Raw genomic sequence first — 72,089 nt, forward strand, 5'->3', positions numbered from 1 at the left:
CTGTTTTTTTCCATTCAGTTTTGCAACTTGGGGCACGTGCGGTGGAATGTGATGTAATATGCTTCTAGTGAGACACTTCAATGAGATGGATTAATCTGCACAGTGCCCCTTTTAACCTCTGTTAAAACTATTCATTGCTTCTTGAATTTTCCTTTTTGTCTTCTGGATAGTGGCCAAAACCTTGGGTTTTGTAACTCCTGAAAGGCCACTTACACAAGTTCTTGTCTTTCTGCCAGGGGAGGGTTTATATCATCCAAAATTTAGTTATCTGATGGAGAAACTTGACTGGAATATCCACTGGTGAGGCAGGTTACATTATCAAAATCTTTTTTTGGCTGAGCTGAAAAATCTTTTGTGTGCTAAAAAAAGGTGGAAGGAATAACAAATAAACTAAAAAAAAGCAATAGTCTGCTTGAGCAAGCCCACTAATCAACTTCACTGCATTTTTGTGAAATTAAAAAAAGTGTGCTCACTCAACTATATTACACCTACAGGAGCAGACACAGTTGAGCAAGCACACTTTGCAGTTCCTCGGAGATGATGTCTGATTGTAGTTAACAGCCTTTTTTAGTTTTTGCTTATTTCAGTTGAATTATTACACATATCAGCTCATCTGATATTTTAGCATTTACATAATACCACTGTCACTGCAGTGCATCAATCATCAAGAGGAATTTGTTCTCACATGCAGGAAGTATTCTGGGTGATATAAGTATTCCTGGCAACAACTAGAAGTAGGTCAGGTGCATAGACAAAAGGATGCATGAAGAGATGCTTCTCCAGCATAATTTCATTCATTCTCAATTTGTGGAAGAAGCCACTGTATGACCTGAAAAGACAAGTCATAACATAGTTTATCAGGGCTACAAGAAAATACCACTTAAGTAAAGTAGTGTGTGCGTGTGGGGAGGCGGGGTGCATGTGGATCCCTCCTAGCCCATAGACTACCACTATTCATTGAACGTCAATCAACAAAAGAAGCAAACAATGAGTATGTTAGTATACTAGATGTACAGTACTAGCCTAGAAATCTAGACGCACCCTAGAGGGATGGTGTAGGGTCGCACCGTTATGGCCAAGCCTGCATTCGACACCAAGTCAGTCGGTCCAATCAAAACGCTCTATCTGTGAGTCCTTGAGCCCGCCTTAGCTCACCTTCGGCTTCCGACATTGACGCCAGGGGGCTGGCCCATGCGTCCTCGTTCGACGAGTTGGGTGTGAGAACAACTCACCAAACAAACCACATAGAAAAACGAAAGATGGATGAGGCTAATGAAGCGCGCTCGTTTTAATCGGCTTTGGAAGAGTTAAACTTTGGAAGAGTTAGCTGGCCTATTACGTGCAGAGGCAGTTTGAAAGACAACTGTTCATCCCACGGCTTCAGCTCTGTGAATGTCCGAGCCCAGACTGTACATTTCTGTATAGTTTGGCTTGCCAGGCTATAGATGTACTGCAGTGCAGAGTGGTACAAAATATGACCGCCGCTAGTCCTGCACATTCTCTCTGCAAAAATAAATCATGCTTGTCAATTTGTTTCCATCTCCTACTCCAAACCCTACTGCAACTTTTATGTAAATGAGTTTGTGCATGTGTGGGCTTGCTTTTGTGTATGTGTGCTTCTCTGTCTGTGTGTCTGCTTGCCTGCAGTTGTGTGTGTGTTATATGTGTGTGTGTATGTGTGTGTGTGTGTGTGTGTGTGTGTGTGTGTGTGTGTGTGTGTGTGTGTGTGTGTGTGTGTGTGTGTGTGTGTGTGTGTGTGTGTGTGTGTGTGTGTGTGTGTTCACTTGTGAGTACGTGGTATGGGGGGGTTGGGGTGCATGCCTGTGGGTGTGTGTGCGCAAGCAGGTGCATGTGTGTGTGCACATGCCTGTCTGTCTACTACTGTATGTGTTATGTATTTGTGTGTGTGTGTGTGTGTGTGTGTGTGTGTGTGTGTGTGTGTGAGAGAGAGAGAGTGTGCGCATACCAACCTGTGTGTATGCATGTACAAGACTGTATGCGTGTGTGTTTATTTGATACCAATTATTATTATTATTAAACTAATCGCCTAAGTCATTTTTTTCAACTTTTCAGGAGACATAAAAAACTTCTTTTTTTTTTTTTTTTTTAAAAAAGGCAATAGAAATTGATGACTGTTGACATAGTAATAATAATTTGAATAAATGATGTATCATAACAGATACAAAATGACTTAGGCCATGTCCATGTTGACTTAGGCAATTCCATAACTTCAACTCTGTCAAGAATAATGCAATAATAGACAAACTAAGCATACTATGAATTCATGTACATCTTAAAATATCAATACACTAAATTGAAATCTTTTCAATTATGTATCCTAACTCCTGTCTCCCCTCTCCCATCATATTCATTACTCTTTCTTTTCTTTGGGCTCTTGCTTATTGATGAGGCAAATGGTAAAAGAAGTGATGAAACTCAACAGGCATGATGGGTTTTATTGGCAAAGCAGAAGGAAACATCCTAATCTAGGCTAATTTGGGACCTGCACTCGCTGTGGCAGTTCTTCCCATAGAGTACCTTCTGTGAAGGACACCTTGAAATAAACCTTGCCTTCACGGCTGTATTAAAGAGCCTGCAAGTCATGGGAAGTAGGCTAAGTTCAAGTCATTTTCAGGAATGCTCGTGAGATTTCTTGAAAATGACTGGAACTTACTTCCCAAGCATCAGACTAGTAAAAAAGGCTGGAGATCCAACTGTACATGACTTGCGGGCTCTTCAATACAGCCGTGATCTGACATACTGATGATCCAGAGGGTGGTGGCTATTATTATTTCTCATAGCTGTATAAGAAAGTGTAAGAAAGGTGCTAATGTTAAGCTAAGCTAAAGGTATAGCCTACATTAATGCAAGAGAAAAGCTTTTTGGACTGGCAATTAACTTGTTAGTAACTGGTGTTGTGGTCTACCGCATAATTTTATCCAGAGCAGACACTTATCTCTATGTATCTATATGGCTCTGCACTCGGACATTCTCGGCTTCCATATCCATTCAAATGCATTGGAGGTGGTCAGTTTTTGCTTGTTTTTCAATAATTTTGCTTTGAATTTTAAGTTTAAAGTGGTCAAACGGTGTGCATGGGGTACATGCAACTCTGATACAAGATACCCCGAGAAGTTGGGCGACAGTATTTATTTTTTACCCTTTCCAAAGCCACAGTTATCAATGTTGTGCTGAATGATTCATATAGACCCCTTCACAACGGATAAACATTCGGAGTGGCGTGACGTCAGTGGCGGCAGAAAAGTTAGACGGCTATTGAAAAGCACTAGTAATGCAGCTAAAATTAATCCTTAATTAACCTTTGATGAAATGGCTAACGATTTAAAACAGTATGTACATACACTCAGTGTACGGGATTGGGAGGATTATTTGAAACAACTTTGAAAAAACGTACATTATCAGGTGGGACCATTCTGACAGATCCCCATTCTAAGTGAATGGAAAGAAGACGTAGCAAGATTGCCCTCCGTTGAATGGCCAGATATTTATAATTACGTTATTGAAAAACCGAGCGTATACAGTAAGGAGAAGTGGCGGGTGTATAGATCATTGGATATATAACTATGTCCCAAATGGTCATGTCTAAGATTTACAATACAATGACATATCGGATGAGTTTAGTGTTGTCGCTGATGGCAGTTGATGGTTGTTTTGCCGCCAGCGAACGTAGTGACGTAGGCTCAGCAGGGGTCTATAGTACTAATACTGTAGCACCAGAGAGCTAGCTGCTAGTCTTGTCTTGGTAAAGATGGTTGTCCTGGAAACCTATGTAGCTTAGACCATTGATCATGAACCATTACTTGCATATTAAAGCACAACATTGTAGACAACTTTCTACCAAAATATTGTTTTTAGTAAAACATGTAACCTTCTTTCACTCTTCAACATAGCTATAAAGTCAATATTCAAACTATTTACATAGTGTCAATAGACAAGGTCTGGATGTTCAAAAGGTCATTGATTTGTGCTGATTTAGTGTGAGTAATACCTCCTAATAAAATGCTGTATTTTTTTTGTTTAAGCATTTTGAAAATGGAGGGCCCAGCACTGAGTTTCCCCATCCACACCAAGCTACAAGGACTGGATCTACTGTAGGACAGAGGTGTCGTCCATCTCCAAAAAAGAGGTGCACACATACTGTACATGATCACACACAGGTTCACGTCACACTCGATGATTGATGACATAATATCAAGCTGAAAAATCAGAAAAAGATCTGCACACATTATGAATCCGCTAAATATCGATTAATCCATAAAATAATCAGAACACATTGATAATGAAAATATTTTTTATTTTATGCAGTCCTAATGATGTTATTTTTCTTTCATTCACAGGTGTGAATCAAGGACCAAGAAGGACCGAAACATCAGGAGAGGAGGTGAAAAAAGCAGCTGCCCTTAGATTTGATAGTAACAGTTGTGGCTTTTTGATACTTTGATGTCTTGTCCATTATTGATGACATAGAAGTCTTTGATAGTTGAGGCAGCTTCTTCTATGGTCATGTCTCTTGATCCAAAGGGGCATTTAATTTCGAGCAGTCCAATTTCCCCACTATCACATATAATAGCATCCGGTGTTGCACCAAGAAACGGCAGCTCTGGCTGTAGCATTAGGCCAGCATCATGTACATGTCTAGATGGATATTTTTGTTGGTAGAGATCCTTTGCCTTTGGCTCACTGGCAGTGCCATAGCTCGTTGCCTTTGAGGTGAAGGATTTTGGGTAGTACATTGACTGGATGAATCCCTCAGTGACCTTTTTTCTTTTCAATATTTTTCCAAAGTTAGAGGCTGTCAGCCTTCCCTCATGATCTTTGTGCCATTTCTCACAGGCAGCCTGTGCCTTTGTTGCCACTTGAATTTTCCTTGCTTCTTCAAGTTTGAAACTCTGATTGAGTTGTTCAGTAGGTGTTGGTAGAGAGATTTCTGGGGAGAGGGGCCTGGGGATGTTGTCAGCACAGGAACAGGATACGGGCAGTGATGATGCCGGCTTGTTTAACACTGGAAGCTATAGGGGGGGGGGGGGATTAAGTTATGTACAAATACAGAAACAGCAGAAATTCCAATATAACTAATAATAACATACTGTATGAGATGGAGTGCTCTGTTGTAGCCTGGCACGCCCTCCCAGTGACGTAACTCCTTTGGCGTCGCTGTCGCTGGTCTGGTCAACTGCTAATCGGGAAGGATTTCTGAATTCCCCAAATCTGCGGAATTGCCCCCTTTGGTCGAGAACCAATCAACTTTGAGCAGCTCCAATGGCTCTGGGGCGTGTTCAAGGCAGAGGAAAGCGTGTTGTTATTGGTTGGAAGTCGGCAAACCGCTTTCTTTTTTTTCTTCCGAGGAGTTGCAAGAGTGGGCTTAATCAGGTGCATATCGCCAAAAGGATAGATCGCAGCGCTACCTCATTTTTGAAAATCGGGTACACGGATCAAAAGTTATCTGCATTAACACAAGATCCAATAGGCCAAAATGCATAAATACAGTGGTTACTATGCTGGTTGCTAGGTAATCATGTTAGTTGCTATGGTGGTTGCTAGATTGACATTGGCTAGGATCATTGGGTTGGTTGCCAGGGGGTCACTATAACTGGTAGAGATTTCACAGCGTGAAGCTCTATTTTACTTATATGCTTCCAAAGGCATTGAACTCATGATCTCGAGGGCTGAGAACCAAAGGGGCGTAAGTGACATTTCACCAACTTTACAGGAGAGCCAAAACAAATCTAACTGCTTCTATATGTTCACAGTTAAAGACCTTGGTTTTTGTTCAATAACTATATATTTATAAATATTTTACTTCTATAATTTTGGCAGAGGGCTCATCAAGAGCTTTCCTACTCAAGCGGGCAGCCGTGGTGTACTGGTTAGCGCATCGGGCTTGTAACCGGAGGGTTGCCGGTTCGATCCCCGACCAGTCCACCACGGCTGAAATGCCCTTGAGCAAGGCACCTAACCCCTCACTGCTCCCCGAGCGCCGCTGGTTGGGCAGGCAGCTCACTGCTCTGGGTTGTGTGATTCACCTCACTGTGTGTTAACTGTGTGCTGTGTGTTCACTAATTCGGTTAAATTGGGTTAAATGCAGAGAACTGAATTTCCCTCACGGGATCAAAAAAGTATATATTCTGATTCTTATTCTGAAGCGAGTAGGACGCATTTCTCGCTGCTCCTGCTTCACCTATCCCTTTAGCAATTTCTATTCTTTTTCTTTCTTTTATTTCATTTACAAACTAGGTTAGTAAAGACAGTGAAACTTTGGTAGTTAATTTTTACTTTAAACGGCAAGTCACCTTGAAGTTGGATTGAACAACATGCACTCCTCCGGCCCGAGACGCAGGAGATCATGTAGAAAATGTACTGAGCTAGAACAGAGGATTTCTGCTTTGGAATCAAAGATTGATGCCCTTTCATCAAAGACGGATGAACTACGAGAGACATCTCATGAAGTGAGTACAGCGACAACTGGAAATGCAGTGAATGTAACTCAACAGTCCAATAGCATTGAATGCATCGACCTCACAAAGGAAAATGAGAGTTCCGAGCCCTGGCACAGGCCAAAAAGCAAAAAACGTAATACAAGAACTGTACGTACCTCTACACCAGTAAACTCAGATGTTAACTCCAGGCCTCGTATCAGAAATACAGATAGATCAGCAAACTGCAATAGGGCCTGTGGCCCTAGGGGAGACCCAGAGCCCCTAAAACTATGGAACAGATTTGAATGCCTCCAGGAGAGAGGAGAGAGAGAGGAATTTCCCAGGGAAAAAACTCAAAGCAGGCAGCGATCAAACCACAACAATAGAAAGATGGGCACAGACAAGAAGCAACAATCGGCACCTGTTCATCCCACAACCCTCGTTCTAGGCGACTCAGCTGTGAGACTTTTAAATGGGGAAAGGATGGTTGTATGTTGTTTCCCAAATGTTTCAGTGTCTGACACAAAAAACAAACTGACAGAACTGGTGTCAAAATATGCAACTATCAAGCGCATTATTGTGCATGTTGGTGCAAATGACATTTACAAAGAACAACTGTATGTCCAAGAAGATTTCAGGGAACTTTTCACTGCCCTATTTGGGCTTGGATTACAAACTTTCATCAGTGGCCCACTCCCAGCACAGGGAAGCTTTGTTTTTACCAGACTATTCAGTTTGAACACCTGGCTCGCAAAGACATGCTTTTCAATTGGGATGAATTTTATTGACAATTTCAACCTTTTCTGGAATCACAGGGAATATTTCAGACCAAAGAGCACAGAGCTGAGTTGGACTGGGGCCAAGATCTTAACCCAAAACTATCACCTCTCTCTCTCGCACCCAACATTTTCTCTGCCAACCTTGAGCCAAGCCTCTGATAAGCGCTCAGTAGCCACACAGACGGAACACACTGAGGACATCAACATGCAGACCTTGGAGAAACATAAACAACCAGAACAACAATGCCCAGCCATGTCGACTCGACCTGATAAGGCGGGTACTGCTGAAATGATTCATAGTCAATCACTGGCGTCAAACTCTGCGCAATCTCAGCAAACAAATGGATGTAATGGGCAGGAGGAGATAGCACCTATCAAAGCTGCTGGGGGGCTATCAGAAAGGAAGGGTCATGTACCAGTGCCTCTCCCCACCTCTGACTCCTTGCCACCACAAAGCCACAACAACATGGAATACACTGGAACACTTGCTGAAAGCAAAGAAACAACCCCCTCAGGACCTCAGAAGGACAACAACATCCCAGGACCTCCGCAGGCAGATGGAGACTCTGGACCAGATTTCACATCACCACGCACACCCATTAACCACCCCACCACTAACTCCTCAGGATCCCCTTCATACCCATCACCATCCCCATCCAAGCACATGATGTTCCCGGCAAAAATGGAGAGACTCCTACCAATAGCCAGGCTGATTTTTAGCACCCCGAGATCTTTAGCACTGAAGCGCACTGCACCTCCACACCGTAGTTCATATTCTCAGCTGGTAAATACTGATGGCAGCTGCACTGGACAATTATATGATGAATATGAGAGTTTTGTGTGATGTTCTGAGGGTCCCTGCAATAGAGATGGTAGTGATAGTACTTTTGAGAACATGCCGGGACCCAGTAAGCCTATGTCATTCTCTATTCCTGTTTTGACAAGAAATAGAAGACAAGTACATCCAGACTACAGGGTAAACCAGTCAAATCTCCTATCCGTACCACTACAGCCTCAGATTTCCCCAGTGGATCATAGCTCCCCAATCCTTACAGCAAAACTAGCGCTCCTAAATATCAGATCTCTTTCAAACAAATCATTCTTAATTAATGATCTTATTTGCACACACAAACTTGATTTTTTACTTTTAACTGAGACATGGTTAGACCAAGCAAACAGTGCTGCTACCCTCATCGAATCAGCTCCCCCAAATTTCAGTTTTTTGAGTGCTACCAGAGCAAATAAAAGAGGAGGGGGGATAGCGACAATTTTCAAGGCATCCTTTCAGTGCAATCAGTCATCATTTGGTGAATTTACTTCATTTGAATATCTATGTGCAAGCATTAAGTCTTCTCCTCAGATTTTACTACTGACTATTTACAGGCCTCCAAGACATTCAGCTAAAGTCTTTCTTGAAGAGCTAGGTGAACTACTATCAGTCATTTGCATAGAGTTTGACTGTCTTATCATATCAGGGGATCTAAACCTGCATGTGGATAATCCTGAAAACAATTATGCCAAGGAATTCATTGCACTAATCTCCCTAACACAGCATATACAGGAGCCAACACACTCTCAAGGCCATACACTCGACCTCGTTATCACAAAGGGTCTCAATGTTTCTACAGCTGTTAAAGACCTGGCGTTATCCGATCATTTCTGCGTGTTTTTTGATGTGTCTATGTCTCCACACAGTCAGAACAGATCTATGTTGGTAAAAAGGAGAGTCATAAATGAACAGACAAGTGTTCTTTTTGAGCAAGCACTCTCACAGGCGTCAAGTAATCTGTCAGACTCTGTAGAAGACTTACTGGATCACTTTAATGCAAAAATGGCAAGTATTATGGATGACATTGCTCCATTAAAATTCAAGAAAGTTAAGGAGAAACAGAAAGCACCATGGAAGCAGATTCCTGCGGTTAAACTCCTAAAAAGAGAGTGTAGGAAGACTGAAAGAAAATGGCGTAAATGCAGACTTCAGATCCACTATGAAATCCATAAAGAGATGCTCCGCACATATAACTCCGAAATATGCAAAGCAAGACAATCATTCTTTTCTAACATCATCAGTAGAAGTTCAAATAACACTCGTGTTTTATTTTCCACTGTAGATAAGTTAACTAATCCTCCCTCACAATTAGCACCCGAACTTCTCTCAACTAATAAATGCAATGAGTTTTCATCTTTTTTTAAAGGTAAGATTGACAAAATCAGACTCAATATATCTGCTAAATTACTCATTCAACACCCGGAACTTCCAGCTACAAATAGAGGGAAACTTAACTTGATGTCAGAGTTCAATTTGATAGACTACGAAACACTTGAAAAAACAGTACAGATTCTCAGCTCCTCCACGTGTGTCTTAGACACCCTGCCTACAAATTTCTTCAAAACTGTTTTTCACCTTATAGCCGCAGATGTCCTTCACATTGTAAATGCATCACTGCTGTCTGGCACTTTTCCTAAGTCCCTAAAAACAGCTGTTGTAAAGCCACTGCTCAAGAAGAATAACCTAGATGCCTCCAAGCTAAACAATTACAGGCCCATATCAAATCTACCTTTTATTGGCAAAATTATTGAAAAAGTAGTCTTTAATCAACTAACAACCTTCTTAACGTCAAATGGGTATTTTGATTACTTTCAGTCTGGTTTTCGGGCAAATCACAGCACTGAAACAGCTCTCATTAAGGTTTTCAATGACATACGTCTCAACACAGATTCTGGTAAAACATCAGTCCTAGTGCTATTGGACCTTAGTGCAGCATTTGACACTGTCGACCACAATATTTTACTACACAGACTAGAACACTGGGTTGGATTTACAGGCATAGTTACCAACTGGCTCAAATCATATCTACAACAGAGGAGCTTCTTTGTTGCCATCGGCAACTGTACCTCAACACCAACGTCCTTGACCTGTGGTGTTCCCCAGGGGTCGATCTTGGGGCCACTATTATTCAACCTCTATATGCTCCCACTTGGACAAATCATCCAAAATAATTTGATTTCATATCATAGCTATGCAGATGACACACAAATCTACTTAGCTCTGTCTCCTAACGACTATGGTCCCCTTGATTCTCTGTGTCAGTGTATAGAACAAATCAACACTTGGATGTCTCAAAATTTTCTTCAACTGAACAAAGAAAAAACTGAAGTCATTGTATTTGGTAAAAAGGAGGAAAGACTTAAGGTTGCCACTCTCCTTGACACAAAAGGATTGAAAGCAAAGGATACTGTTAAAAATCTTGGTGTATTAATCGACAGTGATCTAAATTTCAACAGCCACATGAAAATGATAACTAAATCAGCTTTTTACCACCTCAAAAATATTGCCAAACTGAGAGGGCTAATGTCAAAACATGATTTAGAAAAACTCATTCATGCATTTATCTCTAGCAGGGTTGATTACTGCAATGGACTGTTCACAGGCCTTCCTAAAAAGACTATCAAACAGCTTCAGGTGATTCAAAATGCAGCAGCTAGGGTTCTCACAAAAACAAAAAGAACTGAGCACATTACTCCAATTCTTAAATCTCTGCACTGGCTTCCAGTAAGTCACAGAATTGACTTTAAAGCACTACTGCTTGTTTATAAATCAGTAAACGGAGCAGGACCTAAATACCTATCAGACATGTTTCAGCAGTACACACCTTCTCGTCCTCTCAGGTCTCAGGAGAAAAACCTGTTAGTAAAACCCGCTGTTAGAACTAAACATGGTGAAGCAGCTTTTAGCTGCTATGCAGCTCAGCTTTGGAACCAACTTCCAGATGACATTAAAAAGGCCCCAACTGCAGCCAGTTTTAAATCTAGACTTAAGACAAAATTGTTCTCAGATGCTTTCTGCTAAATGTCTTAATTATTTCACCTTGAGTCTTTTATGCTTTCTTTATAAATCTTTATTTTTAAATGATGTTATGCTTTCCTTATAAGTTTTTATTTTGTTTTGGAAATTGAAACCTGATGTGTGTGATCCCTCAACATGCCGGAGAATTGCACTCATGGTGAGTAGTACTGGTTTGTTCCTTTTAAGTACTACGTTCTGCCCCTGGTTGGGCAAAGGGAGATTCAGGTGAGTAGGGCCCCCGTTTGGGGATAGTTTTTGTTGGGTGGTAGTCAGCGTCAGGGACGGCTGAGCTATCGGCCCTGGACATTAAGGTCTCCCCAGTAAGAAAGGAAATATTGTGTGCGCACACAGATGGGCCTACGTCAACGAATCTCCAAAGAGTGGCAACAGCTCTGGGTGTTTGAGAAGGATCACTATCACTGGTTTGCTAAATTAGACTCTGGCAAAGTCTATCTGTTAAAAACAGACCTGTCTTCTTGTTATTCCACCTTATGTCTTTTATGTTAATTATTCTTTATTGCTTTCTTTTTATTTTTTTATTTTATCATTATTACTATTATTATTATTATTATTCCTCTTTGCTCATCTATGCTTTTATCTGCTATTACTGTTTGGTTTTTGTTTATGTAAAGCACATTGAATGACCTCTGTGTATGAAATGCGCTATATAAATAAACTTGACTTGACTTGACTTGACAGGTGATATATATAACTCAATTTTGACCAAAATTTCAATTTCAATTTTTCAATTTAATGTCGCTTATAGAGCGCCAATACATTACACATGTCTCAAGGCGCTTTACAGAGTGTTAGACATTCAAAGAGAGCCCATGAGTAACAGGGGCAAGGAAAAACTCCCTAGAATTGGAGATACATATAGGAAGAAACCTCAGACAGACCCACGACTCAAGGGCCCAACCCATCTGCCTTGGGTCAGTTACAGTACAGTCATTTGTAGTTTGAAAGTTACAATGACAATGAAAGTTCAAATAGTCCAGTGTAGGGAATAAATTGTCCATTAGTAATCCATTAGTTATTTCTGAAGGTGATGGGTCGCTGGGATCCGAGGGCCAAAGATTCGGGCAGGGAACCACAGCAGGCGATGTTAGGGCAGTCATAGGGATGGCGAAGGCAATGGCGATGGTAGGGCAGTCAGAGGGATGTGACTTCAGGTGTGATGAGGGACAGGCACAGAGATGGCTGGTGATGGTTTACCTCACAGGTGAGGTATAGGGGAAAGGGAAGAGAAATAGAGTGTGTTATTAATACTTAATATGACTTACAGTAATACTAAGTATATCAATGGTGATATAAATGGTTATACTATAGAGGGTTTACAAAACGCTTTTACACACCTCTTTTGTGGGGACAGGTGCGTAGGAATAGGTTACCCAGTTAAACCCGAAGAGGCATCCCGCACATCGTCCACCACGCATGCAAACATCCACCCACCCACCACGCACGCAACATCCACCCACCCACAATGCCCCCCCCAATGCCCCCCCCCCCCAGGCGAACCCACACACCACCTCTGAACCGCGCGTCGGAGCAGCATGGCTGAGCATGGCCAGCCAGAGTCCGCCCACAGGCGGCGCCACCCATCCGCAGACACCCCCCACCACCATCCGCGAGCAGAGAGAACGGGGCCCGCGCCAGCCCCACCCCAACCACAACACCACGCGAACACACACCACGGCCCGACCAGGACACACAGTCTGATCCGCCCCGCCGCCCAGGCCCCCCGGAAGCAGCGCCCCCAGAGCAAAATTCCAGAATGCTTCATGTCTTTGGACGTGTCATCCTGTCATCCTGTCATCCTGTTGACAGGGTCGGGAGGCGTAGGGAGGCGATGTAGTGTAATTAAAAACGTTAAAATCATTGGACATTGGTGTAATGTAATTAAAATCGTTAAAACCATTGGACTTCCACTCTAGAAACACCACCCCAAGAAGGCCCGGACCGCGAGCCCAATCCAAATACAATGCCGCAACAGCCCTCCCCTCCGCCATCCACTCCCAGCATTCCCACCTCCCCCGTCCCCCCCATCCCACTAAATGCACAGCCGTGCACATCTGATCAGACTGCATGCCCCAGCCAGACCGCCAATATATGCCCACGCAGAGCCACTGGCGAATGGAGCCGACACGAACCCCCCCCCCCCCCCCATCTACAGACGGCGACGGGAGGCCCCCCGCGGACGAGCAACGCCACCCGCGAACGGACCCCGACCGGCCCAGAGCACCCAGCCACACCACCCAGGCGCGCAGCCCAGACATGATGCGCAAGCCCACCCGGGGAAGGCCTAACCGAAACGGCGCAAATGGACAAAAGCCCGCATGCGCAGTGAATGAACAAATGCCCGCACGCGCAACAGACAGCACGCGGGACCCTCCCCCCCAAGCTACACTATAGAGGACAGGACAGGGAGAGAAGGAAAGAGGGAGAGTTGAGAGAGACAGAGGGAGAGGGGAGAAGAGGAGTTGTACGGCATGCCACATAAGAAGTCCATGACAGCGCAATGCTAAAGCAGCATAACTAAGGCATGGTGGAGGGTGGTCAGCACCAGATCAAAATGTCACTTACGCCCCTTTGGTTCTCAGCCCTCGATCTGTACACGGATTGGCTTGCACGCTGACAGCACGAAGCTGGCGAGACATCACCAAGGCCAATTAGTTAACTATACAGTAGGCTACATAAAAATCAAATTTGTATTAAGCCTATTCACAGCAGTAGACCTGCATCACTGTATGAAAGATGAAGAGCAAAAACATGAAACATGACACACAGCTGCAATGGCATAACGTTAGCCTGACCAGCCAGACCCACATCAAGATGTAGGGTCTGGGAACTCACCGTAGACAGGACCCAATTGGAGGGGTGAGATAAACAGTTGTTTATCTCAAACAGTTGCCTCTTCCCTCTCATCTTCTTATTTTCAAGTAGGAGGATGCTTAATGGTCGCAACTTCTGGTCGCATGTCAGTCATCATTATGTTAAACCCGCTCACCGACTCTATACACAATGTGATTGGTTCAGTGGTTTCTGCCTGAGCCCAGCTCCTAAGTCAAACGGAGAGTTGCTAGACTGCCCTGGGCTGTAAATTAGATTGCTGCCGCTAAGGAAGTCTAGATTTCAAGGCTAGCATAACGTGGCAATGAACAAAATAATGTCATTCACTGTAGCCTTCATTGCCTTTAGCCAGCCAAACATTTCACTTTTCATGTTGGTGAGTGATGGATTTACATTATACATCTAAAGTTAATGGATTATTTTGTAAAGAGGCACACAGCTGCATTGGCATAACATAGGCAATAGACAACATTGTAGCATTTTAAAAAGTGTTGTATTCCTTAATTTCTGTACATACAGTATCTCCAACAACAACCACCTACATAAAAACTGCACACATTTATCTAAGGCCAAAAAGTATCTTAGCCTTAGGGCTAACTTGCTATAAAAGATCGTTGAAGACCTGTTGCCTAACCACTCGGTGAGTTGGACATTTTTTAAAACAAACTTTTAGGGGTGTTTTAAGGACAGAATTAAGCTGCATTCACATACGTCGCTACTCGCCCATCTCTGAGCGAGAACTGTCAATGTAAAGTGAATGTGTTCTAGCTGAATGTGGCCAGGACAGGCGATGCGAGGACTAGCGATGCGATGTGGGCGGGTACAAAGTTAAAATAATTTTAACTTCCAGCGATGCGAGTGAAGCGAGTGAAGCGAGTACCAAATCAGAATGTAGAATAGAGATGATTGACAGTTAACTGAAGCGAGGAGCGATGTGCGAGTAGCGACGTATGTGAATGCCCCTTTAGCCCTTTTCACGTGATGTCAGACGAAGCGTTGCTGGGTATCCTCCGGCATGCCCAGCCGCCAAATACTACAGAAGAAGAAGAAGAAGTATTCATGGGTTTCATCAGGTCCCTTTCCACAGGTGTATACAATCAAGCACCTTGATTATCAATGCAGACTGCATGGTGCTTGATTGTATACACCTGTAGAAAGGGACCTGATGAAACCCATGAATACTTCTTCTTCTTCTTCTTCTGTAGTATTTGGCGGCTAGACATGCCGGAGGATACCCAGCAACGATTCGTCTGACATCACCGTGAAAAGGGCTAATTGTTCTGGCCCATAGTGAGCAATGCTGAAGCCATTCAGAGAACACCCTAAAGCAGGCAAATTGCAGCAACAGGACCAATCTTCAAGATTTCGGTGTCAACCACTCGTTTGCATTCTAGCAATACAGAAAATGGGCTTAAAGTGTAAAATACCAAACTATGTCTGAAAACAGGAGTGGTTAAGAATTGTATATTTCCAAAGGCATTGAACTTGGCTTTGACACATGGGTTGGCTTTAAAAAAAGATCTCACATCTTTGTTTACATGACCTGTGTAACTGGTCGGCTGAGAAGCAAAAGGGCGTAAGTGACATTTTGGTCAAAATTGAGTTGAAAGCTCTTGATGAGCTCTTTCTAACTGACAAAATTATAGAAGTAAAATATTTATAAAGTTATTGAACAAAAACCAAAGGTCAATCTCCACACATCATGCAAATCGTCAAGCAACACCCCCCCCTCCCCGAGTCAGGTGACGCCAACTAGTTTGTGCTGTCCAAATGTAAGGACACATACTGAAGAGCAAGCTAACTGAGACGCTACTGGAAAGAACGGTACTATCCAGCGTGCGCCCTTGACTTTTGGACACGGCCTAAAGCTCCATTTTTCTCAGTTTACATGCAAACATGTATCCAAGATTTTCCCAAAATCTCCACTCTGGCCAGAGTTTTTCACTGCGCCCATTACGTTTGCCCATTTCGTTTGCAACGTTCCTTGATTATTACACTGGAATGAGAGTGTAGTTCCATGTCAAATCAGCCTAGAAAATCGGCAAGTTTAATTTCCGGTTTGACTTATTCTAACTTGGGAAGAGACAAGTTTTAAATGGGAAAATGACCAGCAATCTTAGTCACTTTTAAGTGTGTAGCAGGCGAGATGCTAATGGTCTATCTAAACCGATTCAATGATCTATGCTAGGCTGGAGCTAAAAGTTTTATCACCAGACTCACAGAATGGCTGGATGAACAGGAAAAATGGCAAATCTGATAGGCAGGTTTATTCATGAATACTACAGTGATGTCTAAGTCCGATGTCAGTAAATTTCTTCTATTTTTTGTACTGGAATTGTAATTGTGGAGACTAATAATACATTGCTAAATGCACCAAATAAGGCCTTAATTTGCATGAAGATGGAACAAACATGTCAATCTGCAAGTCATCTGGAAAACAAGTCAATCTGTAAATCATTCTGCAAAATACTGCACTAGATTAGTCAATAACTCTTGATTTGCCATTTAGATCAGAAATGACTAGTTGTCCATTCCTGAACATCATGCAAGAAAGTTTTTTTATGGATGATATTTGTTGTGTTATCACTTTGGTGCTTTCAGAGTAGCAGCGAAAAAGAGAGAGAGTGCATAAGATGCCAACTGGGCAGCAATAGAAGGTGGCATGGTAGAGTGAGGAGAGGCGCAAACAGGAAATAAGGACTTATCCAGTAAGTGTCATAGCTTAGTCTGGGGTGCAGTTGTTTTTGGCTTTAATACTGTTTACACACTCACATTGAACTATGGTCATAATGGCCACACCCAAAAGGGGTTATGTTTCCACATAAATATACAACTTGTAAGACTTGTCCTTTTATTTCTATAGCAGCGCATAGCTTTTTGTTCGTAATCATTATAGTCATGGTTGTATAGTTATGTATTCCTCCCATAATCAATGTCATCAGATTGTAAAACACAAAGAGGGGAAGAGCAGGGCTTTGGAACAATATTACAACACCCACAGTTCTACAGTCTTGAGCTGATGTTAATGGCATGTGAAAGCAGCTTAAATGATCTGATGAACTGTGATGAAACTAACTCATTCACCAGTGCTGATGATAATGTTGTCAAAATTCCCATATTCATAAGAAGTTGAAATTGTTTGAGATGGCTCAACAGCCATATAGTGTTTTAAATCAGCATGGCTGGGGCTGATGCAGAGCCCATTTGCCATCTTTAAAGGAATTAGTCGGTATTTTACACTTTAAGCCCGTTTTCTGCCTATAGCATGAAAACGAGTGTTAGACAACTACATTTCGACGATTGAGCCTGTTTGTGGAATTTGGCAGCTTTAGAATGGAGCTCTTTAACATTGCTCGCTTTGTGCATGGTCTATTCTGTCCTTAAAACACCCCTAAACATTCGTTTTTAAAAATGTGCAGCTCACCGAGTGGTTACTGGTCTTCAACAATCACCTATAGCAAGTTTCGCAGTGAAATTCAAATGAATTATTAATTCATTATGCAGGCAATGTTTGGGAACTCAAGATGAAGTGTAAGTGCAAAAATGTATAACTGCATTCCAGCCCACTTCAAGTACTGGTTATTTACATCCATTTTATGCAAACAAATTTAACTCCTTTAAGTTGTTTAGGCTAGTCTATATTTTGAATGAGTCTATATACATTGTTCCAAAAAAACTGGTATTACTTTGTAATTTCGTGGATGACAAGTTGACAAACAATTTAATGTTCCAAGTTCATCAGTTGCCATCCTTTTTGTTGCCACTGCCTGTATCTTCACCTGCCCATCATGGGTCTGACTCATTTGAAGGTTGTGCAAATGGATGATTTTCAACATAGCTTTCAACATGTCAGTACCTGACAAGTAATCCTTTGAGACACAGGTGGCCTAAATTGTCATTGTAAGGTATCTACATGCTATATCTTGTTTTTGTTGTATTTTTCAGTAATCAAGGATCAATAGAGTGCATTGGATAAAACACTGTTCACAATGTCATGACGAAAAGCGCAGCGCAGCAGTAGGCTAGTTTGTGATTAGTCTATGGGCCAGGAGGGGTCCACATGCACCCCTGATCAATACAGGCAATATTACAATGAAATGTAGTGTTCCCATGGCAATGCTGATGATCAGGCAAGTAATTTAGTTAAGTAAGTTAGATAAAAACCTAAATGAACAAACTGAGGTTTCCTCCGATCTGGCTCTTTCACTTTCAACTTTGTGTTTGTGCATTAATAACAGGGATAATCTATTTTAGGAATTTTACCTGGATAACATGAATGCTATTTTTTTGATTGGATGTCAGGTGGCTATTTATTTTTTGTCTGGTGGGTGGTGAACTACTTCTGATCCCTGCCTTTTTGTTGGTACTGTCTGTATCTTCTCCTGCCCATGATGGGTCTGACTCATTTGAGGGGTGTGTTCAGTTGTTGTGCAAATGGATGATTTTCAACAAAGCGTTCAACATAGCTTTCAACATGTCAGTACCTATTGTGCTATAAATTGCTACAGGAATAGTCATATCAATACAAAAAGTTCTTGCCTTGTTTATGGTCTCCGTCGTTATGGGTTGTGGACTTGTTTTAGTATTTCCATAATTGATTGGACAATTAGAACACTGCCTGCAGTATCATGGTATCACTTGGATGCTTTATTTGTAAAATAACATAGGTTACATTTGAACCGACTTTAATGATCACATCTCATGCCCCACTAGTATACGTACAGTAAACTACACTAGCAATATCCAACATGCTGAAGAGTACCCTTGAGGTATTTAGAAGGTGGTGTTTTAATCCGCAGGTGATATTGGCTCTGATCGACAGTGAAGAACAGCTAAAGGTTCAGTTGATGGGGGTGGACCTAGTATTTTAGGTTGCCGAAAGCCAAGGACCTGAGAAAGACAAGAGATTGACCCTTGACCTTGTCTTGGTCATTTCTTTGTGGCATTCTATCATTGTTTTTGTAAACCCTTTCATTGATAAGAAAATATGTACTGCAAATATCAAGACATTTATTAGAAGATACATTTTACCCTCATGTTTACAATACAAAATATAAAAATGTTTGAAAATGTAAACTATGAAAAAAAGACCCAAACCACCCCAAGTTGCAAGAAGTAAAAAAAAAAAAAAAAAAAAAAAAAAACGGAGCTTATATATTATGGAGCTTTAAAATAAGGAGTGAAGCAGGCCTACAGTCATTCCCTGTGTATTAACCGCATTGTGTGTCAACCGCAAAAAAAGCATGTATGTACCGCAATGCCCTATATATCCCAATGAATCAGAATCATATCATGCTCTAACTGGAAAGAAGAATGAAGAAAATAAATGCATTCCTATGTATAGGCCACATCTACAAGTAGCCGGGTATTTTTAAAATTCAATTTACACGGATACGCAAAACCAGTCGTCGTCACAATCCAAAAACTCCCACGTTTTCCACTATCCACACGAAAATATCTAAACTGAGTTTTCAAATATCTCCACTGGTTGTTTCAGAGGCCGAAAACAGTTTTAATGTGGATGACAGGCCAAAATACAGTACAAACTTCTATAATAAAATCATCTTTCATCTATATTATAAAACCTGGCAACAAGTGGACATGGCCTTATCTAAATCAATCAATCCAAAACAAAGCTTCATCACTGTATCTGCATATGGAGAGAGTATGGCTTCACAAAATGATTTGCCAGTGTCTCTTATCTATCAGAAGAGTCTGTGTTTAAGTATCCCAACATTGACAAGGAGACTGTTAATCAGTACACCCAGCTGACATTAGATGATTTCGACAAAGAATGCAAAAGAGTCCTTCCTTGCACACCATGGGAGGCACATTTAAATCACTGGCAAAGTGTAAAGTCTAGCTAAAACGTAATTAATAATGAAGCAAAATCTAATTTTCAAGATTCTATAAGCACAATCATTTGCGCACAATCATTTGACCTGCTCAATGCTCCCACTCGCCACAAATTAGCTTTAGTTCATGACACTTTATTTATGGAATGATTTAATTCATTTAAATTAGAGCCCCGTGTCTTTGGCAACATTCAATATTCCTTTAACACAAGGAAAAAAACAAAGATATGCGGGTTCACTCTTATTCTGATGAAATGCACTTGATATGATGAGTGATCTTTTTTCACAACGTAGAGAGATGCAGTCTTTCTGTCTCTCTCTTGGCCATGGGCAGATCATCTGCTGGGCTGGAGAGAAACTGAAGGCGCTGTTTTGGAGACAAAAAGTGTATGATTCACATTCACAAGTTTATGCAAGTTGAAGAATGTAGCTGCACAATTCTCTGGATGCCAATTCGATCATGTCAGGCCCATCTCCATTGTGGCAGACACAGTAAGGACCTGTTAATCTTATTATGTTAAGATAATTAACAATTCCCTGTATATCAACCAATTGGAGTTTGAAATTGTCTTTGAAAGGAAACTTATGGTTCTGTAGGTACAACACCATGAAACAGTTGGGGCGTTGTGTAAAATGTAAATTAAAATAGAATGTGATCTCGTAAACCCATATTTAGCAGGAAAAATGACATAGACAACATATCAAACGTTGAAATGTAATTAAAAATCTGTTCATTTTGAATTTGGTGCAAGCAACGTATCAAAAAAGATTGGGAATGTTAAGCACTGTGCTGCTCCACCTCTTCATTTACCACAATTCTGTAAATGTTTAGAAACTGTGGAGGCCAGTTGCTAGAGTTTTGAAAATAAAATGTTGTTCCATTCATGTCCGATATACAGTAGGATTTCAGTTGGTCAACAATATGGGTATTCTTAATCATGTTTTCATTCCACGACTGCAAACAGACCATTTTAGCACCTGAACTCTTCCTCTGTGGAAAAATACTGTTTAAATATGTGCAGAATTCATTTTGGCATTGTTCTCCTGAAATGTTCAAAGTCTTCCCTGGAAAAGACATTGCCTGGATGGCAGTATATGTTGCGCAAAACCTGTATACATCATTGACAATTGATTTGCCAGATGCCCATGCTGTAGGCACTAATGCACCTCTACACATCATAGGTGTTGGGTTTTGAACTGGGCACTAAAACAAGTTGGATAGGTTGGATACTTGGGTAGTCCCTCTCCTCTTTAGCCCAGATGAGTTACAGTTTTTTTCAATCGCTAACAAGCGTTTGTCCATTCATTTGACACATGTTCAAAACTCTAAACACAGACTCTCACTTACAAAACACATTTGTCCAAATGGATAATTTTCCTCTCAAAAGCACATTCCATGTTGTTACACCACATTTTGTTACATATACACTAACTCGTCATTTCTCTGCACACACTAACTTTACCAAAACACTGGAAACCTGATTGTCAAAGAATGAAGCTTGTTTTCACTTCACAAGATACATGCAGTCAATCAGAGTATCCTACACTAGGTTTCAAAATACTGGCTACTGTTGACGTTACAAAAACTGCATAGACTTTTATGTTTCAGTTTTACAGGTATTTGCATGCAAAACATGCAATCCAGCATTTTTACACTAAATTTCTTGGGAACTGTATGTCCAGATGTAATGTTCACATTCAAATGCATTCCAGTAAAAAGCAAAGCTTTTTTTTTTTTTTTTACTGTTCACTAGGCCTACAGGAAGTGCAGTGTAAATATTGTCACAGTACACTGTGAGAAATAAAGGTACACGTGGGGTACAATATTATACTCTCAGGTACAGATCTGTTCCTTTAAGTTACAGTTTTTTTCAATCGCTAGCAAGCGTTTGTCCATTCAGTTGACACATTTTCAAAACTCTAAACACAGTTAGCACAGCATCGGTCTTTTGTGGCCATACCATTCACACATTTCATGTTGTTCTCACACAGTATGCAGTCAGTGAATACATTTTCACAATGCTTACATTTTCTTAACAGACAAACTATACCTCCCAACAAAATAATGGATTGTTTTTGTATTATTTTCGAATGTTAACACACAACATCCCACAATAGTTAAAACAATATTCCAAACCTTAGATATAGTATAAAAACCTCTGCTTCTGCAATGTTATCAATTCAAAAGCAATATATCTCAGCTGATAATAAACAAACAATCGAATAATCGACACACAGACGATTTATGTTGGGTAAATTGGGCCAACCACAGCTGATTCCAGTCTATCTTAGACTCAGTGGCAGGGGTTATTTCTCTCTATTACATTGACACTTACACAGTAAAAAGAGGAGGTGATGTTTTTGGAAGCAGAAACAGAAAAAAGACAAATACTGTAATGTCTGGAGGAGGAAGAGTAAGAGTAAGGGGCCCAGGGAGAACAGCAGGCCCAGTGAGAGATGCAGTGAGAGGTGCAGGAGCACTGAGAGGAGCTAGAGATTAGACACAGTAATATTGTGCTTTTTTTTGTTCACCCCCTTTTTATCTGGGCTTTTTGCTGTTGTCTTTTGTTCAGAATGCTCTTGTGTTTCATGGATATTTTGTTCACTGCAATGCTGTAAAACGTTTTCTGTTCTATCATAGTGAACAGTAAAAAAAAAAAAAAGAAGAAGAAGATTTGCTTTTTACTGAAATGCATTTGACATCTGGACATGCAGGTCCCAAGAAATGTAGTGTAAAAATGCTGGATTGCATGTTTTGCATGCAAAAACCTGTAAAACTGAAACATAAAAGTCTATGCCGTTTTTGTAATGTCAACAGTAGCCAGTATTTTGAAACCTAGTGTACTCTGATTGACTGCATGTATCAAGCTTCATTCTTTGACAAAATAACGTAATTTTAAGTCAGGTTTCCAGTGTTTTGGTAAAGTTAGTGTGTGCAGAGAAATGACGAGTTAGTGTATATGTAACAAAATGTGGTGTAACAACACGGAATGTGCTTTTGAGAGGAAAATGATCCATTTGGCCAATTGTGTTTTGTAGGTGAGAGTCTGTGTTTAGAGTTTTGAAAGTGTGTCAAATGAATGGACAAATGCTTGTTAGCGATTGAAAAAAACTATAACAAGATAGACACTGTTGCAGTGAGGTCATGTAAATGCAGAAATGTACTACGTAGTTTAACCTTAAAATGAAACCAAAACAGGTTGCTTAAAAAGTCTTACTGGCTCCACCTCACCAAATGGTAGACATCTCTCCTCATAATGACAAGACACTGCAGAAAGACAACTTTTTGATAGATCTAGGAAATTACATGTCACAGTACAACACTAAAACACTGCCATCCAACACCACTAAAAAGCAATCCTCACAAATGCTTCAGTAGTTTTGTTTTTCTGGATTGATTTACCTGCAGAAATGTTCCTTTCGCATAGTAGAGTCTGTAGACCATTGTCAGGGGGATCCAACAGAGCGATGAAGCAGTCAGAAACCAACCGAAACCATATGCCCACCATGGATAGATGTAGGTGTTGTTGAACTTCAGGGGGCTATACTTTAATAATGAGAAAACAAACGTTCCCTTCGAAAAGGAAACAGCAGTTCATAGTTTCCCGTGATTCTTTATTAGTTTAAAAAGAAGTATATGTTACAACATGTATGTAATCTATACTACATGAGACTGCAGGAGGGCAACATAAGCATTATCTATTATCTGTCTTTATGGTGTGAACTCCCCCATAAACCACATTTCCAGTAAAGAGGACATGCTTTGTCCAAAGTACAACAAACTGTGATGAATATGAAGTCTGAAAATGATCAAAATACATTTTAGTAAAATATTCCATTCCATCATGCAGTGAATGAAAGGAGAATTTACTGGTGGGTGAAGGTGGCGGGGAGCAAACTCACTGTGCAAATAGTTGGGGTGACATAGCGCCAACAGTACTTAATAAGGACCGATGGCCTGTAGCCAATCATATCCTCAATGTTCTCATAGAAGCGCTCGGCACCTTAGGCAGAAGATAGATTGAACTGCAAGGTGAGGATCAATAACAGTGACAGTGGCTCACCAGGTAGATTCTTAAAGCAACACTAAAGCACTTTTCCTCTGTCGCACGCACGCACTCTACACGCAAAATAACGATGTCCACAGACAAGGTAGAGTATGTTACATGAGATTATGAAAGTGTGATGTAGGCTATTGCGACATCGAAGCAGGTCAAATTAGTAGTTTCTAATGTCTCATTCCATTCAACTACAGATCTGCTACCCAAACTTACATAGTGCGGTTATAGCCAATAGAGGGCCGTGAAGCGAATGCAGAAGTGCCATTTACCCTGTTACCAGTCGATGAACCACTGAAATGATTTTGAAAACAATATTTTTAGGTACAAAAAACTCTTTAGTGTTGCTTTAAAAATGATTTTTTTGTTACAACAAAGTTCTAATATAGTTAAAGGACGTATTTTGTGAATACAATTTATGAAGAGAAATCTTGACATGATCAGTGAATGTAATTTTGACAATTTGAAGGTGGACTGAGATGAGTTGGCATTTCTACTTCCAGTAAAACTGGATATAATCTTGGCAAAGCTCTGTAAAAAAAAAAAAATCTGGATGGTAAAAACCAAACCATGCTTACCATAAATCCAGCCTACAGTAACAGACTGGCAAATGGCCAGAAAGAGCAGCGTGGCTCCACTACAGACATAGTGGTCAAACAGCAGCAGAATATAAAGCCCACTCTGTAGGAAAAAGGGGAAAAAGGTCAATGTCTCTCGCAACAAAGTGACCACATCAGCACACGTGCATTCGTCTTAGAACCTTCGATAAAGACAAAGAATGTCACCTCAGTGACCATAAATAGGCCAATCAGGAAGCAGAAAGAGCACAGTCCCAATAGGAAGAGCTGCCTGTGCCAGCCATGCCTGAGTACGGTAGGAAACCTGTCTGTCACCGATGTCATGAAGCTCTCTAATCCGGCAAACTACAAATCACAAGACAGACAAAGAACAGGGACGGTGTACATTGATATTGGGGAAGGGAGATGTAAGATCACTGAGAGGGCCTAAATATGATGGTCCTGACCTGGCTGTCCACACCCAAAAGGAGGATCATGGTGAAGAAACAAATGGCCCAGAGTTGTGGCCAGGGCAGCAAGGTCACAGCCTGAGGGTAAACTATAAACACTAGCCCAGGACCTATGTAGGTAAGGGGTAGGAATGTGTATGTGACACAAAACAAAAACAACCTCCAATGCAACCAGCAATGCACATGACCTGGAGCCTGTACTACAAAGCTGGACTTTTAGAGTTAGCCAGGTCATTTCAGGTCATTTAAATGAAATGTTCACAACGGTGGTTACCAGCATGGGTGTCATTTATGGTGGGGATGGGGGGGACGTCATGTTCCTACCACTTTTCCTGATTACGTCAAACTGTCCTTAAAGCTATTTTAATACTAATTGCATATGCATTTTAAATCATGAAATGATCACGGCATGAGCTTTGGTTACAAATTCTTTATTTTATGGTTGCATTGCTCTAAGACATCCCATGGCACAGATATCAAATTCAATGTTGCTAGTTGCTACTGTATTTGTTGTGATAAGCAGTTTGTCAGAAAACGCTCTGAGCTGACATCAAAACCATATTCACATTCTGCATTCATCTCCATCTCCACACCCATTTCACTTAGCCTAGTTGAATAGCTCACAAACTTCGCTCACCCCATGACATACTGTATACTGTATCTACATACCAAAACCAACAGAATCTTATAGCATACCGAATCCAATAGTATAGTGTTCCAGTTTTGAAATCAGTACATTTCTGCATTGTCTCCAACATTGGGTGGTATTATAATGTATTTACACTCCAGGATAATGAATTTGCTTTCCATATTAATGACTCAGACATTTGACAAAGCATGCACATATCAACTGTGCCTTGGGCTACATGGCATCTTCACATACAAGCACAGGTAGCATATTTCATCCCATGGTTCAGTGACCAGTCTTCAGTGACTAAAGCAATTTATAATTAAAGGTAGGGTATGGAATTAGCTTTTTTGGCCATTTTTGCAAAATCACTTGAAATCCTATTCCTAACCCACTTACAGCCACTGAGTTGGAAGCACTGAAATGGCAATGAAACACGTCAATCATCTATGGAACGGGCAGGGCTAGAAAAACTCCAGCCAATAGTATTCTTTACCCTCTACCATCATTTCACAGCTCCCCCTCCCCCCGCGCACGCAGCGCGGTGAAGTTAGCAGGAACTTCACCACTATGAAACAGCGCCTTAACCGCTTGGAGCTACAGTGGAATAGGCGAACCAATGGGCCAGCACTAAACTCGTATATTTCAGGAGATAAACGCCTGGTAAGAACCAAACCAGATTCTGTTCAAATATAGGCCTACACTAGCCTGGCAAGCCAAACAAACAGAAATGTATAGTCTGGGGTCGGACCATTCACAGAGCTGAAGCCTGAAGGTGGGATGAACAGTTGTCTTTCAAACTGCCTCTGCACGTAATAGGCTAACACCAACCACTGACCAATCAATTATCTTTGGAAAATGTCATCATTCAAAGAAAAACCCTGGGACCCCTGGTTGCGGCCGAACATGCACTATTATTGACACATCTGAAAAACCCAATAACTTAATGAAAAGAATAATAATTTTCACATAATTTGTAATTACACTCGTGCCTTAGTGATGGGGCAGTGATATTTTTGATTTAGAATCCTATTATCTTGCCATTTTTTGCCAGCTTTTCTGACTGGACTAGGTTGCAACAACTCTGTTGCTTGTATATTCTAACCCTTCACATTTGTTAAAGAGTGTTATTCTCTAGTCCTCTCCATGTTTGTTATCATTCATGTGGTGCCACCCCTTTAAAGAGGAATAATGCAGGATTGGCGATTTCATCTCTGGTTTCGGTTTCGTTTTTCGTTTTCGCTCGTTTTATACTTCCATATTTCTCTGCAGAGCTTCCCCGACAGCTTTAGCGTGTATATTTATACATATATAGGCTATATATAAATATATAAATTGCAAGTGTGGTTCTTCTTGTTCCTTTCGCGTCTCTGACTTCCAGATGTAAACAGCAAACGATCGTTTATCAGAAAGTTGCAAGGTTGTAATAGCGGAGAGGGACACTAGGGGCGGGAGGAAATGTGACTGTTTTCGATAAAACTGGTCAGACAAGCAAAACAACGATTTCTAAGCGATTTTATGACTATGAAAAAGTTGCATAGGGTCTCTTTAACATGAACATGGTCATAGCTAGATTGGGACTGGTTCTGTTAAGTTGATAACCACCGTTGTGACATTTGCTAATGCATGTATTTGTTAGCGTTTACTAAGGCAGCGGATGAAAAGATACCCTGTGAATGTTGAACTTGCTTTGTAGTATAGGCCCCTGATGATTATTTCAACAGAAAAAAAACATGATGCTGAGATATGATCAAGAGATGATCAGAAGAGGTAATTTAAAGTCTTACCTGACTCTGCTACTACAGAGATATCAACACCTTGCACCTTAGCCATGTGCCCCAGTACAGAGAAAATAGCAAAACCCGATATAAAGCTGGTTCCACTGTTCAAGATGCAAAGGTAGAATGAATCTCTGGAACACATGACAAAATCGAAGTGCATGGTTTTATTTCAACTGTAGAACATATTTTAGTACAAAATATGATTGCTCTATATCAGAGTTTTCTCAATTTGTGTCTGTACTGAATCAAAATATAGGCCTTTAGGCACAAGGTTTCTGTGATAAAGTCTGTTCTAACCACTTCCAGACTAACCACTCAGCAACATGCCATCAATTCCTCCTGCTTGGGTGAGCAACAGCTTGCTATGTGAATGTATGCCAGTTAACCTTTCAATACACCTACATTCACAGTATGACCTCTCTGCTCACTCAATATAACATTTAAAAAAGGTGAGATTCTAAAAATCATGTCATGGAATCTTTACTAATTCTCTGCATGCATATGCCAGTTATTTTCCATGCAATAGTGTTATTACAGCAAAGACCCTTGTGGGCTTGCAGGCTTGACTGGAGGGGGAAGGAAATATAAACAGTGTGTCCACCACAATGAAAAGCTATATCAACACGACAGCGCATATCTGACCTGGTCAACAGAACAAATTAAGTTCAGATGTCCATGACCATGCTTTACAAGACTGTTATTGACCCTGGTGCAGTGTAAATGAACATCCCTCTCAATTTCCAAGCTGAAGAAGCTCTTGTGTTACTACCCCTTTTTTATTATTATTTCTGCAAATAATGTCAAATCACAGAAGTACTTAAATCAAATTCACAACAAATTGCTGATATTATCTTAATAATCTTAAAAATGTTTTAAAAATGTTTCAAAGGAAATAGCAAAACACTTCTACAAAAATACCTCTACAGAGGAAGAGTTGATGATAGTGTAGGGTATATACAGTATCTCTGCATGCATATCCCAGTTATTTTCCAAAGTGTTATTACAGTAAAGACTCTATTATGGCTGTGCTCTTGATCAGAGGTGGAGGGAACACAAACAATGTCTAGATCACAATGACACGCTAAATCAACAGGACCTGACATATCAGACCTGATCAACAAGTCTTCAGTGACCTGACCTGACCAAATGATTTAACTGTCTGATCACTGTGAGCATAATGTACATATAGAGTTGCATCTCTCTTATTTTTGTGTCAAAACAAAGCAACTCGAACACCTCTTATCTATTTGTTCGATCCATTTGTTCTTATCTGTTTGCCCCCATCATTCTGGGCAACACTTGTTCACCACTTCTACTGTACATGATAGATAGATAGATAGATAGATAGATAGATAGATAGATACTTTATTGATCCCCAAGGGGAAATTCAAGAAACCTTACATAAACCTAAATACTCTGTCAGACATGGGCAACTTATTCATGGTTTGGCTTCCAAAGCCTTGGGTCACTGATTGCAAACACACATTAAAATAATTTCCACCTCAAATAGATTAAATTAACTGTCTGCAATAAATCTGTGAAAACATATATTTGCATTTGCAGTGGCACTTCATTTTTGTAACCAAACCCCCTTTTATGCCTGCGGGTTGCTGTTAAGCATTTTAGTAGACTTGTGAACACAGGTATATCACAGTAGGTCACTTTGAAAAGTAGACGTAAACAAACAGACGGAAGGTCTAAACAGGTCTAAACAATCAGATATAGGCAAAATCGGAACTGTGCATCAAGCCCTGCCAGTGTAAATGCATAGTCCATAGTATGAGTTTTTGCATGATGTACTTGCTAATTACTCACTTGTAACAATCATTGTTGTATTTGTTGTAACTCCCCAGGGAGGTCAGGTACCCAAGGCATATGGCGTAAGAGAAGAATATTTGGGTCCCAGCATCCATCCAAACCTTGGAAAGGAGGACCAAGACCAAATGAGTATGCATGATGATGGGACAGGCAATGAGACATCCTAGACCACTCCATCTCTTAGCTTGCTTACCTGTGGATCTGCTAGTCGTTCTGGGACTGGGTTCAAGTAAAAAAAGATGCCATCCAGAGCTCCAGGCAGAGTGACACCACGGACAAACAGCACCAACATCATGACATAGGGGAATGTGGCTGTGAAATATGCAATCTGCTCACAGAAATGGGACAAAACCATTTAGGATGAGTTAGGTAATTTTGCGGTTTCACAAAAATGCATGCTTTCTCTGAGGGAAGGCAGTATGACGAGTACTAGCAAGACAAACCCTGATGGCTCATGATCCCAAAAACTGCATCCTTAGAGGCATAACAAAACTCGTGATAAAATAATAATGAAACCTTACACTAGCAGCACATGACATTAAATTTGAAAGAAATGGGCCTCGGGTTAAACTTGTGGCTGACCAACTAGCTTCCCCAAGACTGTATCAAGGTGAGTAGTCTTTGCAAGTCAAGTCAAGTCAAGTCAAGTCAAGGTTTATTTCATCCATTTACATGGAAATTACATTGCTGTGCACTCCGTCATGCCCACATAAAACATATAATAAAAAAATAAAATAGCCTCCATAGAGGGTACACTAAGACATACCTGTGCCGGTAGTTACAGGCACTGATACAGAACATTTAACATAGTACAACAAATAAATTAGCATAAGACAGACACACAATTAAGAGAGTTTTACAAATGGTTAGGTGTACCACAGTACCTTGCCACTGGACTTGATTCCTTTCCAGATACAGAAATAAATGACGATCCAGGCCAAGAGAAGACAAAGAGCGAGATCCCAGTTTACACTTCCAAGTTGGTCTATTCCACTGGAAAGTTTCAGAACTCTGTACCTGTGTGCAAAATCACAAAACAAAAGCTTCAAAAGTCTCCCCAGTTCTTGCTTAATGACCCTGACTATTAATATAGTAATTACGATCATTTTTAAATTCTATCATTTTCCACCTCATAGACCTTGCAGACCTGTAGGCTACAGCCTCACCAGTTCAATTAATGTAGGCTACAATTTTTGAAACAGTAGTTTTGTGTTGTTGTTTTTTCATATTACTAGTGCAGTGCCCGTACAAACATTGTTTTCCAAGAAACTTGTTGCCCAATTACGTTGATGCAGGTAGATCATGTTAAATTGGCGATGATGTAGTAGAATCTGGCCCGTGCAGTTAGTAGTTTGTGTGTCCTAACTGTGTAGAATAGCCTTGCTATGAGGGCAAATGTTCACTCGGGAAGCACATCTGTCCTGTGCGAGGCTGTCGATTCACATATGCAGTTGTGCTGATTTACAGCACTATGCGACATCTATGCAAGGGACAGTCATTCCCAAACGTGAGTGTTTTGGCATGTTGGATGAAACGTAGTGTTGTGTTCTATTCAAAGTTGCAACGTGACAACCGCTCGTAGAGTTAACGTTTATTTCCCTCATCAACCGCGTTTGTTAATGTAGAGTAGCCTATGCAACGTTACGTTACTTTAACAGCCTGCTTACCAACATGAGTGCATGTGTGTGGGCTTTTTCCCCCCTATGCTGGAGTAAGTGAGAGTGAGAAGGGGAGTGGGTTCATGTGTGTCGGGCTTTTTTTTTTTCTATGCTGAAGTAAGTGATAGTGAGAAGGAGAGTGGCTAGTAGAGCGGTAGAATTGTATTTGACTTAATTTAACGATATTGGTCAAAAACGACCAAACTTTGCACTGCACTCACGCAGGCCATTAGCAAGACTGTGTCAAATTTTAGGTCAGTCCGATGAGTGGTTCGAGAGTTATGCGTGTAACAGACAGACAGACAGAGTGACACACAGACAGACGTTCCTTGCATTAATAGATTAATTAATAATAGATAGATAGATAGATAGATAGATAGATGGACATACTGTATATACATTAGTATAGCAGGATAATTTTCTGTTTTACTGAAAAGATTTGCTCTCTTGCCATTTTTAACTGCCCAGTCATCATGGCACCAGGCAGGGATGGGCAGTATTTCTGATACATGTATTTCAAATTTCAAATACAAAATATTCTGCTAACTTGTGTATTATTGGGTTGAATAAAATGGCTTTGTATTTTGCATCACAGTACTTTATTGTGTATGTTATATACTGCAAAATACTCTCTATGAGAGTCTAGATAATGGCTTCATAAAAGCGCAAAATGATGTATGGAGCTTCTAATTGGTGCTGACTTATGCCAAGCAGACACTGCTATTTTGACCCGATTTCAGCCCAGTCAGATCAGTCAGATTCGACAAACATTTGAATGTGGTCCAACCAATTTGTTGTGAAGTTTGAGCAGGCTCACAAAACATGACTGCTAGTGGTCATACAGGGCTTGTCAAAGTTTTTCTATTTTCCCCCGTCATCTAGGCCTACTTCCTGATTTTTTTTTTTTTTTTACATTCCCGGGACACCATAACCCAGAGGCACATGAAACTTGGTGGGCATGTAGCCCCTGTAGACTTTGACGAAAATATTTAGTTTGGTCCCCGGAGGCCACTCAACCCGTGCTGGTGCCCCCGAAACCCAAAAAATGCAGATTTTCCTAAATAACTACCTGAACCGTGGCAACGAGGATGACAAAATGTTTATGGTATGTGGTCTCAAGAGCCCGCATTTATTTATCTTATAACCAATGATTTGTGATTTGCGCCTCATGGTAAACAATTAAAATGCAAAATGATACTGCTTTAATCACCCCTATCTAAAGATGAGATGTTATGAACTTTGCCAAATTTCATGTGTATGATTAACCTGACATCCTCTGGGAGCAGGGCTGTAAGCTTAGCTTTTTCACTAGGAGCATAAGTGCTCCTAAATGAAAAAAATTAGGAGCACAGAAAAAAATGTAGGAGCACTATGAAATTTCATTGAAAACCTTATTGCCTTAAACAGGATACAGATCAATCCTAGTCTCTGCTCAAACCCTCCATACACACAGAAAATGGCTTGTCTGGTTTCTGTTTCATATTTTGACTTAAGAATTTGTATACATTTGTTAACAATTCATAGCATTATATGATCTGCACAATTACTTATAGCTTAAAATTCAAAGTAATTTGAATACTTCATATTGATTACACTTGTCTTTAATGATATTACAGGGGTGGTGTGTAGGTCTAATTGAGTGCCTGTCACTTTAAGAAGTACCGTAGCCTACGTGAACAGGTTTCATTCGGATACATGTTTTCATTAAATAACATGAATGTTCAAAAAACTAACAACGGTAAAGACAAATATTTCCGGTGTGATAGAAAAGATGAGTGTCCAGCAATGTTAACTTCTATGATTTAGGTAGCCTACCGTGGCATGGCAATGGCCGCGTTTCCCAAACACCTTAAGAAGCTCTTAACGCTAAAATCTTCTTTGGAGCGCTCTTAAGAACGCTGTGAAAGAAAAACGTGTTTCCCAGAGTCGCTCTTAGCTTAAGAAGATCTTTCACTAAGAAGGAAATGTAAGATCGAGCTGACCCACTCTTAACAGCCTTCTTAATACCATCGATCTCGATCAAATGCTCAGTGATCATAGCCTGCCGCTGGGGCACCTTTTTCTAGGCTTTAGTGATCAAGCTGCGTCAGGAAAATGTATATCCTCCACTTTTTTAAACAATAAAACAATAGGATCATGCTCGGGATCATGACGTGAAAACTTCGCGGGCACAGCCATATTGGCAGCCTCACTCCTTAATTTATTATGGATTACTATGGATTTACTCCCGCCTATTAGTAGGTTCCTGTTACTTAGTTTTTGCCTTCTTGGTCGTATGTTGCTGTGTAGTGGGGTGTAACAGCACAACCCACGATCGCAAGAGGAAAAGAATCGCTAATACTATATTTCTGCTTCTTGTGTTCTGCATTTGAATGAATGGATATTACGTTCGGTGCGCTACCAACATGGCGGCAATATTCCTAGAATGCAAGGCGTGTTCCCGAGCCCTATTTTCAATGTTGCAATGCACTCGTGGCTGTGGACCACTGGCGCAAGAAACATAGACATAGAAAAATAATATTGAATTACACGTTTAAGTTTTCAACACATCTGCATATGAGTTTATAGTGCTTCACATACAAAAAAACATCAACAACCCTGTGGCATTTCACAGAGGAAACAGATGTAATTGAACTCAGCTGAACCTAATCCAGTGAGGCTTCACCTGCTACTATAGGCGTTGCCAAAGTCCGCGATGTAAAAGTCCGGTTTACATAATGCATACTGTACGTGCACCCCACTCGCAGGCCATATGGGCTGGAGGGTTACATCTTCTCGGATATATTAAAGTAGACTAGCCTACATCACATGCCTACTACCACACTATCTATAAGAGAGATGGGATGTGTTTTGCATGAGTTAATATAGGCTATGAATGGCCTGAGCTAATAAAAAAAAATAGGCATAGGCTATATTGATAATCACCCTGATCAGTTAGTTTGAGTTTTTTGGCAGACTATAGGTGTAAGGAGCCGCGACCGCACAGCCCAGGCTGCAGAAGTGCCGCAAGGGCGCAGCAAATTATCTTCAGAAACAATATAATTAAGCTCACAACGGCCCAAAACGTTAACGGTCCACCGCGAATCCTCCCGAATCTCCCGATTATAGCCACCCGGGCCTGCACACACACACACACACGCACGCACGCACGCACGCACACACGATACATGCGTAGCCTAATTGCACCTGTAGGGGGAACACGGGGCGCTGTGTGTGACTTGTGCGCTTATAAAGGGGTGGGTGATCGATTTGCCTGGCATCGATTGATTCAGTTTCAGCACCACCGAGGTGAACAGCTCTCGTTAAGAGCTTCTTTAGAAGCTTCTTTGGCTTGATCTTAAGGTTCTCCTAAGAAGGCAGTTAAGAACGCGTTTGGGAAACACGCGTATCTTAGCGCTCCTTCTTAGCGATTCCTTCTTTGGAGCCTTCTTAAGTCCTTAAGAAAGATCGCATTTGGGAAACGCGGCCATTGTGAGTTGTCCGTTCACTTTTTCCTTGGTCATGTTTAACTGGCTGGGTGCTTAACTTACTCTGCCATGACTTGTCTTGGAGTTTGGTAGCCTATATCTGTTATATCCAATGAGTGACAACCAGTGCTCAAAATAAAACGTTACGGTATTCTCCTGATAACGTTAGTGGAATGGATTTAATGTGAACAAAAGACGGCTATATGATACAGCGCACATTTGCGATGAAAATGTTCCGCCTTGAAAGCAGATGTAGCCTACACCGAATCGTGGTTAAATACATCATTTACACAACAGAATCAGTAGGATACCATTTGTGTTTCATAGAAGTCTACCAGGCCTATGTCAAATCCAAGCTCGGGTGAAGCTGGGAGGAATTAACGCACGGTTTCCACACCGTGTTAAGCCTATCAACCGTGATAATAATAATATTTTAAATGAACACGGTAATTGTTATAGTCAACAGTTTTATCATGGTTTACCGTTTCACCGGTAATTGCTACATAGCCACCAACTGATAACGAACAGATTGAAGAAAAAGAAGAATGGATTTGGAGACATTTCTTGCGTGTGAGAGCGTGAGGTTGATGCTGAAAGCCGTGAGTGTCTAGCCAGGTGCGTAAGAGTTGTCAACTCTGACATTTGTATACAGATGCGCGAAAATTGTACTATACAAGTTTGATCCACTTGGTGTGGATTCATTTTAGGAGCAAAATGCGAATGAAAGGGTTGAAATCAGTACTCGCACTAATATATTTTTAGTCGTTTTTGCGACGACCTGCTCGCAGTGTACAGCCCTGTCCGGGAGTATGCCAAGTTTTGTGAAATTTCATCCATGACGGGGCTATTAAATAAATTGAATTATGTGTACATTTAGAGACTGCACACCCATCGGCCTATAGATGGTGGTGTTGAGCAAAGGGTTGCTGGTTGCTGGATGATACTGTCACACACACACACACACACACACACTCACCATTATCCCCACCACACACACTCACAAGCGAAAACACAGAGACAGAGAAGCACACATTCATACACTCATTTAAGGTTGCAGAAGGGGATGGAGTAGGAGATGGAAACAAATTGACACGCGTGATTTATTTTTGCGGAGAATGTGCTGAGCGGCGGTCATATTGTGTACCGCTTTGCGGTACATCTAGTTAAGATGTAATAGGCCAGAAGTAGGTGTGCTCAACTCTGAGTAAAATATAAGGTTTGTGTGTGTAAACAATGAAAGATTAGGTAAAACAAAAAAGTAAACGCGCTCTCGAGCTATAACTCATTTAATTACATTGAAAGCATGTCACAAGACGGACGTGTTTCAGCCTATGCCGTCTTCAGCGTCTTTTCTAGAAGATGGAATGTTCCAGCTTCAGTCCAGACAGTTGATACATGTTTTGCCGCATTCCAGTTTTCTCATAAAGTGACTTACTTGGAGTGACGTCAAACAAACAAAATGTCCCCACAGTCGTGGAGAGGGTGTGAGTGCACATGTGTATTGTGTCCTCCAAAGCTAATGATACATCATTCTGCAATATTCCTGAGTATTGTTGTTGTGGCACATTCCCTTTGATACCCCTTTGGGCAGCTTTAATCATCAGCAGGCAAATGAAAATGATTGCATTAGGCTTTGAGATGTAACAGGCAAGTCAGCATAGTTGATCTGTTAATTTGTGGCATGGCTTGTAGGTAAAAAGAAAACGGTTGCTCTCAAACACTGTCCACTTACTGTAGGTCGCCTTCACACTTGGTCCGTTTCAGTGGACCAAATCCGAGTGCAATTACTCTCCTCTAGCTCACACTAGTGTCTCCGTTCACATTACATTACATTGGACTTATTATGATTGCCGCTAGCGTAGCTAGTGTAGCGGTCATATCCTGATTGTCAAAGTTTCTTTTTTCTTTTTTCCCGTCATCTATTTCCTGAATTTTTGGTCAATGATTCCCGGGACACCATAACACCCTGGCACATGAAACTTGTTGGGCATGTAGCCCCAGTAGACTTTTACGGAAAAACTTTTTTGGTCCCCGGGGGCCACTCCACCCCCGTGCTGGCCCCCGAAACCCAATAAATGCAGTTTTTCCTATCTGAACCGTGGCACCGAGAACGACAAAATGTTTGTGGTATGTTGGCCTCAAGAGCCTGCATCAACTTAGCTTATAACCAGTCATTTGTGAATTGCAGCCCCATGGTAAAAAATGAAAATGCAATATTATATTGCTTTTATCGCCTTTAGATGAGATGTGATGATGTACTGCACCAAATTTCATGTGTATGATTATCCTGACATTCTCTGGGAGTATGTCAAGTTTTGTGTAATTTCATCCATGGGGGGCTATAAAATAGATGAATTTATCAGCCTGCAGATGGTGGTATTAAGCAAGGGTTGCTCTGGTTGCTCGATGCTACTGTCACACACATACACACACACACACACACACACACACACACACACACACACACACAAGCACAGACACACACACACACACACACACACACACACATAAATACACACACACAGACACATACACACACAGTAGACAGGTAGGCATACGCACATACACACGCACCAACACACACACCTACATAAAAATGTACACAAACACATGCATAAACACGCCCACACAAATGCACACACACACACACACACATACATATACACACACACACACACACACACACACACACACACACACACACACACACACACACACACACACACACACACACACACACACACACTCACAGCGAAAACTCACAGACAGAGAAGCACTCATACACAAAACCAAGCGCACACATGCACACAGTCATTTACATACATAAAAGTTGCAGTAGGGGATGGAGTAGATGATGGAAACAAAAGAGTGATTTATATTTGCGGAGAGAATGTGCAGGACTGAGCGGCAGTCATATTGTGTACCGCTTTGTGGTACATCTAGTTTTTCCGACTATGACCGATGTTCAGTATATTATCCCGCTTATTATGGCTATTTGCCAAAACAAAAAATTAAACGTTAATGTTTCTTTAAATTCATTTGTTACCGTTTTGTCGTGGCTTTTGCTGAGACACAGATAGTTCACAACACACGCATCAATAAACTTGCATCAAACATTCTTTAGAATCAAGAAGTGACCGGACAACTTTAGGAGTGATACGAAGACGTAAATCAGAAGCACAAAACCTGTTGCCATTGACAGCGGTAATTATATGTTTGCAGTGGTAATTATATGAATTAATCATTCCGTAGAACGTTGGGAAATCCAATTCAAGTCATATAACAAAACCTCAACAATGACAGGGAGGGTTTGTATTTACACTTACCGCCAAAATTCCATGACCGAAGATGAACTGTTGTTGGGTGAAGTCAAATTGGAGGCGTTACCAAAACTGACACAACTATCTGGGATACAAGATAGAGAAAATAAAAAATGAAATCAACATTCTAAACATAGGATATGCCACTTATCATGGTATGCCTACATATGCTGAATTCAATGCTAAAGATCAGGGTTTTTAACTGATTTGTTGGTTTTTAGGCCTACTTGCCAGAGACAGAAACAGAGACAAAAATAACAATGCTACAGTTAGAATTGGAGGTGGAGCTGGTTGATTTCTGTTGCTTGGCCCAATTTATTTATCTATTATTGTTGGCCTAAAGGCTGCATGCAACTTGATAGCTGTAATGTAATAACTGTATTTTACCACAGATTTATTCAGGTTTAAAGTACGGTGGCCGACAGGTGCAAATGACGTGCAACACGAGCTGCCAATTGACAACACATGCAATCCAGAAACGCGCTGCCAAACTCAAAACAAAACGGAAATGTTTCCAGAGGGACACTTAAAAATGATGAACACCTCTGAACAGATGGCGAAGGGGTGTGTGACGACAGCTATCTCCTGTTTTACAGTAAAAGTTTTGGCTCTGATCAGGACCCGTATTCACAAAGAATTTTATTGTAAGCGCATTTCTGGATTGCATGTGTTGAAAATTGGCAGCTTGTTTCTGAAATGTAAATGTTTTCTGAATTGGCAGCGTGTTTTCTAAATGATGATCACATGTTGTCAAATTAAGATGAAGATGTTTTCTTAAGTCGTTTTTTCTATTTGCACGTGTTTTGTTGATTTGCATGTGTTGTCATAAGTTGCACGTTGTTTGCACCTGTCGGCCACTAAACTGATATATTTATGGGCCCTCCCTCAGCACTGATGCAATACTTACTTCATAGCCCAGGAGGTTTTGTTGTACATCGATAAAACGTATTTACAAAATCATACACTCATTTGACTAAATCGTGGCCTCGTTTTAATATTGTGTGCTCATTTTATTAACTTCATAATAGAAAGAATGGGCAAAAATTCCCATAAACACCTAAATCTTGTGGAAAGCCTTCCCAGAGGAGTTGAAGCTATTATAGCCTGGACCGACGTCATATTAAGCCCTATGGATAAAGGCTGGGATGTGATTGAAGTTCATATATGAGTCAAGGCAGGTGAGCAAATACTTTAAGCAATATCAGAGAGGGTTAAAGCGGATAGTAATCAAGGATCTTTGGCAATATAGTGTACATTAAACACATGACTACACAGCAGTACATGACTCCCCATCATTGTCAAGTTTGGTGATGACAAAGCAGTAGTTGGCCTCATTTCTAAGAACAATGAGCACTTATGACTTATGAGGTAGACAGACTTTTTGAAACTGGTGCCAAGACAACAACCTATGCCTAAATGTTACCAAGACAAAGGAGATGTTTATAGATTTCAGGTGTGATCAGCAGAAAGTTTACCAACCACTCCAGATCAACGACTCTCAGGTGGACAGGGCAGAATGTTTTAAGTATCTTGGTGTTCATATTTCTTGGACCAAACATTTGGATTCACCGTCAAGAAAGGCACACCAGCGTCTGACACCTGAAGTAATTTAGGCTACCACAGCAATTCTTTAAAGAGGATGAAGAATGGATGAATCGAGTATACTGTGTTCTCTGATGTTAAAATAGTATATATTCAACTTTGATTCATACAATCTTTGGTTATGCACAACCTCTCCTAATTCATCAAAACCAAGACAAAAATGGTTTCCATTCTATAGGCCTAAGGCCTATTCGGACGGGATTAGTTTTATGGGGTGACATCAGGTAAAGTAATAATTACCAGGTAATGTAGTCCCGTCCGGACGCGCCATGTCAGTAAACATAACGGAGTATGTCGGTGACATTTACAGACACTTTTACCTTCCGTAAAACGGTCCGGAGAAATTACCTTAGGTAAAATTAATCCCGTGCGAACGCAACCCTCTGTAAAGATGTCTGTAATATTTCGTCACATCCTGATTTGAAAACAATTCCACCATAGTCTGAATGAAAACATAACATGCTGTGCAGCTCCTAATAGGACGTTAGCTAGTTTGCCTATTAGCTTGATATTGTTAGCCATCTCAAACTACTTATGGCAGGCCTATTCAACTAGCGGCCCGCGGGCCAGATGTGGCCCGCTTCAAATTTCCTGTGGCCCGCGTGTCTCGTCATGAGAATGAACTCGCTTTGACGGGTGTGCACAGATCTTCATATGATTGGCGAGTAGCGCACTGTCGGCCCGCCCCTATTGGCCAGACTAATTCTTCCAGTTATCTTCACTCAGAGAACACAGCACATCACTACACAAACTGACATTTCCAAATGTGTAACTCGTTTTAAATGTTATCATTAAATGTTGATTAAATTACGATTTCTTACCGCCAAAGATTCTAAACCTCGAGCGTGCGCAAATCAAAAATGTTACAATCATACCCGGTCTCTGTTCCTCCGAGCCCTCGGGAAAGTTAGTGCAGGAGCTGTGGTTTGTAGAGAATTGCCTCTTGACTTTATATTCCTTCTTTACAGCGATGGATTCGTTGCACAATAAACATGAAAGTCTCGTACTTGTTGCAGAGGGTAAAATGAACGATTCTCGTTGTCAATTAGACGTTTCTTTAGACAGAGCCATCTTCACTCCACTCGTGGGAATGTTATTGTTTGTGATTTGCGCAGGCTCGAAGTTTAGAATCTTTGGCGGTAAGAAATTGTGAAACAGATAAACAGAGGCAGAGCTGGCATTACATTTTCTTTAAATTCAATGCTAAGTATATTTGAGAGATTGGCGCTGTAGGCTACTGTGTGTGTTTGAAACACTTATGAGCCTAATTATCTTGAAGTAGGCTAGTTAAATCAACACTGCATTTTTTCCCACTGATGCATGATATGGCAGCTATCAGACATCAGGTATGAAATACTATGGTTAGCCTGGGTGTTTTCAAATACTTGTAGTTTGTGTGGCAGCCTATCACCTGTCTGAGAAGATTTTTTTATGGATATGGATAATAGGCTATGTTCTTAGTTTCTATGCCAGTGTATAAAATTCAATTGAATTTAACTGAATTTTACTCTGATTTTATCAAATATTGTTGGATACAATTATTTTGCGGCGTCTTATTTTATGCGGCCCCTGAAAACCCAGTGATTTTTCCATTCGGCCCTCTTGGTACTGAAGTTGAATAGCCCTGACTTATGGCATAACATAAAGCTAACGTTTGCTAGTTTAACCAATTTGTGTAGTCTTTCAAATCTGAAAATGCCGGACGTACCTGACGCAAAGTATCACGTGCACGGCGACGAAGATGTGACGGCAGAACGTAAACGTAGTTACTCCTCCCATGTCAGGTAAAATAACAGAGATGTTTAGTCCCGTCCGAATTGGACATTTATATTACAGAGGTCATATGTGACCCTGTAAAGCGGAACCAGTCGTTTCGGTAAAATTAATTAAATTAAGTTATTGTGCTCACGTGAACGGCCATAAACTAAGCTTTCCAACGATATGTATATCGAGGGTATTACACAAACTATCGCTAAGATAACAGCATCCAAAGTTGACATGGTTCTCCTGTCACGATATGCCAGAAGAGGAGAAATCACCCTTTTAAGCAGCGCGTGCACAACGGGAATGACAGCAAATGTGTTGAATCTTCGCCGGGTTTAACAGTCAAAACGTATGTTTTTCCGTGAAATGCGTTCACGATATGAAACTGTAGACTGTATACAGTCGAATGAGGCGAAAACGTGAAATTCAACATTTTAACCCGGAAGTTTGTTATTGTTGATTTTCTCAAAATAACGTTGTGCGCAAAACGACTGATTTCGCTATGAATGGTCACATATGATAAACCTGCATTACTCTACGTCCCCCCATAAAACTAATCCCGTCCGAATAGGCCTTATGTCACCTTTAAGTACTTCTACAGAGCCACCATTGAGTATTATTAGCCTACTGGCTTGAGCCCTATTCGCACGGGATTAGTATTACCAGAGAATAGCCGTGTTCAAGTTCAACTCTAAATGACCTTTTGCAGCAACGAGAGCTGCCGGTGGCAGCAGGGGCGGGGATGCAAACGCTGCTATGAAGTTGTACACTCTCTACTTCCCGTGGTCTAGACTTGACCATGTGACGAATCACGAGGCACGGACCCGCACGGACTCTTGTGGATATGGGGAGGCATCTAAACACCTGCACACACGTCAGGGATGTAAAAGCCAATTAGGGCAAAGACCTGACGTCATGAAGGCAGGGGCTCCGCTGCTCTCCGCAGTACCTCCAGACCGGCTGCTCTTTTGCGGAGCAGCCGCCGGGCCACGCCTTGCTCCCGCGATAAGTTAAGGCCATGTGATACCGACTGCCGAGTCGAAAACACGCCCATCTAGACCATCGTGGACAGATTTTTAACCACGTGCATCTTGTGCTGCGCAGTTTTTGTGCTGCGCAGCCAACTTGAACGCGCCTATTGTCTAATAAGGGGAGAAGGACCACTAGCGAAATACTTCCGCATGGTACTGCAACTAGAGGGCGATCGCGAGCAAGTGATGAATGAATGGGTGGCAATGGAGCTGAACCCCCCAGTACCACATTTGTCTTTATCTAATTTTTTCTCCTGAAATTGCATTAATGCATGCGATGCAGGATAACCTGACTTGACAATCAGCAGACCAATGCAATTTTCAACATTTGTTGTTATTCCTAAAAACCCTTTCAAAGTTTTCATGTCACGTGACACAAGCGAACCACTTTACGGCCATAGACCTAAAAGAAGGTTCAGCCAAAGATCCTTAAGGCGTAGCAAGATACGTCGTCGTAGTTCATGTCTATGGGCGCAAAACGGGGATCACTTCCTCTGCATAAAGAGGCGCGTCATTGCGTGTCAGACGTATTCATGGGTTTCATCAGGTCCCTTTCCACAGGTGTACAAAATCAAGCACTCGATTATCAATGCTTGATGATGTTCCAAAATAATCTTGCTGCTCTTTCAAGCCCTCTACATTTATTAGTTCTAATATGGAAGTAACACACACAAAGCATACATTTCAAGGAATTGAATAAAAACATCAATGGAATAATGGAAATATGTCGCTGCTCTCATTAAGTTACCCCAGCCCCATCTGATCGTCGTTAGCACAAATCAGGATTTGGTTCAGCTGGCTGGCTATATGTTGTCAAGGTAGAGCGTACGTAGCAACCGGCCAATAAGCAGAATAAACAAGAGGGGCACACCTGATATAAAGTCGATTTTCTCCAGACGGGAATGCTCAAAAATGCTAAAAAGGTACCTGAAGTGGTCAGAAGGGGTTGAGGGTCATGAAACCGTGCCCAAAATTCACATTCCTAACTCTAGAGAATGGAGATTTTAGCATATAGTTGAAATTCTGATCTATGTCCATAGACTTCAATGGAACAGTTGCTGCCTCTGCTCTGCATAAAGGGGGATTTTGACCCCCCCTCTTGCGATTCGGGTTCCAGGAAGTGGCTTCTCATGAAGTATCTTGCTCCGCCCTTAATTATCTTTGGTTCAGCTTCACAACGGTCGTAATCGGTCGCGATTGTCGCGAGCATCCATGAGCTACATGCTAGCATGTTACAGGGAAAACGGCCCATCCTATGAAAAGCAGAAAGGACATGAGTGACTTTTTATTTCATTTCCAGTGGAAAACCTATACTCAGGTAGCTACTACGACAATGTACATTAAGAAATGAAGTTGTCAACTGTGAAAAAAACGAGTTCTAGCCGCTTAGCCCCATAGACCACAATTCATTTATCACTTGCACGGCAACGCCCCCAGCGGAATTTCAACAGATTGCATGAACAATCCGGTACAATGGAGTTAATAGGAAGTGGACCGGCTCTCCCTAAAGGGGCTCTGGTATTACCTGTGGACCTTTGGTGATTTGTGATAATTGCGGAGAATGCCTGAGATCTTAGTCCCGTGCGAATGTGCCATGTCTGTAATTTGTGAAGTAAAAATTCCGCCGCAAATTACCTACTGTATTTCGCCAAACACAGACGTCCGGTGATAATACTAATCCCGTGCGAATCTGCATCTCAGTGATTGCTACTGCAATTGCATATCTTTTCTACTTTCTGCGTTGTTTTCGGACGTTAGCATAGGACATATCCGGGTGTAATGTCAGTGAAAATAGAGTGATTTACAGACTTAAAGGAATACGCCACCCAAAAATGAAATTAAGCTAGTCTCGGTCACCCCCAGAGTTAGAACAGTGAAAAAAACCCGGTTAAAATCCGTCCGGGCATTCTCCTGCTTTGGGAGCAGCGATGTTAGCTTTAGCTTAGAACAGTTGCTGTAGATGAAGGGTGTCAGTGAGCACGTCCTCCAAAAAAGTGACCGAGACGTCTAAATTTTTTTCTAAATATATCTTGGGAGCCGTGTGTTCAAAACGAGTACAAATCATAATGCAAAATCGAACGAGACTATTACCTGGGCAGATCTTTACTTGGAACTATTTTCAGCCTCATCGCCGACGAAGCACCGCTAGCTTGGCGCAAAGTTCTCACGTAGCACCACTTGTGAAGTTCCAGTCGAATCTAGTTGGGAGTTTACAAGACTGCTACGTGAGAACTTTGCGCCTAGCTAGCGGTGCTTCGTCGGCGATGAGGCTGAAAATAGTTCCAAGTAAAGATCTGCCCAGGTAATAGTCTCGTTCGATTTTGCATTATGATTTGTACTCGTTTTGAACACACGGCTCCCAAAATATATTTAGAAAAAAATGTAGACGTCTCAGTCACTTTTTTGGAGGACGTGCTCACTGACACCCTTCATCTACAGCAACTGGTCTAAGCTAAAGCTAACATCGCTGCTCCCAAAGCAGGAGAATGCCCGGACGGATTTTAACCGGGTTTTTTTCACTGTTCTAACTCTGGGGGTGACCGAGACTAGCTTAATTTCATTTTTGGGTGGCGTATTCCTTTAACTTATCCCGTGCGAATGCGCTGCAAGTAACACAGAGGTGGGGCGATAATTTGAAAATGACCAGGGGCCTCATGTACAAAGCTTGCGTACGCACAAAAATGCTGCGTACGCTAACTCTCACGCTCACGTCCGGATGTACAAAGACTGACTTGAACGTGAGAATGTGCGGTCCTCCACGCAAGCTTCATGCCTGGCGTACGCACATTTCCAGTGTGTATCGTCAGTTGGCGACACGTAGAGGCAATGCAGCGCAACAACATTAGTTGATCACGAATCAAGGCCTTTATTTGCACAGCAAAGTGAAATGTGGGCTATTAAAAATAGCACTTCGAAGTCGGCATATGTTTCTAGATAAATGGGCATGCAATGTGCGTTAATACTACCAAACTATGCAACAGCCTATATCTGCAATTAAAACTGTAGTCTTATCAGAGGATATCAAGAATTAGGTAGCCTAATGTGAAACGTATAAATATAGTGCCTATATTTAGTTCCATGATTGTTCACTGGCTTATCAAACATTTCAGATTTCGAAGAGCTTTCCTTCCTCGAAATCTGCGATGAATGGGATCGGCTTCACGAATATGTCCATGCCTTAAACATTTTCCGGGTGTTTAGACATATTTCCGATAGTTTTCAGTAAAACAAAATACAAATGGGACAAGATGATACGCGTGAATTGAAGCAATTTCCCTGACTGACTGCATAGGCTACTTTGACATTCCTCGAGTAAGCATTCACATTATTGTTGTCACATTTGTGCAAAATATAGGAATATGATCCAGAAATCGTCATGGCAAAGCCTGGATAAACTTCTACTATGGGTGCGCGATGCGTGGTCTCTTACTCGGACACGGAGTGATTATGTTATTTTGTAATGCTTGAAATGCCCACCAAACCGCGTTATGTGAACCTTGTCACTTGCAGACTGACCACTGAATCTGCCACGGTCTCTGACCCTAGCCACTGCCACGCTCTGCCACTACCGTTTTTTTGTTTCGATATTAATTACAGATGATGAAGACGTACTGTAGGCTACTGTATCTTTACCATTTTGTCTGATAAGAGCACTTCTTCATTTGATTTGATTATTTAAATTGTATTACATTTTGTAGCAGGTTCGAGAACGGATGGATCTACAAATGCGTTTTAACTCTTATTAATATTGTGGCATAAGCCATTTTGCCTTCGCGGAGGTCTGAGTTTTCGAGTGGCCTTCTAGTTTGCATATTAAAATGAGTGTGATTGAGGGAGGAGAGAGGGTGGAGTATAATGCTCGTGCATGTGCGTTTAATTTCACGTAAATTGGGATGTACAAAGGAAAGCTGCGTGGATTGCTGCGTACGCATGGTTCTACATCTGAATTTTTTTGTGCGTACGCTTCTTTCCAGATTTTCGCGTACGCAATGTTTTAGTAGGAATTCCACGCAAGTCTTTGTACATGAGGCCCCAGAGGTCCACAGGTAATACTAATCCCGTGCGAATAGGGCTTTGGTATGGAAACAGCACTCAGCAAGACCATACAGCCTTAAAGACAGTGGTGAGAAAGGGTTAACTTACCACCAGGAGTGCACTACCCAACCTGGAGGAAATATACACCAGGAGAGTAAAGGAAATCAGCAGAGATCCCAGTCACCCCAACAACTGCCTCTTCTCTGCCCTACGCTCTGGGAAACATTACCACTGCCGAGGGCCAACACAGAGAGAATACAGAAAATCTTTTATCCCCACGCTGGCTGTAACTGGCTGCTCTTTTTCTATTTATTCCCTTATTTATTTACACATTGCACAGCCATGGAGACAGTGGACAAAGCATGTCACTACTTACACTCTATATAATTGTATATGAGGGTTTTTTTTTTCCATTTTAATCTCTACCCTTTCCACCTGAATTGAATTGAATTGAACTAGGCACCGTGCAATTCATTCCACCAACAAGGAACCACTGAGGAAAAGAGTATTGAATTTTACCTGCATTTATGGCTAGTCAATACAAAAGACACTCATCAGAAGACGGCAGTGGGAGATTGGGGACATTGCTGCCTTCATACCACATCGGGTATTCAGAAATTCGGAAAAATGGAACTTGACTGCACCGCAAAGTTGTTGTGTTTTTTTTGTTGGTTTTTTTTTGCTTTTTACTTTTGCCATTGTTATTCTGTTATTGCTATTGTTTTTTCTGTATTCTGTATTCCTGGGATTCTGGGATTTTTAAGGATAATCTGGTGCAAATTAAATGACAACTACAAATCAATAAAGCACTACAGGGACACATGTAGCAATCTGGTAACAGAGATGTCATATTGTGTTCTAGGTAATGTGCATAATATTGACATTACGATAGCATTACAAATCATAGATATTTTAATAACTTTTTTGTACATACCTGAATTCCATCTATTTTTACAGCTCGCCCATGGCAGTTCATAACTGAAGGATGAGAACAAATACAGGAGAGCCCATGCGAGGATTATGATGTAAGTGATGGCACCATACATAATGATGATCGTACTGGCATATCCCATGCCTGAAAAACAATGTAAACAATAAATACCATGAGGTTTTTTTTTTTCCAATTATTTTTCTTGCGATTGTTGATAAATTTGGAGATTTCATATAAGATGGGGTTTTTGAAAGACACTAACTAATACAATAATAACCATGTATCTTAAAGTTCTATAGATTTATCTTAAAGTGCACAGTAGAAATATGCTGACAAATTCTTTGCAGCTTTTCTGATTTTTTTACTCACCCTCTAACAGAGGACAGCACTTCCTCCAGCATGTAATGCCACCTTGGCTGGTATACTGGCCAAGTGCAGTCTCCAGTATAAACAGGGGGATGCCACATGTCACCAAGTAAAGGAAATATGGAACTAGAAATGCACCTTGGGGTTCCAAACAGTGAAAAGCTACATCAGCGAAAAATCTAGGCTCTTCACCCTGCCTTGTTCTCACTCCTTTGCTCTTTTGGAACTTAAGTTGATATACGACATGACAGATTTACATAACTTTGCAACAACTTTGTCAATGGATAACACAAAACAAAACTAACAAGTATTGTGTGTTTGAAAAAAGGGTTTCACAAAATATCAGTTTAGGCATGGTTAACTTTTTTACTAAATTCAATCGAAAAACAAATCTATATTGTTCATACATTACGCCAATAAAAAGAAACGCTTGCCTGCTTAGCATTCATTCCAACTTACCTCCACCATTCTTGTAGCATAGATACGGAAATCTCCATATGTTGCCAAGACCTATGATAGCGCCAGCCACTGTGAGAATAAATTCTGCTTTGTTTGCCCACTGGCCTCTCTCCTGTTGCTTAGAGTTCTCAAGCACAGGCACCATTGCCCGACTTTGGGAGGAGTCCAACATACTTTCAGTGAGAGAGTTACAGAGCTTAGATCCAGAGGATAGGAGTGTGAGCTGTCATGACTAGCTGGTGCCTTTATGTAGGAGCTGTGACTGGCTGGCAGGTGCTTCAGTTTGTGCCAGGGTGGGAGGTGTGTACTGGCTGTCACTTTATTATTTCTTGATCATGACTATGACTTAAGCAAATTATTTTACCTTATGAAGTAGCCTACCAATAATTGACAGCTAGCGACTGATTGATATCTTGTCAAAATTCGAAATATTGAAAAAAAGGAATTTTAAATAGGCTACATGTTTGGGGGTCTGAGTATAATTCGTTCGTTTGTTTTTCAATTTAAAGGCAACAATTAAAATGTGTTTCTATATCCAAAACAACCAAAATGAAAAAAAAAACATGGATAACGAGTCTTTTTTTTTTTTTTTTTTTTTTTTCAAAATTGTACTCAAAACGAAATGGACATATCAAATAACAAGACTTGCTCTCATGTTCCTGTTCTTGCCAGAACACAATTGATGTGACCCGGAAGCCCCTTTCCTCAAGCAACAGACTATGTTAATGTACCCAATCCTCTTTATTTTGGTGAGTCAGTTAGTTATTAAGTTACTAAATTGGATCTGTGAACTAGCTTACTGATCCAATGCAGTTTAAAAACTATGTCCATACATACAGGGTTTAAAAACTGACATTGCTCCTTCTTTTGCAAAATAATTTCATCCACATGGCTATGCAAAAACAGCTGTCGAAGGCTGAACACCTCAAAGATATGGTGATATTGGCCAATCGGAGATCTGAAATCATCGGAAAAGTGAGCTAATGCAGTGTGCATAAAAAGAATGGCATCAACAGTAGTTCTATTCGACAAGCTGTAGGGGATCTAGATTTTGGGATTCAAGATATGACCATACCATTACCCACTAACCATAGTCATTTTTATACATCAGATTGTTATGTAGCACAGTCGTATTATTCATGTAAAATATGTGTAGTGCTTTACACTGTCAGATTAATTTAACTACAGTATGTCTCAAGTAAATCTAATCAAAAATGCCCTCCTCCCCCTCCTCTGTTTTAAGTACACACAAAGGGGTTCATATGCAGTAAGCATTTGATTATGCATTTTGGATAACCAAAAGTCCTGTGGAGAGTTTCCATAAGGCATTTACAAAACGAATGAGCATACCTTGCCAAATAATGGTCTAAAGTACTCATATTTTCATTCTATATGGATCTATTTGTGCACACAGCTGGTGCTAGGGCTCAGTTATGCTTGTAAGTCATATCAAGTGACCAAAACATCTGAAATGCGGTCAGTTCAGAGACGCTTGTTATCCAGCAGAGAAAAAAATAATCTGTCCATTGATACCATAGTCTTGTTATGATAAGAAATATTGTTGTGTCTGACATAATGTGATTAAACTCACTGACAACATGCGTAATAATATTACTGAAGACCATTCAATGTGTCATGTTCATGTTTTACCATTCTTAAAAATTGAAGCCAGATTCTGAGGTACATTTTTAGGTTTTATAGTCTGGGGACCACACAAATCTAAAGCAAATGATACATGGGGCAACTTGTTACTTGTTAAATGTTACTGGGCAGTATTCCTCTGTATTATTTTACTGGCATGTTCCCATTGGTATTGGGCAACAATTTATTTTCTGGGAAATTGTAATCATCAGTAGCCACAGTTTTATGATCAGAATTGTAATGGAACTGGTTATGTGGTCGCCCAGTATTATTGCTCAAAAAGTTGTCCCATGTATCATCTGCTGTAGAGCACATTTGAAGTTGCTCTGGCAGATCTGTCTGGTCACTCAGGTACATCACAGGTACATTGCAGGTGAAATATATATATATATATATATATACTATTTTGCTTTTAAAGGTACACTATGTAGATTTAGGTAGCTCCCTCTAGAGTCACAATATATTTATATGTTACTCTTAAACTTCTTGTGATTCTTCTTTTCCCTATTTGCTCTTGTACAACTTACAAAAAAACATTACAGACCACACTTCTGGACAGGATAATTCACATTACAGACCACACTTCTGGACAGGATAATTCATGGCCTTTCAAAAATGGCATGTTGATTGTTCTTGTCCACACATTACAACACGCTGTTACAACACGTATGACACGTTGTTACGACACATTGTTACGACACGTTATAATCTCTCACTCTCACTTGTACTATGTAAGCACTCACTTACATAGTACAACATGCTGTGTTTAGATGAAAATTACATGAAAGGTCAGGCTTGTGAATGTGAATTCGTGAAGTAAATGTCTAGATGAAACAGGTTGCATACGTTATATTAAAATCACAAAAAATACAAAAAAGCTAAACATTTTACAGCCTTCCCTTTATATACCATTCTCTGACCTGATTTATACTGATTGATTTTACCTTGTAAAATCCCTTTTGTTTTTGTTATGCATTATGCACAGTACCTCTCTCACTGAGACTGGTATACAGTAAGCAGATAAGACCTATTGCCATTGTTTTGCCATCAGCTGCTTTAAGAAGTAGGCCTACTGTAAGCTATCTACTTACAGAAAGTGTTGTATAATATCTTATATGATTGGATACCAAACATATACAACAGAGTAAGGCTTGCCTGTTTTTTTTTTAATGTCTTGCTGATTGATATTCTTTTCTTAACACTTAGTGAACTCAATGAACTCATCAATTGTCTGCCAGATTTAGTATTCCAATAATGATAATATTTATTTTTTTAAAAAATGTACATAGCCTATATATCAGTATGGTTTCGAATTTTGTAACAATTCTGGTCTGTGTGGCCATCTGTTGGATAAATAATGACATTGCATGTTTGGTAAAGAAAAATAGATTAGGTACAGGCCTATTCGGACGGGATTAGTTTTATGGGGTGACATGAGATAAAGTAATAATTACCAGGGAATTTAGTCCCGTCCGGACGCGCCATGTCAGTAAACATAACGGAGTATGTCGGTGAAATTTACAGCCACTTTTACCTTCTGTAAAACGGTCCGGAGAAAATACCGTAGGTAATATTAATCCCGTGCGAACGCGACCCTCTGTAAATATGTCTGTAATATTTCGTCACATCCTGATTTAAAAACAATTCCACCATCTGAATGAAAACATAACATGCTGTGCAGCTTCAAATAGGACGTTAGCTAGTTTGCCTATTGGCATGATGTTGTTAGCAATTTCAAAGTACTTATGGCATAACATAAAGCCAACGTTCGCTAGTTTAACCAACTTGTGTAGTCTTTGAAATCTGAAAATGCCGCACGCAACTGACGCAAAGTCTCACGTGCACGGCGACGAAGATGTGACGGCAGAACGTAAAAGTAGTTACTCCTCCCATGTCAAATTAAATTACAGAGATTTCAAATCCCGTCCGAATTGGACATTTACATTACAGAGGTCATGTGATAAACCTGAATTACTCTACATCCCCCTGTAAAATAAGTCCCGTCCGAATAGGGTTTAAGAGTAGCCTATTCAACTAGAGCCAAACAACAGTAGTGAACAGAATTTTCTATAGAAAGTCCAGTTAGATGTATGTGTTGTAATATGTATAGCCTACAGTATACTGTTGGTTGTACAGTTGATTGTAAGTAGCCTACAATATGCAATAAAGTATGTAAACTACTGTATGTACAGTATATGAGTGCCAAAACACTCCACTGCAACAAGCCTTAATTCTGTCTAGTTGCACTCGCCACCTTAAAAGCAGGTGTAATCCAAATTGCGGTTAAATGCTAGTGTAGTTTCCACTTTACTAAGCTCAATCTTTTGAAAGATTGAACATTAGTCTGGGGAGGCTGCGCTTTGTTTCTACTGCACTTCGCGTCGCTTAAGTTTCGTTATCGCCACGCCCCCGGCCAATAGAGTATGGGCGTTTCTGATTGGAGCCAACGGTTCTGGCAGAAAACAGAGGAGATAGATCTGCTGGTTTCCAGCCTGAGCTGCCGGGTGAAATTCAAATTCCCCGGAAGTTCAGGCAGGGTTCACCCAACCTAGTTAAATGCGGCTATGAGAAAAACTTTTAGAGACAGCTGAATCAGTATTCAGAGCATCAGTTTTCTTCGTTGAACTATGTCAAAAGCAACGTTAACTTTTGTTTGCCTCTCTAAAAGCGTATTTTCTCTTTCATGACATAGCCTACACTTCCCAATATGTTAGACTAGGTATGAAGTCATATCCCTAGTCTACGTGCAGTAAATAGTTGAAGTATCTTTTTAAGTGATTAGTAGAACTACGCCTACTCTGTTTGTCGCTGCTCGTTGACATCTCTTTGTATCAGGCTTGTGCAAAATTCAGAATTGAATTCGGAATGACTCCTAAATTCCAATTCAATTCTTGAGTTTGAATTGAATTTGAATTGAGGTCAAAAACAGGATGCAGAATTACAATTCGAATTTGAATTAAGGGAAGTAGAATTGAAATTCAATGAAATTCAAATCAATTCATATACATAATATAAGGGTACGCTGCAAATTAGTTGATTCTTATCAAGATAAAAAAAATAGATTAGAAGTGTTTGATCATTTATATTGTTTGAAGCGTGAATTTCTTACTTTACGTAAGTGTTCAACTTTACACTATCTTAAATCAAGCATATTTTTTTTTGTCTCAAATACAGTAGGCATGAAATCTTAAAATGAGGTAAATACTGTTAAAATGAGATCTTTTACATCTCTCCCTCAAATTCTCATCAAAATAAAGCTTGTTTTAAGATTTAGTGACAAGAAAATTTGACTTAATTTAAGATGACATTTAAGATTTAAGATATCATCTTAAAACAGCAGTTTATGCTTATAACAACTTATGTAACAAGTTTAAATATACGTAATCTAGACTTGTCACTAACTGTGATACTGTGGCGCAACAGGTTACAGCATTAGTACCTTGTACTCGTCCAACTACCCACGGGGTCCCGGTTCGAATCTCACCTGCGGTCATATCCGAATCTCTCCCCAACTCTTTCACTCACCTACCCGCTTCCTGTCTATCTTCATTGTCCTATCTGAATAAAGGCAAAAAGTCCAGAAAATATTCTTCCTAAAAAAAAGGAATATAATCTGAGGCTGTTTAAATTTAAGTAACCTCATTTTACAACCAGCATTTTATGCTTATATTAAGTATATTTGACTTATTTTGGGGATGTAAAAATTATATTTATAAGTAATCTTAAAAACAGCAATTTCAGCTTATGTTAAGTTTCCAAATACCTCTGTAGACATGCTTATTGGTAGATTTTTTTAAAATGTATCTTATTTCACAAAATCTTGTCAAGTGAAATTATCTTGCTGCATGGACAGAAAATTTCTCTTGTTTTGAGTACCTTTTACCTCAGATTTAGTGTTTTTATCTTGTTTTTAGACACCCTTTTTTGCAGTGTTTAACCATTAAGTTTCACAAAATGTCAGATATGATCTCAACAAACACACAATTTATAATTGAAAACAGTAATCAATTACATTTCCAATGTAATTTTCCCTGAACTGAATGTATGTGAGATTCAACACATTCTTCCTGTTATGTGACATGTGAATTTGTTTTGAGTTGCCATGAATTGAATTCCACTTCCTGTCATTCCAATTCCAATTCAAATTCAACTTCCTGTGGGGTGGGGCCAATTCAATTCAAATTCCAACTCATGAATTGAATGGAGGCAAATTCTAAAATTCGGAATTGTGCACAAGCCTGCTTTGTATCATGTATGATCGCTAAACTTTCTTTTTAATATTGCAATATTCAACTGCGCTTGTGGTTCAGCTCTGCACGCGCAATTGGCGTTGTACTCTACAGGGGGCGGGGACGGGCGGTGATGAGCGCTGTTAACTTAATGAAGTGACAGCTTAGTAAATTCCACGCAATATACAAGGCACAGCGTTCGCATTCTGCGCATTCAAAAACTCGCTATTAGCACTTTCTTAGTACATCTGGCCCAGAATGTCTCTACAGCTATTAAAGACCTGCCGTTATTGGATCATTTCTGTGTGTTCTTTGATGTGTCTATGTCCCCACACAGTCAGAACAGATCTATTAAAAGGAGAATCATAAATGCTCTTTTTGAGCAAGCACTCTCACAAACGTCAAGTAATCAGTCAGACTCGGTAGAAGACTTACTGGATCACTTTAATGCAAAAATGGCAAATATTATGGATGACATTGCACCATGGAAACAAAATCCAGTGGTTAAACTCCTAAAAAGACAGTGTAGGCTGAAAGAAAATGGTGTACATACAAACTTCAGATCCACTATGAAATCCATAAAGAGATGCTCCGCTCATATAACTCTGAAATACGCAAAGCAAGACAATCTTTCTTTTCTAGCATCATCAGTAGAAGTTCAAATAACACCTGTGTTTTATTTTCCACTGTCGATAAGTTAACAAATCCTCCCTCACAATTAGCGCGCCTGAACTTCTCTCAACTAATAAACGCAACGAGTTTTCATCTTTTTTCAAAGGTAAAATTTACAAAATTAGACTCAACATACTGTACCTTCTAAATTACTACAGTAATTCAACTAATTCCAGCTACAAATAGAGGGAAACTTAACTTGATGTCAGAGTTCAACTTGATAGACTACGAAACACTTGAAAAAAACGACACAGAATCTCAGCTCCTCCACATGTGGCTTAGTCACTCTGCCTACAAATTTCTTCAAAACTGTTTTTCACCTCATACAGTAGCTGCAGATGTCCTTCACATTGTAAATGCATCACTGCTATCTTGCACATTTCCTAAGTCACTGAAAACAGCTGTTCCACTGCTCAAGACGAATAACCTGGATGCCTCAGTGCCAAACAAGGCCCATATCCAATCTACATTTATTGGCAAAAATATTGATAAAGTAGTCTTTAATCAACCAACCTCCTTCCTAACATCAAAAAGTTTACTTAGCTCTGTCGACTATGGTCCCCTTGATTCTCAAAATTGACTTCAGCTGATCAAAAAACTGAAGCTATTATATTTGGTAAAAAGGAGGAAAGACTACAGGGTTGCTACTCTTCTTGACACAATAGGTTTGAAAGCAAAGGATATTCTTTAAAAAATCTTGGTGTATTATAGACAGTGATCTAAATTTCCACAGCCACATGAAAATGATAACTAAATCAGACCAAAACTATTGCCAAACTTAGAGGGCTGATGTCAAAACATGATTTAGAAAAACGTATTCATGCATTTATCTCTAGCAGGGTTGATGACTGCAATGGACTTTTCACAGGCCTCCCTAAAAAGACTATCGAACAGCTTCAGGCTGCACTGACTTCCAGTAAGTCGCATATTTTACTTTAAAGCACTACTTGTTTATAAATCAGTAAATGGAGCAGGACCTAAAAACCTATCAGACATGCTTCAGCAGTACACCTTCTCAACCTCCCAGGTCTCAGGATAAAAACCTGTTAACCTGCTGCTAGAATTAAACATTGTGAAGCAACTTTTAGCTGCCATGCGTCTCAGCTCTGAAACCAACTTTCAGATGACATTAAAAAGGCCCCAACTGCAGCCAGTTTTAAATCTAGACTAAAGACCAAATTGTTCTCAGATGCTTTCTGTTAACTGCACTGAATTGGGGATTCTTCTGTTTTCTTGTTAATTAGGGCCCGAGCACCGAGGTGCGGCCGCTGAAGCAGCGGCTGCACCGAAGGTGCACGGCCCTATTGTTTTTGCTGAGATTATTATAGGGCCCGAGCACCGAAGTGCGGCCACTGAAGCAGCGGCTGCACCTATTGTTTTTGCTAAGATTATTATAGGGCTGACATTGGGATTGGGCCAGTGGGTTCAAAGGCCATCGTAACAAGGGTTATACATTTCACAGTGTTCTCCCTCAGTATCTCATCTGTCTTATATTACATTCTTGTGTGACTTGATCCACTTGATCCACTTGGCCATTCATTTTTGACAACTTTTGGACATTTTGTCCATATTGTCCTTCTAAGAGGTTCATAAAAATCAAACCAACACAAACTTCAGCCAAGACAATTTTTCATTTTTTCTAACTTCAGACATGTGCTGAGGGGATATTAAAATGGACAGGTCGGATCCACCACATTCACATGGTCTACAAAGTGGCATACTATTGCAGGAAAAAAGAAAAGTTGGATTTGCATTTCATATTGTCCTTGAAAAAAGGCAATAAAATTGGCATTTTTAGGAAAAAACGCCATTTTGGCCAACCTTGAAGGCTTATAGCCTCGAAATACGAAAACGTATCATCTCAATTTTTTTTTCAACATGTTCTCTTACTCATGGACTATATATATGTAAAGTTTTAAAAATGTGAGTGCTATCCATTCATGACTATAATGGTCATTGCTTAAAATATATATATATGGGTTTGTTTCTTCAATGGTGGGAAGGACTGTAATTCCTTTGTGATTTTGGATTGTGATTTATGGTAAATAATATGGTAGCCTTAAGAGAGGAGAGGGGTTTAAAGAAAGTGGTGCTAAACAAGATACCAAGCAAAAATTTTGGTTTTCTTCTAATGAGACATGAAGGAACATTTGGACTAAAAATCAGGAAAAACTGAGGACCATGGTGTTGGACCTGTTCCAACTGATATGGAATTGCCCATATACATTCACGAAAATTAACCAAATTTGGTGGGCTTGTGTGTACTTGCTACTGCTAGTCAGAGACAGAGCTCTGGCTAAAGGTGTGGCTCAGGGACTCTATAGTGCCACCTAGTGGGTCGTCTGTTGTGGTTGACTTATGCATCCACAAAAAATGAACCAAATTTGGTGGGCTTGTGTGTTAGCATGTTGTCTGTTGTGGTCGACACATATGCGACCCTGCAACACAAAACCAGTCGTTTCGGTAAAATTATTGTTATTGTGCTCACGTGAACGACCATAAACTAAGCTTTCCAACGATATGTATATCGAGGGTATTAGCCTACACAAACTATCGCTAAGATAACCGCATCCAAAGTTGATATGGTTCTCACGATATGCCAGAAGAGGAGAAATCACCTTTTTAAGCAGCGTGGACAACGGCAATGACTGCAAATGTGTTGAATCTTTCGCTGGGTTTAACAGTCAAGACATACGTTTTTCCGTGAAATCAGTTCACGATATGAAACTGTAGACTGTATAGAGTCGAATTATGCGAAAACGTGAAATTCAACATTTTAACCCGGAAGTTTGTTTATTGTGGATTTTCTCAAAATAACATTGTGCGCAAAGTGACTGATTTTGCTTTATATTTATATATTTTTATATTCACGAAAATGAACCAAATTTGGTGGGCATGTGTGTACTTGCCCACCAATAAGCGCATGTTGCTTTGTTAGATTCCGAAATGTCACAGGTCCTTACCGCAGCTGCTCGGGCCCACCATCTCTGCTTACAGCTATATTTATTCTGGATTTTTAAATGATTTTACCTTGATTTATGCTTTCTTTTTATGTTTTAATTCTGAATGAATGATTTTGCTGTTTTGAAAATTGAAACCTGATGTGTGTGATCCCTCAACAATAGTGGAGAATTGCACTCAGGGTGAGTAGTTTGTTCCTTTTAAGTGCTATGTTCTGCCCTTGGTTGGGTAAAGGGAGATTCGGTGAGTAGGGCCCCTGTCTTTCTTAACCAAATAGACAGTATTTGTTTGCGGATAGTTTTTGTGTGGTGGTAGTCAGCGTCAGTGATGGCTGAGCTATCAGCCCTGGGCATTAAGGTCTCCCCAGGAAGAAATAAATTATTGTGTGCGCGCACATACAGGCCTACGTCAATGAATCTCCTAAGAGTGTGTTTGAGAAGGATCACTGGATCGCTAAATTAGACTCTGGCAAAGTCTATCTGTCAAGAACAGACCTGTATCTGTCTTTTAATTATTCCACCTGAAGTCTTTTATGCTTTCTTGTTGATTATTCTTTATTGTTAAAGAAAATTTCATCCAATTTTCACAGAACTTGGCAGAGATGATCTTCGGATCGAGTCCCACAAACAATACTGGCTAGATTTTTCAATTTCAAGTTTGTTTGCCCGTGACAGCCAATCAAAGATGGCAACGAAGCCGCAAAACAAGAAGCGGACTAACATCTCGGTGACGCTTTGAACACAACAAAACTTACAGTACCATTAGTCAGGATACTGTCCCAATCGCTCACAGCATTTTTTATACATATATATTGAATGCTCTAGCGCCACCGCCAGTTCAATGTTGGACATGCGTACATACACGTCATCCTTGACTCTTTTGTCTGATTTTAACGATTGAGGTGTCTGAATCCTTGAGAGTGCTTGTGTAACCTGCTTTGTGTGGAACCACCGCGGTCCAGCCCTGCACACGCCCGGACTCGAACCCACGAGACAGCAGCACCTCGGATCGGGAGTCGAGCGCGCTAACAATCCAGCTAAAAGCCCAGGCTACTAGCTTTCATGCCAGCAGCGCTCTTGAAGCGTCGGGGAGTGAGGTTTACTAACGTTCCACAGCATAGCTAACCAGCTAGCACCCGTTACACTTGCTTATGGCAACACCATTCCTGCTAGTGCACTTTTCTGCTTGCAGCTATATTTTTTATTACTCTTTGCCCATCTATGCTTTTACTCTGCTATTACTGTTTTGTTTTGTTAATGTAAAGCACATTGAATGACCTCTGTGTATGAAATGCACTAGCCTATATAAATAAACTTGACTTGACTTGATTTGACTAGGTTTGTGCATTGGTCAGCTAACAAGTAGCCTAGTACTAACAACATCCACATGCAATATGTAAGGGATAATGGACAACACGCCGTTCAATTATACAAAGTTAATGCGCGTTATAGAGGGTAAAACGGACCGACGCGAAGTGGAGGGACGTTCCATCTAGAAAACGAGTTTGGCGAATTAATATTCAATCTAACTCCTCTAGCTTTGCTGCCATCTTTTCAGTCTTCCTTGCTTAAAAACATGCCCACAATGAGTCATTAGTTAATGAATTTTGAAACATTGTATGCCAATAACCAGCAAATATTGATAAAGTAGCCTAGTTTCGTGCATAGCCTATTCTCTCTCCTGCTCAAACAAAACGTGTGCACTTGCATTTAGAAAAAGAGTTTTCTTTTACCCCCACAACTGATCAAAACAGCTACATGAAAAATGGTTGGACTAAAGAAAGTAAGGGCAAAAGAGGGCAAAAGTTTATTCAATCACTCTTTATTTTTTACAGTGCATCATGTCCTTACAAGCTGCCATTACGAACTATGTCACCAGTGTGACACCAAGGAACAAAGAAAATAGGTTGATTATTGGAAAATATGATGATGAAATGTGAAGGGTAAGGTGTCTAATGGTGATTTTTATTATTGTTATCATTTTGCTCTACATTAAACCAGACACGCAGTGTAGGCTACAGCTGCTGACTGACACACCTGTGCTGTAACCATGGCACCCACAGACGGTAGGCTATACTGCTAATCAAATCTGAGCAAGAAACCCCCCTTTAAGCAGATCTCATGGTAAGCATTAACATATTTCATGAAATTTATTAAAACACTATTCAAAATTCAAAATACTTACATCACTGATGATTAAATTTAGAAATGAATCACACAATAATGCATCTTAAGCATCCATAAAAGGATGAATAAATTATTGTTGCAATTCACTGTGTCCTTGAAAAACAATAACCCCATAAATTCACACCCACAAAATGATCTTACTGATAAAAATTAACCTTACTGTGATTTCTGGAAGTGAGGTAGGCTATCTATCTATTATCTAAAAAATAATAACAAATATTGTTTCAAACTACATATTTTGTTTGGTAATACATATTGTAGCATTTTTTAATTTGTCCAAGTTATCCTGTCAAAACACCAGGAATCATAGTCCAATATCTTTATCGTACTGCTATAGATTTACTAGCATTGCATTGTTCATCTTCCACATAGATATATGCATGGGTCAGTGATCTTACAAGGCTGGTCATTACTTCGGCACATTTAGGTTTTGATCTTTTGAGAGTTGAGAGCCAACACAAAGTTGATCACTTTAACAAAATGGTGGCATGTGGCAGATACAGTAGATTTTTCGGTAACACTTCACTTGCAGTCTGCCCACAAAGACTTGTAACCACCACCGTCACCGAATCAACAGATTGTTTGATGATAATTTGAGCATCTGTAGATAGTCTCTGAGTGGACAATTAAGTGTGACCGATGTTTCTGCTGTGTATTATATGATATGGCAACAAGTCTTCTGCTAGGCAGGTGGGAACAACGAAAGATTCAAGCGAAATGTCTACCTTTCTTTAGCCGTAACATGACTCAACATCATTCACGTATTTCAGCTTTTCAGACCTGTCAAAGCTGTTTTAAGCAGGATAAAATGGGTCAGAATGTCTGAGATGCTACAATTTCCCACTGTGAACGTACACTGCAAAAAGCTACCACTGATCGTTATCAGTTTCTGTATAAATGTGCAATAGTAATAGCATATCACATCATTGTGAAATGTCGTGTCATCACATCATGTTACAGTACATTTTCTACATGATTTTTTTATGTTCCTTCGGATAAAAGCGTCCACCAAATACTTCAACTTAAAAATGGAAGGATGAGAAGGATTGTGGCACTGCACTCAAAGAGATGAAAGTTAGAGCAGCAAAGGTAAGGGTGCTTTAGTCATGGGCAGTTTTGAGTCAAGTAAAGTCAGCTTGTAGACCTAAATCTTCAACAGATATTGTTACATTATTTTTCTGTCTTATCAATAGTATTGTAATTTCAAGGTACAGTGTGGCAGATGTATGCGGATCTATTAGCAGAAATGAATGTAGTATTCATAATTATGCTTCCATTAGTGTGCAATCATCTGAAAGTACAAATTGTTGTGTACTCATTAGCTTAAAATGAGCCTTTCATGTTACAGTGCCCTCCACAATTACCTCCCAGTAAAGATGAGTAAAAGAGGGTTATACAAAAATCTAATTTAGGTAATTTAACTTCTTTAACTGAACACACTGAAAAGAAATGAGGAAAAGTTTACCATCAAGTGACAGAGGGACACCCCTGTATTTAACACTTTGTACAACCTCCCTTTGTCGATAAACAGCAGTTAATCTTCCCTTATAACATCTCATAACGTTCTCAGTACAGCTCCACCCACTGTTTTTCTATGGACTTCAGATCAGGGGACTAAGACTACCCAAGCAGAATCTTGATTTGGTGTTCAGTAAACCATTTTCTAGCAGGTTGATCTGCACATATTTTTGGATCGTTGTCCTGCTATACGATCCAATCACTGTTGGTGTCTTGGCAGAGGCAGCCAGTTTCCATTCAGGCATTTCATTGAGTCCATGATCCCATGTGCCCTAACAAGGTCCCAAGGGCCCTTGGAAGAAAAATAGCCCCACATTATAAAAGACCTGCCATACAGTACGTAACAGTTAGATGATTGTGCTATGCTTTTAAATATATTCATCCTTTTAAAACTAAATCCAAAGTGAGTGTTTTTTGCCAAAATGCTTCATTTTTATTTCAATTGGCCAGTAAACACAACTTAGTCAAAGTCTTCTTAGCAACTTGCTTTTGTCATTAAATAAAAGAAAAGGCTTTTGAAGTGGCATCTAGTGGGATTGTTTGTAGACATGGTGACTCCAAGATGCTACTATTTGGCGACACTCTCTAATACTGGTCCTTGGAGACTTTTTTTAAAACCTTTTTTCAATCCCCATTGTGCATGGGGGCAAAATCACCATTGGCTCTCAACCAGCTGTGTGTGTCACTGCTCCTGTTGTTTGGAATGTTTTAGCAATTCCCCTAAATGTAGATTCAGGCATTAAAGCATAGCTCTACTTGAAGGTCAAAATTCCTTTCAATTGTGGCCTTTTTTATGAGGTATTATATTTTTCTCCAGATAGTTATTTGAATTGATGGTTGGATTTTGTACATTGTTAAATGGTGTGAAATTATGCTGATTCACAAAAAAAACCTTGATTTATTATAACCCTTTTACAAATATTTTCCAGGGGCACAAATTATTGTGGAGGGCACTGTACGTCGGGAGGGAGTCCTCTTACATGGTGTCTGCCATGTTGAACCGCCATACCATTGGTAAGAGCGAAAGAATCAAAACTCTGGCTCTAAAAAAACGGTTGCCCCTCATGCTTGGAAAGGGAGGGGAACAAAGTAGTTCCTCGTCATCACCTAAAACTCTCCAGAAAATAGAAAAAGTTGAATACAGCAACAAATATTGAAGCACAAAATTGAGGTATAGGTGGTTGTGCCAGACCATTCATTTCCACCTTAAGTAAAAATAAAAATGTCATCATTAGTTAAAATTTTAGTTTGATCTTTTTTATGATTTTTTTTATATATGTAACCATTTATTGCATTCATTTTAGGGGCAGCAGGGAACTCGACTTGACTCTCTGTCCATCTCTCTTGCTCTCCCTTATGCTCCATACACACCACAAATTAGATGATTACTAAATTAACAGATAAAATGGGAGTATTTATAAAGACTAAAAAAAAAAGTGAAGCAATACAGCTGTAATAATGATGTCTGTTAAACTTGCATCTCCAGTTCCACTCCATTTCCCTTGAACTCATTAGAAGGTGGAGAAAGTGATGTGGCAGGATTCAAAGGGCATCGTTCAGCAGTCTGCTTCAGATTGAGGTTCTGATTCTGGATGTTGTCAGGACGGCATAGATGTTTCAGTGTCTGGAAAGAAGAGGTATTTGTGCTTTACATTTAGGACAAACAGAAATACAGATCAGCCAAGAGGCCAAAGTAGGGTTCAGAGTCAGACCAAAGATTTGCGACGAGACAAGCTTTGACGTTCTAAAACCTAAAAACTGACTACAGTGTATGCATGTTGAATGCTTTGCAACGGCTTGCAACTACAGTACGTGCAACATTTAATTCACATTGCAACTCAGGAATCTTTGGTGTGAACTAGGCTTAAAGAGTCACTTCACCCCATAACTCCACCCACTTCACATTTCTGAAAAAGGCTTTCAAAATGGGCGAGACGTTCTGAAATTTGGAGAGGGAGTGCAGCACTGCTACAACCAATCAACCATAGTGATTTCGTGTCAGTCTGGGAATGAGTGCTGCAGACATGGCTTATCACAGGTAGGCTAATCAGGGCAGCAGGTGTTGGGGCGTTTCATTCCTAATTTGTAACGACCCGGTGACGTAGTGTTGGACGAGAAGTACAGGACTTCGTCGGCATTCCAATAGCATTTTGGACCAACATGCCATGGCATGTTTCAACCTGTAGTATGCGCGGAGAGCAATATCTCCAATACAAAATCAGACGAAATGTTACTTTTGTCGAGAAACACGATTTCGCACAGAATTTTAATTAGATGTATTTGAAATGCGTATTTAATTCAAAAATCAAAAAATGAAAAGGAGTTTGTGACAAAATACGTTGATGAATTGTATGCTCTTGAGTATTAAAGTATTTCAAATACTTAAGAGAAAGTTGTATTTTTTATCCTAGTCGCTTGATGGTGTTTTAGGCCTCCACCTTTAACTTTAAAGGGATAATCCGGAGTGAAATGCACTTTAGATCAATTTTTCGGACTATTGGGAGTACATACGTTGAGTTGACACCAAAATCATGTCATTCGGATGTATTTTGAGAAAGTTCGAGTTCACCGTTTTTAGCCAAAACTCGTTAGCCTGTAAGTGACCGGGGCAGGTCCTTTCGCCACTACAAAACGCTATTTTTATACCTCTTCTACTGTTCCAAACAACACTACACTTACGTGGTAGTGAGTAGAGGGTCCCTAAAGCCAAACCGAAGTATCCCCACGTCTTTATGTGGTCGGATAGAGAGTCCAGAATGAATTTAATCGAGTCAGTACCTTTCCGGAAATGTTAGTAAAGTGTTGTGGAAGCGTTGCGCAGCTGCCGCAGCGACATTTCCGGAAGGTACTGACTCGATTAAATTCATTCTGGACTCTCTATCCGACCACATAAAGACGTGGGGATACTTCGGTTTGGCTTTAGGGACCCTCTACTCACTACCACGTAAGTGTAGTGTTGTTTGGAACAGTAGAAGAGGTATAAAAATAGCGTTTTGTAGTGGCGAAAGGACCTGCCCCGGTCACTTACAGGCTAACGAGTTTTGGCTAAAAACGGTGAACTCGAACTTTCTCAAAATACATCCGAATGACATGATTTTGGTGTCAACTCAACGTATGTACTCCCAATAGTCCGAAAAATTGATCTAAAGTGCATTTCACTTTAAGGCAGCGCTGCGACAATCAACTTCATGACTAACCCTGACCTTTGACTAGCACCTTCCAGGCAGTGCTGCTTTGAAGTTAATGGTGGGGTCAAAAAGTCCATAGATTATTACAGCCCGGGAGCCAGAACCTTGGTAAACCTGGTTTTGCTGTTTAACATTTTTGTTCATTGCTGTTTCTGCTCAATCTGAATAAGGAGGGTGCCCGGTGATATTCCCTGAGCTGCTCCTTATATTCAGCTCCTTAATTACCTAAATAGCGATTTGTCCATAAAAATGCCAATTTCATTACCCTTTTGGAAGGACAGCATGAAATGTTAACCCTTTTTTCCTTTTTCTTGCAGTAGTATGCCACATTGCTACTTTCCTATATTCCTACTTCACAGGAGCCCCAATGTAGGGTAATAGACCCCTGCCAGTCAATCAGAAAATAGTATTTCTTGTCTCTTGGGGATACATTTTCAATAATATGCCTTGTAGTTTCTTTTACAGTTTTTGCCCGTTGCTTGAACACATTTTTCAAAACTTCGCCCACTGTGCCAAAACTCTACACACAAGTAAACATAACACAACACTAGGAAATATATCTTTCACATCTATGTCAAATTGAAACTCTACTATCAGTACCTAAACTCTGCTATCAAAACCTAACAATCCCTTGTCAAAGTATAACTCTGTTGACAAAATGAAACACACTTGCATCATATGCATACATTTTCAGATCGGGAGGAACACACTAGTCTACTTTATATAAAACATATTTGCTTGAATACCTATTGCAAAACTTCGCTCATTGTGCCAAAACTCTAAACACACGTAAACATGACACAACACTGGGAAATATACCATTCACATCACCATTTCCAATGGCAAAACTGAGGGCTTTTTGTAGATGGCTGATTGGTGTTCAGTTTTGCAAGTAAGTACGTTCAGGTGTGTATTTGAGAGGTTGCATTTACCCGATGTGTTTTGTATTTTGGATATATGTGTTTAACAAATGGTACTCTGAGATTTCATTTTTGAACGAAGTGTCTATGTATGACATAGAGAGTAGTATGCAGGACCAAGTGTGTTGCATAAAGGAGTAAGTGTGTTGCAGAATTGAAACTAGAGTGCAAAGCAGCACTTTTGTTTAAGGTATAGGTACATGTGTTTGAGATATTGCAACAAAACTTCAAGTTGTGATACTTTAGTCTAAGCATGGGTCTATAGTGTTCAAGCAACAGGCAAAAACTGTAAAAGTCGGTATGCTATGATTATTGTTTGGGTATTTTTGTATTATCAAATTACTAATTACTTATCATTTATCTTAATTAAATACATTTTTCACATAATTTCTTTCATGAGTCAGCCACAAAAAAATGGCAACAGCCAACAGCCAAGGATATGCAGTATTTCTGATACATGTATTTAAAATATCTATTTCAAATATAAAGTAGTATGTTGTCAGTTGATAGAAATATTAGCTAAATATTTTTGGTAAAACCAATAGCATATTTTTGGGAATGTGAGGACATCATAAAAGTGCATAACAATGAATGCAGCCTCTGACTGGTGCTGACTTGTAATTTGCCCGGAGTTGTTGTGATCAGAATATCGAGATTCATGAGGATGATTCAGTGCAAGCTTAGTGACTTGTAGGTTGCTCACGCACACACCAACCTCAAGTTTATTGAGAACATTAATCATCAGTTTCTTGAACTTTAATCATCCAATTGGAATACATGCAACAAGTTGCCCCATTTATCACCTAAAGTAACACAATGAAACATTTATTTAGTCAATCATTTTCCCTTGTGATCATAATATTGAGATTCAGGAAGATGAGTGAATTGTAGGTTTCTCATTCACATGAATCACTTTTCTCCACTTTTTTTACCGCTTGACAAGTTCAGATTTGACTTTTTGAGTGCATCTCTCATACAATATTTAGGCTAAGAGATGTAACAGGCTGATCATTGATCAGTTAACTGTGTGTAGGTTATGGCATGTCTCACAGGCAGAGAAAAGCTGTTTCTCTCAAACACCGTCCACTCAATCAACTGTCGACTACCTTTTAAAGAGTATTTAGTAAGTAAGTAAGAAAGTAAGTAAGTAATGTTTATTTGTATAGTGCATCTTAACGTGCACAAATGCAACCCAAAGCGCTTATTTTTAATTTAATGTTCAATTAAATACATTTTATTTAATTTTCAATTTAATGTTTTAGTATTTTCAAAATACAAAAATACAGTATTTTATTTTGATACATGGTGTGGCTTAGCCTGTCATAGCCTTCTGTAAGCTTCCGCTCAATTTCCATTTCCCTTCACCATTACGTCTGGGTCTGATCCATGGAGGTATTATAAGAACTGGAGAAAGTGAACAAGTCCCGCCCCCACTCATTTCAATGGGAATGCTAGGCTAGTGTAAATTGCCAAAATTGAATGATTTTTTCAGGCTTCAACATGGCGTTTCAAGGGGCTTGTTTCCGGTGCTGTTTTACTTAGCCAATTAAGTGCCAGGTTACTGATTGACGTAAGGTACAGAAGGAGAGCTTGTGCCCACACTAAGCTCGTGCATGAGCTGAGAGTGGAACAGCCACCAATCAGCATGAGGAAAACGGCACCGGACATGATGTATTTCTGGAAAATGGCGACGAGGAAGTGCCTTGCTAATCGGTGAAGCTAGTCAGTCAAATCCTGACCCCCTGATCTCATCGGAGGTCTAAGCACATTGAGGGGGGTGGGGCGGTTATGTGCATACATGACAACTGTATCATGTTATATCACAACGCAACAGGAAAAAATATATAGCATGTGTGTTATATGTGTGTGAAAAATGGGTCAAATGAATAACCAATGGACCAGGTTTCTATGTAAACTCCATGGTACATTAAACTAAAATAGTATGGACTTTGTCACTTTAAGCTAGTCTTACAAACAACATATTCAAAACCAGGCTTGAAAATACCTGGGACCACAGTGAGAAAAACATGGAATAGTCATGCAAGGACAGACAGTGTTGAGGCAGAGCATAATGGTAAGTCAGCCAAAACTGCAGCTCCAGGCAACGCCCAATGTGATGCGATCTAGGAAAACCCTTCCAGAATGGAAAACATGTCCAGAATGTTGCCAGGATAGTATCAGATGGTATCTTAAGTTGGTGAAATGTCAAGGATTTTTGAGGGTTTTCCTAGATCGCATCACAAATATGATTGGGAACCATGTAACAATTTGGTGAATAGGCTATGAGAGTAGCCTATGGGAAGATCCATGGGCAGGTGCCAACCCACTAGGTTTTGGATTTCAGCACTTATAATGGAGTAGCCTATTTTATAGGGGTGCAACAGATCGAAAAAATCACGGTTCGGATCGTTCCTCAGATCAGAGTCGGATAATTTTTCGGATCAGCAAAAAAAAAAGACAAGACAATAAAAATGAATATAGTTTTGTCTTTGACGGGATTTCGTAACGTGGCTCAAGCACTTTCAGCATGTCTTTAAAGTCCTCGTTTTGCACATTGGGCTTTAGTTCGCTGGGCAGATAATAGCCCCGTTTACATGGACAGTTTTTTGTCATTCCGATTAAACTATTCCGATTGAACATTTTTGCGCCGTCTGTTTACATGGGCTACTTTCCATTCCGATCAGACGCTTGCAAGCACTTTAGAATCTTTGATCGGAAAAGCCGTTGCTTTTAATTGGGAAGATATTACGGTCAATCCGAATGCCCATATACATGAGCGTTCATTCAGAATAGTTTTTCCACGAGTGCATTCGCATAGCAGCTGTGGCAGCAACATTTCGGAAACATGACTAGGTCGGTAGCAGGAAAAGTTCCGGTAGTAGGTATACGGACATGCATTCAGACAGCACAGCGAAAAACAACCTACTGTAAAAAGCTTGTGAACATTGCGGAAATAGGCTACACATCTGTCTGAAAGCGGCAACAGTGCATACACACCATCACGGCTTTATCCACTAACCTCTTTCCTTCATCATTACATTTGCCAGGGAAGCCTAACTGCTCCTCTGTTTTTTTTAATCAATCCGCGGATCATGTGTGTGCCGAACCGAAGATATTGATCCGAACGGATCACGGATCAATGATGATCCGTTGCACCCCTACTATTTTAGTTACATCATACATAGGAAATAAAATGAAATGAATACATTCAAACAAACAACACATCATATATTTCACAGCATACATTACAGATATTAGTGTTGCATTAGGCGGGGATCACACTAGTCAGCGGCAAGCGGCAGGTTTCCTATTGTTCTCTATGGTTCGGCAGCGGACCGGTGACAACGCTGTCATAACGCTAGCATTGAACAAACTGAGAGTTGAACTTGGTTCAGCTTTGAAGTGCAATGCTCGGCTCGTCAGAGTCAGTTTTAGAATGTCAGCTTACAAACGAGATGGAATGTTATGGATTATTATTATGGTCTGAGCGTTGCGTTATGCTTGCCACTGGCTAATGTGATAAAACAATGCATTATCATCAGAATACATGATCAACTCCAGATGGTTAATTACCTGCAACACAGACATCTTGGACCTTGAGAGTTTATAGATAACCCACAGAGGCACCAGAAACACGCAGAACAGGCCTAGGAACCACCCCAGTATGTATGCCCAGTCAGGGTACACATAGGTCTTGTTGAACCTCAGGGGTTGATACTGCACTAAGTTGAAAATGAAGGTACCCTAGGAAGAAGGTAGAGTTAGTTGAGGTTAAGTTGTGACTCAGTAATACAAGTTTTATTTGATTGGCTGACAATACTAAGTTACAGTATATTTTTGGCTAGAGGTGTGAAAACTACAACTACTGTAACATACGGCAATACTGCACTGACCATGCAAACAGTTGGAGTGATGTATAGCCAACAGTATTTCATGAGAGGCCATGGACGGTAGCCGATCATATCTTCTATATTGTCATAAAGACGATCAGCACCTGCCACAGAAAATGAATTAGAGCAACAATTAATTTACAAAAATGCGTTTGAACGTCCATATTTGCCAATGTACATATTTATTGCTGGCCACTAGACTTTAAGCTTGCACTGTTGCACTGTTGGACTTATTTGCACTACCAACTTGACACATACCTCATACTGGATCACAGTACCAATCCTCAGTACATTCATGCATCTTTATCTTAGTAATAGTATTTAGTATTTTACTGTTCTTTTAGTCATGTTGATTTGTTGATTTGCTGTTGTTGTTGATGATCCTGTTTACATTGTAGTGTATGTTGTGTGTGGTGTCTTAAGCTGCTTGGACCTTGAATTTCCCCTTGGGGATCTATCTATCTACTGTATCTATCTATCTATCTGTCAGAATCTGTATCAGAACTAACATAAATGGCCAAAAGGTTTGCACTTCACTGGTTATGAAATATGATTGAACATATGATATGCAAACGTGGCAGTAACTTATAATGGTTCACCTGTGATACCATTTTAATATTTTCTTGTGAATATCCCACATTTTTAACCTTATAAGCTTTCATAACCCTACAAAATCTTACCTGTCAGCTTCTATAATGATATGCTCTTGAAGCTAAATAATCCATTTTACAGTAACCCACGTTCTTTTAGCCAAGAGTAGTTAACTTATTCTTATGATGATCTTAATTCTTATTTTTGTTTTTGACCCTTCAGAGGAAGACTACAGGAATTCAGCCCCCCCTCCGCCCCCGGGTTCCACTGATCCATGGTACTATCCTTGCTTGTAGAAACATACCTTACAATTTGACACAGCTGTCATCATGAAATTTACTGAAGTAATTTTATCTACACCTTTAGGCCAGTTAGATTCCGTGATGAACCTTTTCACACATTTCACACTTCTAGGAATTTTGAATGATTAGTTGTTGCGAGAATATTCAAACTTTGAGAAGTTGCTTCAAGGGACACTTCACCTATTTGCAGAAAACCAGTCATGTTTCATGTTTCAGAGCACTAGATGGTACAGAGTCTGCCCTGTTGAAAGTTGTCAGTGATATCTTTCTCCCAATTGATCCTGGTTCCTGTGTCTTTTTAATCCTACACATTCTTAATGTGTACCATTTAACACTTTTAAAACATTACAACATGTACTCTTTTATTTTCATTGCTTCACTTTGGCTCATTCTTTGAATTTATAGTTAAATGAAAACAAAACTGAAGTAATTATGTTTGGCCCTCCTAGCTCTGCCTTGAACCTGAAACACTCACTTGGTTCCTTTGGTCATGTCTTCACAATGTGGTTTTAAGTCTTGTCTTTCAATGTTTTAATCATTTTAATAAGCTTAAGTGGGTTAAGTTTTATTATTTTGCACAAATTTAATGAGATAAAACAAAAAATAAGCAATGCTGTGCAGGAAGAGGCAGAACGCCCCAAAGGGTTATTTGGAGGCTGCCCCAATGATAACAAAATGTCATGAGGTTACACACATTTTTAAATGAACATAGCAGTTGCTAGTGATAGCAAACAACAAAATAACAATAATCACACAACAAAACAGAACATGCATGTAAACATGCTAAAGAGGCACCCGAAATATATATATATTTTTTATCCTAGTTTTTTGTAATCCTTAAGGTGTCTAGTTAATGGATTTTTTTGTCCTCAACGGCAATTATTGTCCTATGTATGTTTTTTTTAACCATTTATTATGGCGGGCTTGGATTTTTCACTGTACAGTAAAACATGAAAACTTAAAATCAACTTAACTTAAACTCCTGAACTATACATCCCACAGACACCATTCAACCCATTTTATTTTTGTCTTTTCATGACCTTATCATTCCCATGATTAGGTCATTTCTAATGCTTAACAGCTCAAGTAAACACAAAAAAATGCTAAAATTCGCCTAAAATAAACTGCATAAACTCCTCCCCTGTACACCCCATTAACACTTGTTTTCAAACTTTTGTGTTTTTGCATTCTTCAAGATGCATATGAAACAGCAGTTAATGAAATCCACTTGAAATATTGTCACATAATGTCTCAACTATACATTGTGTAGAGGTAAATGACTCCACATTCCACATTCACATGAGGTATTAATGGAGATGATTGGATGATTTATGGATTCAATATAACAAATAAATGCTTAAATGTAGAAAAATGATTAGGCGGAATTGGGCCAGAGGAACTATGAAAAAAGTTATATTTCATTCCAACTCTTATATCTGTAATGATCTAGGTGTCTATTAAGGTACACATCATCACTGGTTCTGAACACAAACTATAACATTCTAAGCCACACCCTTTAAATTATTCTGGCAATTCATTTAGACGCTGATATAAAGGTCGAGACGGTTATTTGATTTACCGTGATTTACCCCCCCTTCCTACTAGATTATATGTGCAGAAATTAAATGTCTTGGATTTGGCGAGTAGCCTATTCAAGTAATTTTTTTCCCTCCTGAAGTTGGATATGAAGTGGGCCTATGAATGAAATTATTTCCAGATTCCACTCTGATGTACAGTATACGTAGGTAGCCTACTAGTCTGTCAAGTTCAAGAACAATGAAAATTGTTATTAGCTCAGGGGACGGTATTCCTATATGATCCTATCCAGTGAACAATATGAAATTGTAGACTGTACTGTCGAATTATGCAAAAACGTGAAATTCAACATTTTAACCCGAAAGTTTGTTTATTGTGGATTTTCTCAAAATAACGTTGTGCGCAAAGCGACTGATTTCGCTTTGAATGGTCACATAAGAAAACTATTCTATTTTTGAATCAGTTTTTGCCAGATGGGTAAGGCTGTTCCATAAATCTTGAAAAGTTCCTCCACTAGTAAGAAACTGCAGATTGTTGAGTTAAATAAGAATGACTTATTAGCTATAAAACTGTGAAACTTCTCAGATATATCTCCTTTGCTACCTACGCACAAACTATTTTCTGATCTGTTGTGGTCAATAGTGTTTTAATCACCACAGACAACCACATAGATAATAATTAAATCTACTAATTCCTGCATTACAGAAGCGACTAGCCTGTTGTAGTGTTCTTAGAACACAGA

At 40.1% G+C, this 72,089-nt stretch overlaps 2 protein-coding genes across 6 annotated transcripts in view; both read right to left on the reverse strand.

The window, feature by feature from the left end:
* Positions 1-18,532: 18,532 nt before the first annotated feature.
* slc6a11a (solute carrier family 6 member 11a) lies at positions 18,533-48,035 on the reverse strand. Its single transcript, XM_062545431.1, has 14 exons — positions 47,714-48,035; positions 47,258-47,392; positions 46,892-47,032; positions 37,532-37,610; positions 29,965-30,097; positions 29,274-29,408; positions 29,078-29,181; positions 27,269-27,393; positions 24,851-24,963; positions 24,612-24,749; positions 24,405-24,507; positions 23,672-23,772; positions 23,172-23,342; positions 18,533-20,135 (listed from the first exon to the last, which is right to left on the reverse strand). Exons 1-14 carry the CDS (start codon positions 47,883-47,885, stop codon positions 20,052-20,054), a joined length of 1,734 nt encoding a protein of 577 aa, XP_062401415.1. The 5' UTR covers positions 47,886-48,035; the 3' UTR covers positions 18,533-20,051.
* A 10,986-nt stretch (positions 48,036-59,021) lies between these two features.
* LOC134092522 (sodium- and chloride-dependent GABA transporter 2-like) overlaps positions 59,022-72,089 on the reverse strand; it is a 36,703-nt gene continuing 23,635 nt past the window's right edge. For all 5 annotated transcript variants that reach the window (XM_062545428.1, XM_062545424.1, XM_062545429.1 and 2 more), the window contains 3 exons: positions 68,922-69,022; positions 68,602-68,772; positions 59,022-62,544 (listed from right to left, as the gene is read on the reverse strand). In XM_062545428.1, the coding sequence (XP_062401412.1) occupies positions 62,389-62,544; positions 68,602-68,772; positions 68,922-69,022 (428 nt within the window). In that variant the 3' untranslated portion in view covers positions 59,022-62,388. The remainder of the gene's footprint in view (positions 62,545-68,601; positions 68,773-68,921; positions 69,023-72,089) is intronic.

This window comes from Sardina pilchardus, chromosome 9, assembly GCF_963854185.1.
Source record: "Sardina pilchardus chromosome 9, fSarPil1.1, whole genome shotgun sequence".
Lineage (NCBI taxonomy): Eukaryota > Metazoa > Chordata > Actinopteri > Clupeiformes > Clupeidae > Sardina > Sardina pilchardus.

Coding starts and splice junctions, on each gene's coding strand:
- slc6a11a (XM_062545431.1), bottom strand. CDS start 47,885: ATGTTGGACTCCTCCCAAAGTCGGGCAATGGTGCCTGTGCTTGAGAAC. Junction 29,409..29,964: donor GAATCAAGTCCAGTGGCAAG/GTACTGTGGTAC, acceptor TTCTGTGAGCAG/ATTGCATATTTCACAGCCAC. Junction 23,343..23,671: donor TCACCCCAACTATTTGCACA/GTGAGTTTGCTC, acceptor TCCTTTTCGAAG/GGAACGTTTGTTTTCTCATT.